At 33.4% G+C, this 72089-nt stretch overlaps 1 protein-coding gene across 2 annotated transcripts; it reads right to left on the reverse strand.

Moving 5' to 3' along the window:
• Positions 1 to 3466: 3466 nt before the first annotated feature.
• LOC145683370 (uncharacterized) lies at positions 3467 to 31879 on the reverse strand. 2 transcript variants are annotated; one of them, XM_081754701.1, is made up of 5 exons: positions 31606 to 31879; positions 27904 to 28152; positions 9525 to 9785; positions 7306 to 7465; positions 4435 to 4883 (listed from the first exon to the last, which is right to left on the reverse strand). In XM_081754701.1, exons 1-4 carry the CDS (start codon positions 31811 to 31813, stop codon positions 7434 to 7436), a joined length of 750 nt encoding a protein of 249 aa, XP_081610827.1. In that variant the 5' UTR covers positions 31814 to 31879; the 3' UTR covers positions 4435 to 4883; positions 7306 to 7433. The 2 variants fall into 2 exon arrangements, with proteins under 2 accessions (XP_081610826.1, XP_081610827.1); XM_081754700.1 differs by lacking the exons at positions 9525 to 9785; positions 27904 to 28152 and having other exon boundaries at positions 3467 to 4883.
• Positions 31880 to 72089: the final 40210 nt, after the last annotated feature.

A 72089-nucleotide genomic window follows, 5' to 3' on the forward strand; every position in this document is an offset into this window, starting at 1 on the left:
TATCATAATACATGTTGGGGTCCAGTACTATAATACCAAATATATAAAATGATCAATTTCCAAAATTTAAGGGGTGGGCCAAGGTACCCCTCCCGGGGTGCACAAATGTACCTATGTCTTATGATAGGGAATAGACCCCTATACATAACCATATAAGGTAATAGGACTTCATCCAAGGAAATAAATTGGGCCAAAATACCAAACACGTGGTACAACGTATTGCTTACGTTTATATTTTGGCAAATTTGTACCCCTAGAAGGGAACAAGGTGGACCACCCAAATTTATCATAATACATGTTAGGGTGCAGTACTATAATACCAAATGTTTAAATTGGTCAATTTCCAAAATTTAAGGGGTGGGCCAAGGTGCCCCTCCCAAATTTTTCAAGGGGTGCACAAATATACCCATATCTTATGAAAGGGAATGGACCCCTATACATGACCATATAACCATATAAGGTAATAACACCTCATCAAAGGGGATAAATTGAGCCAAAAACCAAACACGTGGTATAACGTATTGCTTACGTTTATATTTTTGGCAATTTTGTACCCCTAGAAGGAAATGAGGTGGACCACCCAAATTTATTATAATACATATTAGGGGCCTGTACTATAATACCCAATGTTGAAATTGGTCAATTTCCAAAATTTAAGGGGTGGGCCAAGGTACCCTTCCCAAATTTTTCAAGGGGTGCATTAATATACCCATGTCTTATGAAAGGTAATGGACCCCTGTATACGCCCATATAACTATATAGGGTAATAACACCTCATCAAAGGGAATAAAATCGACCAAAAACCAACCACGTGGTATAACGTATTGCTTACGTTTATATATTTGGCACTTTTGTACCCCTAGAAGGGAACGAGGTGGACCGCCCAAATTTATCATGATACATATTAGGGTCCTGTACTATAATACCCAATGTTGAAATTGGTCAATTTCCAAAATTTAAAGGGTGGGCCAACGTACCCCTCCCAAATTTTTCAAGGGGTGCATTAATATACCCATATCTTATGAAAGGTAATGGACCCCTGTATACGCCCATATAACTATATAGGGTAATAACACCTCATCCAAGGGGATAAATTAGGTCAAAAACCCCCGAAATTTGAATTTTTGGCAATTTTGTACCCCTAGAAGGGAATGAGGTGGACCACCCAAATTTATCACGATACATATTAGGGTCCTGTACTATAATACCCAATGTTTAAATTGGTCAATTTCCAAAATTTAAGTGGTGGGCCAAGGTACCCCTCCCAAATTTTTCAAGGGGTGCATTAATATACCTATGTCTTATGATAGGTAATGGACCCCTGTATACGCCCATATAACTATATAAGGTAATAACATCTCATCCAAGGAGATAAATTAGGTCGAAAACCAAACACGTGGTACAACGTATTGCTTACGTTTATATTTTGGCAATTTTGTACCCCTAAAAGGGAACGAGGTGGACCATCCAAATTTATCATGATACATATTAGGGTCCTATACTATAATACCAAATGTTTAAATTGGACAATTTCCAAAATTTAAGGGGTGGGCCAACGTACCCCCTCCCAAATTTTTCAAGGGGTGCATTAATATACCCATGTCTTATGAAAGGGAATGGACCCCTGTATACGCCCATATAACTATATAGGGTAATAATACCTCATCAAAGGGGGATAAATTAGGTCAAAAACCACCGAAATTTCAATTTTTGGCAATTTTTTACCCATGAAAGGGAACGACATAGACACCCAATACTAATAGAGGTACATACCCTGGTCCTAGGCTACCACACCCAATTTTTAGATTTGGCAATTTCCAAAATTTAAGGGGGGTGGTCCTATGTACCCCTGCCAAAATTTAAGGGGTGGGCCAAGGTACTCCTGCCAAAATTTAGAGGGGGTGGTCCTAGGTACCCCTAGGTCATTGACCCCGGGCCAAGGTCATTGACCTTTGACCTATGACGTCACAAAAATTTTTGCTGACTCGGCGCAATATACGCGGGGGCCTACTACTATAAGTCATATGTCCGCTATTACGAGTTTATGTTTTTAGTTTCGGTTATGGTTTAGGTCTCACTTAGTTTGGGTTGAAGAAAGAGCTCCATTGATGAACTCGAAGCGTCCTAAGGTATTAAATACTTGTTGAGGACAAAAACTAGTGTTTCTCTTACGTAATTAGTAATTGTTGTGTATACTGTATTCTCTGTACTTCTGGGAAGTGGAAAAATAGTGTTTAAAGATTGAGGAAAATACTTAGAAATTCTTCACTTGAAAAGACTGTTGTGGAAACCTTTAAAAGTCAGTGTCCTTTTTTGATGTCTTTAGTAGCTCCGATATTTCATTTATTAGTTATGTTACTGAATGGTCATGTAATTGCTTTATCATTAAATTTGAAGAAACTACGTGTCAGTCATTGTTTTACCGTTTTGAAAGGTTTATATCTGCGCGCTCAACGTGAACTTTAACAATTTCACAGGTATGTTTTCTCACGCAAAGATTGTTAAATAACTAGGTTAACACGAACTGTGTGCCATGGGAATGCAAACGAATTTTTCTCTCTCTATACGTGCATTCTCTGTGGCCTTACTCAGAGGAAAGAGAACGCACTTCCGTGCACCTGTGAGTTTAAAAGTTGATAATTCCAATATTCCATGGAGCCTTAATATCCCTAACTCAGAAGACCTACATGGACTACAAAATAGTTCTTTGTAACTCGCAAATTCCTGTCCAATGATTAAATTTTCATTTCCTGTTTTCACGAAATTTTTCCCAACCACCACCTGTTTTGTGGGAAGGATAACCACACTGTCTTTCAAACTGGATATACAAACTGTGAATTCTTTGAATCTAAAACTCTTATATTGCTCGACGTCAACAGGCAAACCATCGGCTAATGGTCCAGAGGAATGTCTCAGTTCTAATATTACATCATCTGTGATTTGTGCTGATTCATTTGGAAGTGATTCAAATTCGTTTAGTCTATTCCATAATTGTTCTAGGGGCCGATTCGGAGATCTTACGCACTTTTTTATTACTTGAAGATAATTTTCAAATGGGAATGAACTAAACTTATCTAATGGCCCATATCGCCTAGCGTCATTTGCAATATGGATCAATGAATGTGTATTATACACCAGCATATCTGTACCATAATATTTAATACATTTCTTGACAAATCTCTTCATCAAAACATCCGCATAATCGCACATTTCATTGGTCAGGTGATGCTGCACCAATATGTAAGTAGCAACAGACAAGTTTAAGAAATGCTCATACAGCTCTGGCGTTAGTACAAGTGATAACACGACTAGACCTACGTATAATAAGAACTGCCGCAACTCCGTTGCTTTCCATCTATGTAGATATTTTAATCCTCGGACGCGTCTTGCGACTTCTTTGGGAATGTACGTGGACGAAAATTCGATTAAGCACGATAACAACTTAATCTTAACTGCAGGCAAACGAACTAGCAAAGATCCTCTCAACCAAGTTCTAATTAATCTACGGGAAACAAAATCAAATGCATATAGTCCAATGGGAATTGTGATATGATATCAAATGGTAACTCTGTTAGGGGAGATATTCCACTATGATGGTCCTCTTGCAACTGAGTTCTAAAGCTTTCATCAGTACGAAGAGGAGCATCAAGGTTTTTAAATGTCATATGCGTTCCGTATTCTCCTTCTACAATGCACTTTTCACACGCAAATCTGGAGTTATGAGATTTAATACATTTTAGAAAAGCCCGCGCAGGAGCATCACATACGAAAAGACACTTTCCCACATCAATCGTGAATACTGCCTCACCGATTAAAATTCCATCACGGATAAGAAGTTTCAATTCTTGAATTAGATCTGAAAGAAAATCATTTACATTGGATGGTTTTCCTTCACCAAAAAACGCAGCCACTAAGAAAGGTATTGGGTGTAAAGCCTCATTTATGACACACAAAATTGGCCAAAATTGTTTCGAAGAACTTTTACCTAGTGGAAGCCCATCAACATTGATTTTCAGTGATACACACGAAGTCGCGCTTCGTAAACCAGAAGTAATGGATCTTTGTATTCCTCTAGAGAGACCCAAATAAAAGAAATTACCACCACAAGTTTGTCTGACATCTACTGAGTTTATTACTCCCCTTGTGAACACTGTTCTGGCGTCTCTAGGTAAATCTTCATGTCCATGTTTCCTCAATATTAATAATAATTGATTAACACACCCATACGTTAAGTTATTTTTAATAGCCCAGCTTCTCAAATCTTTTTCTATTACACTAGTATGAACTGTAGACGATCGACAACAGTAATCAACAAAATTACCTCTTCTCACATTATTGATCAGATCGTCAGGAATGTTACGATCATTACTTGAACTACCAGCACTAAGATCTTGACAGAATTCTAGATCACTATAATCCGAACTCAGATGTGAAATGTCAATGGTTGCATTATTAAAAGTTTCAGTACCAGTTGATGTAGAAGGGGCTTCTACATTAATACCTGAGTTTGTATTACTAACACACTTGCTCATCACTACCTGATGGTTAATTCCTGCTTCCTTTTCTACTGAAGACATATGTGAGTTTACTGATTTCCTTATATGATAATATTTTTTGTTTTTTATTGTACTTAATTTGCACTTAGGCATTTTAATTTAGAACAAAATCTTGTTTTACTTACTGCCAAATATCTTTCTATTAACAAAAAGATTGTTTAAACGTATTCACTATTGGTATTCACAAATATTCCGGCACTTCACTAATAGGTGATTTTTTTCTTCTCGCTCTGCCACCGCGTCTGTCGACAGCATTTTTAAACCATCGTGCCGTTATTTTGTCTATGTCAAAATCTGAAATGCTCTTCAGTGTTTTGTGAGATACTTCTGAAAAATAAAAAAATAAATAAGTAGAAGAAGTGAAAGAAAATGGTGTTTGGTAACTAGACAACATGAACTAATTAGCATGCAAATTTTTTAAACAGTCAACATTTTAAATTAATGAATATATGTAGAATTTATACTATGAAAGACTGTAAACTGCACTTAGTTGTTTGTAGTTTGTCCAGCTTCTGTGACATTTTTTTTAGATACAGTTAAAGTTCCCTTAACGAACACTTCTCTATACCGGACACGTCCATTATACGGACAAATGTATTTTGTTCCGGCAAAGATATAGTTTATTCTTATGGCAGAGAGCCTTCCCTTTTACGGAAACACTCAGATGCAGACAGGACAGTCTTGCTGTACCCACACCGTTACAGTAACCTCTTCATAACTGACAAGAATTTTTTCAGCCTGTACGTATTTAGGAAGAAAATACTTTATTTAATTTTATAATCTTCTATTCCGTTTCAATAGATCCAACAGTTAGAAGCAAATTTTGATCAGAAGCTAGTGCAAATGACTACACGACAGACAACTATTGAAGTATTCTTTTCCTAAGAAATTCACAAACCGCCATGGGTGGTTGGTTCTCTCTTAGTAAACTCTTATTCGGTTACTTCTACTTTTACTTTCGTCATTAATCACATTAAGAGACTTCTATAGAAGTGACTTGCACTTGAAAGAAAAACGACCCTATAAGCATTATGTTTTGTAGTACACGCCCATATAAACAAATCCCCCAGCGATTCTAACACTGAGTACAGTATTTCGATATTAGCCTCTGTTAGAATCATACAGTGGGGCTTATAAGATTGTAATGTTGGTACGTCCGTCCGTTATTCCGCTCGGTAACTCTTAAACAATGCGAATTTTTAAATTCTGCTTTATGTAATCACCAGTAGAGTAATTATCTAGGAGTAATTCGTTAATGAATATCTTATTTGCAGACAAATAATCATATCCATCGCGATCCGTTATTCACAGGTTTCATTATATATTAAAGAATTAACTGTAAATAATATCTGCATAGTCTCGAATTAGCACTTTTGTCTGACAGTTAACTTAATGACAAGTTTCCTAGTTTTCATCTGAGTCCTTCTTCCCATAGCTTTAATTCTTCACATCCAGTGAATCCCAAGCTAATAAAAGAAATCAGTTTTGAAAAAAGAAATCACTGCGTAGCAGTGGTTTTGAAGGCCCTGATAATCAGGGTTACCGAATTCCACGAAGTAAAGGAAGAGGATATTAACAAATTCGAGAAGTTTCAAAATGAAAACTTGAAAACAACTTATGAAACTTAATTTTGTGTTTGATGCTAACGGAGTGTGTATTATGATACAAGAAATCGCTGGATGAAGAAACTGGGAGTCAACTCTAGCACACGGTGTTCGCCAAACAATTACGAAACTCACTTGGTGCGAGCGAGATCGAACATGGGGCCTCAAGCAGAAAAATCATACTTTGAACAGAAGCGCTACGTCTTACATAGCTATTGCTGAAGAGGGACATCGCACTCTAAAAGCAGTGTATAAACAAACGGCGCTCCATGATATTAAAAATATTACAAAGTGAAAAATTGGAACTGGACCGAGAATCAAACCCGGGTCTCCAGTGTACCATCCGTTGCGTAAACACTGCGCCAGCGAGTCCTCTTTTCGGAACGATCACAACTTTTCACTCTTAATGTTTGGTGTTGTTTTCGCAGTAATTCAATGTCCGTCTTGAACACCTAAAACGGATTGCACATTTCTATTAACAGTCGGATATGAATGAAGCGGGGGGGGGGGGGTCAGATACTGATCCCACGCAATATTTTTGTCAATATCTCTGTTAATTTTTCCATTAAAATTTTGAGCATTTGAGACATTTATTTTGAAAATATATTTCACCCGACGGCAAATATACCAGTTTGGCATGGTCAAATTAATGTTTTCAAAAACAAATTCAACTCATAAAATCTACTGCTCACATCTTTTTAAAAATGAATGACGAGATACGAATCGACTACATGGAGATATTTTATCGTAGGTTATACGTACTGTAGTTTTCATTGTATTGGCAGAAGTGTTTATATGCTCGTATGTACAGAAACAATAGCTCACGTACATGTATCGTAATTTCATGTAAATATTTGAAGAGCTAGCAAACACATTTACTTTCGTTTCTTTACTCAGATGTATAGAAATATAATGGGGTCAGTAACTGAACCTTCCCCCTTCATTAGTATATATTAAAGTAATAATAACATTGATAACTGTTAAAGATGGAAGGAGAAATCGGTTGTGAAATTTTGTAGACTAGTAGTACATCTAGCAAAAACATGGTAAATATGTCAAAAATTACAAAAATAGGTTCTTCTTCCATATTTAATACGAAAAAATATAATAATAATACGTTCTAGAAGCGTGAGGAAAATAACTACCTTTAATAACAAGTAGCAGATTAGATTTCCGAAAAGGAAACTTTCCATTAGCCCCAGAAAGATTTGTAGATACGGCTACATCATTCGTTATTAAGGCAAATAACATTCTTGAAATTGCATGCTTAACATCAGCACCTCCAAGTCGTGACAGGTACAGTTCCTGAAAAGGAGAAAACTGGTTACCAAGGAATTTAGTACACTCCGTTAGTGAAACGTCTCCATATATTATTTTTAAATAAAATATATTTTTAAAATGTTTAAAAAACCTCTTATCAATATGTATAAGGGTGTATTTGCGTTTTCCGAAACTAATTTATCGGTAATCCAATGACACTGTCCAAATCCAAGGAGTAACTCCTTTGACACATTACAGCAAGAACACGCGTATCATGCGACAACAAGTAGTTTGAACATGTTCTTTGTCAACGGTACCTTTTATCCTATCAAGTAGACACAAAATTTGTACTAAATGAAATCAAAGCGTTAGCCTCAAAACGCATTTGTAATGTAATGAAATTAAATCTTTGAGTTTGACGTTACACGATTATGCCGGGTAGGCAAAAGGAACGGTGTACGGAGCGTTGGAAAAGAATTACTAAACACAAGCACTGAAGCTGACAAAACTAACAACTACGGATAACAAAAGCATAGTAACCCCAAATACATAGCAACTCACTACCTTTTCTAAATTTCCAGGAAAAGCAGTTACAAGCAACTTTGACTTAATTGTTGCAATCTGCATTTTCATTTTATTGCAGCAACTGCTTAAACTGAAATATACGTAGTTAAAAAACATTCCACTTATTGCAACTTAGAAAATAATCATTTTTAGACAACGTGCTTTATTTTGATCAATTATTTCTTTAAAATAAGCTCTTTCTATGTCTCCTACCCCTCTAATATCTATAAAGGTGCAAATCACATTTTATGCTACATGACCGTCCAATAAGAGCTAGTATATACATAAAAAAGAAGTTTTTAGTGACTCATTGACTGACATCAACGCCCAGGCCACACCGCTTAATGTAGAAAGTTGAAATTTGAACAGTGTGTTGATTTGCGATGTAAGGAGCCAGTAAGGCAGGATTTTTGGATACTCACAGGAAAGACGATAAATGGGGTGGCATGGCTACATGGCCACGTTTCAGAATCTCTTACGGTTAGAGATGCAAACTGACAATTAGAGTTTATATTTAAAATAATGTAATACGACGTGTTTCAGTTTTTTTTATTTATTTTTAATTGACCTAGAAGAGAAGGAAAAGGAGAGGGGTTGTTTACTAAACTGCGTTACGAGATGAGGCAAGAGGGAAAACGCATATGCTTTTTTTTTAGCCTTTTGTTTGAAATACCTTGAAGCTTTCAATTGAAACATATAGGACCTTATGCAGAGTCGTTTTGAAGTATGATTAGCGTCATACTAAAGGCCTGACTACTGCAGGAAACTTGTGTTAGTCGAATTCTTTACTATGGCAATAATCACGCGTCAAAACGTCTCTGCATAAGACCCATAGTGTAATATGTATTTTGTGCTATGCCATACCGTATGCAAATCTCTTTCGAAACACCACATGTCCGTCACATAGCATTATATGTATGAATGAACAAGTAGCATTCTTATTGCACGCTACATGGAGTTTGGTCAATGTTAAAACCGAAAATGGTTAATTTCTGTCACTTCCGATTTTAATAGAAGATTTAGAGTAGGTATTCTCTGCACGCTTAATTGTTAGCAGGAAACAGCTTCTCCCTATCTATAAGTCTTTAATCTAAAACGATTAACGTTAAAACCACAATAACCTATTTCTGTCACTTTCGGTAGAGAAATCACCTCCAGCAAAACTATTTCTAACTTTAAATCCTTTACAACGTAGTCAAAACTCAGTGATACCACCAGCAGTTCTTGAGATGTTTCTCTCTCAAATGGACGGACGAACACATGGACAAAGTAGGTATATAAATTAAGGGTTTTGTAAATGCAAACTTCTTAAAAACCATTTCGCAATGTATTTTAAACAAAACGGATTTTAAGAACTGGAAACTATATTTTTCAGTAGCAAGGAGTAGCACAGGACTAACACGTGAATTCACACTAATATTATTTGAGGAGCGAGCAACATTTGGGATTGCAAGGTAAGAACGTTGTCGGACTGTATGCAGTTGCACTAAATACTCTGACTACTACTACTAAAGTAAGTACAACAAAAAGTACATTTTACTTTCTGCAATTTGTCCACAAGATTTCAAGGGAAAGCAACATACCAGTTGGGTTTTGCTTTCCGTCTCCTTGATACTTTGATTTAGTTCTTCTAGCTGCTGTCTTGTAGTTACAGGTAAAGTCGGCAGTTTATCGAATGTTGTAGTATCATCAGTACAACGGTTCTTTTCCAATAGCGATGAAACCCCGTTCAGTAATTCTGAGTTTCTCTCAGCCTGTCTCCTTATTATTTCCAAATTGTGAAGAATTTTCCTGAAAATAGCTGAAATAAACAACAGCTGAAATAAATGAAATAAGAAGAAACCCAGATATAACTCAGTTTTATACGCAAATCAAAATATTGAGTTTCACAATGGAGTTTACATTTAAAATCATGCAATACGACGTGTTTCAGGCTTTTTTCTTTCTTATTTCTATTTTTAATACCTAACCTAGAAGAAAAGGAAAAGGAGAGAGGTTGTTTACTACACTGTGTTACGAGAAGTTGGAGTTTTGTGCGAGACTACCAGTCCAGATGATTCTTAAATGAAAGACAAGAGGGAAAAACGTACATGCTGTTTTAGTTGAATTTCTTTTTAGTCTTTTCCGTTTGAAACACCTTGAAGTTCTGCATTTAAACATATAGTGTTACATGTATTTTGTGCCACTCTCATCCACAGAACTAATCATTTTCATGTCACCAAGCAAACTGAAAACAAATTTGTATCCCTTTGCTACAAAATAAACTATTAAAAAAAACTCCTGTTATATTCTGCTAACCTAATTTCAAGACACCATTCACGCTGTTCTCCTTGCTACCACACGCGCCTTTCGTGCGTGGGTTCTCAGGTCCGATTCCCGATGGGAGAACACAGCAATTTGATCGCGCTATAGTGTTTCCGATTCCGCTTTAAATCATGTCTCACATATCACTACTGAAAAGCGATGCTGAGGAACAAACTTAATTTCTAAACATGTGTACTATTCCCATTTTTCACAAAGCATTAAAAGAAGCTACATTGAGGATAATGTTTTTTTCTGATAATTTAACTCTGTTGTAAAAAATAAGCTTTACTATTTCACGGAAGAGTAGGGGTGGGATGGGGATTGTGCGCCACCTCATCATTTCCAATAACAATCTAGCACACCATCAATAATAATAGCGCACTTCTAATAACAATAGCGCATCCCCTACCTCCAAATAACTTCTAAACTACCCCTAATAATTTCTACCGCACTCCCTACTTCCCAAATAACTTCTATCACTATATCAAATAACTTCTATCTTACTCATAATAACTTCTAACATATTCTATCATTAAATTTAGTTACAAAAAATCAAGAAATCTGGTTCAAAAAAATTACTAAATCTATTTACAAAAACAAAAAAATCACTAAATTTAGTTACAAAAAATCAAAAAACCTGGTTATAAACCGGTTTTAAATTCAAAAAAAATCAAAAAATCTGGTTATAACCGGTTTTGAATTCAAAAAATCAATAAATCTGGTTACAAAAACAAAAAAATCACTAAATTTAGTTACAAGAAATCACTAAATTTAGTTACAAGAAATCACTAAATTTAGTAAAATAAAATTATAAAACACTTTTATGATTTAAAAATAGCATAAAAGTTAGCTAAATCTACATAATTACATAATAGTTACAAATTAATGTATTGATAGTTACAAATTAGGATATTGATAGTGAAATCTTCTATTAATTTCATTCTCCATTGTAATGATTTCTTAAACTCAGTCCACTGATCATAATTTATACTGAATAAACATCCATTAATTTCAAATACTACTTGTGTTTGATCTTGCACATTTTTTACAATCACATTGAATGAATTAGTAAGAATAAATTTCTTTTGAGGTTCCATTACTAACAACTCACTTTTTATAAGATTAGTTTTATTTAGATCATTTTTATTATCCGAATAGATAGTCATAGCTTACTTGTTATAAGGAAAATTTCATAAAACCACTTATCACTTAAATTTACATACAGAACTCAACAGTTGGATAATTATCTTTTAAACCAGTATATTTGATTTTTAATCCATCTTTAACAATTTCATCAATCATTTTGTCTGTCATGTGTTTTGTAAATCTAGGTGGAAGAAATACCTTAAAGTCATCACATTCAACTAAAATACTCTTACCATATTTAGTTTTTATTTTTTCCATTTTCACAATCATATATTCTGTATCTAATTCTAATTCTCTTAATCCAATTACTTGTTTTTGTTCAAGACTTCCAAGTTTGTTTAAAAAATCAATGTGTTTTGCCATATTTATTATATAGAATTTTTTTAATAATCTCGAATTTCATTAAGTATGTCATTGATTCTGTTAACAATATTTCTTACATTTTTATCTGTTAATTCACCATTCATGAGCTTAATTACATTAAGCTCATCTTTAAACAGTCCAATTCGATTCACCATATTTTTATAATATTCTTTCTTTGAACCTATATTACACCGTGTAGATAAACCAGTTATAACAGCAGAAGCCGAAGCAAATGTAGTTGTAATAATTGAATACACTGTAACAGGAATAAATACATTGATGAACCCTGTAGAAGCTGACAATAGAATTGATAACGTAATAAGAGTAATATAAACACATTTTATTCTCTTGAACTTCCTTTTGTTTTTCATTAATAACTTCTCAAGATTTAATATAGTATCTTCAATTAACACAATTAAATTCTCACGTGGAATGTTATCTGGAATAGTCATTTTATTAAATAAGTTTTTATGATATTATCATAAAAACACTTACAAACTAAACAAATCTAATAAACATATAATTGAAAACAAATCTAATAACACATATTATATAATTGATTTATATCTTCTCAATTGTTTTTTCTTTCTCAACATCATACTCTAAATTTTTCTTACCAATCATAACAACATAGCAAATTGTTTTATCTGGTACATCACTTTCAAAATTAACAGTGAGTTTCAAATTAGTTCTATCACTTACAGTTACTGATTTATGCTTGCTTGTGTTAATTACGAACATCGGCGTATTTTCTAAAAATTCCTTAGGATAATAAAACATCTCAGTATTTCCAATTGTAGCTCGCTTATATACCGTATACATTTCATAAACTTTCAAATACTTATGTTTAGCAAAATCTAAGTTTAAAGATTCTAATGGGAAAGATTCATTTCAGGAATTACGAAAATGGATATTCTGAACTTTACAATGATCAAAATAGCTTGAATCTCTTTCTTGATTATCATTTCTATCAGTTTGGAAAAAGGCAATCACAAAATTAGGCATATCAAATTCACTTGAGTTAAATTGTGTGGTTAAATCGAATTCTAAATATTTACCACTAACTGATTTCTGTAAACATTGATACGTGTTAAATGAAATAGGAATCTTACCTTCTTTTAACATATTAGATCTTAACAAGGTGGCATAGTTAGGTTCATAATTAACAATAGGCATTCTTATCTCCATATTTGTAATCTTAATTTTACCTGGATGTGGTTGATCATTCTCATATGTTCCATCCTGCTTTTTTGTTTTTCTAATAGCAAATGCATTATCATCAGAACCACTTCTTTTAAATGTATATTTCAAACCTCCTTTCCACATAATATCTTTAAAATCTGAACAAAATCCTGGTAAAAGTCTTAGCAAAAACACTATTTCTTCATCTGTTCTTGCCCACGTAATTCCTTCCCATCCACATTCATCATAGTGATTTGCCTCTGGTTTTGAAATCGTACATGTGTTTACAGCTGTTGAAGTTAAACCAGGATAATCAATAATATCCAATATCTGACCATGCTTACTAATTTGAATTTGAGAAAACAAATTTGGGGAGAAATTATTAATAAGTCTAATATTTTGACAAGTAGTATATTCTCCATCACCATCTCTACCTCTAATTTCAAAAGTTACATAAATATCAGCATAATAAGGATGTATGAAGCCATCACGCACGTCAATATCGAATTCAATAGACCTGTTTGGCTTATTTAAATTCTCGATTGTTTTTGATTAGGTTTAAAGGATTGTAATTCATATGATTCTATCTTATCCATATTTATTATAAAAAATATTTATAATCGTTTTATGAATTAAGCCCATAAAATAAACCAATAAAAACTTAAATTTAACTTCTCCAAATATCCTTATTCCTATTCACCTGACTAATAATTTCTGAAAAACTATACCCATCTGTAAACATTTTTAACACTGTAATGCATAAATGTCCACAAATTACCTCGTTAAAATGTTGTATACGGCTGCTATTGTACTCTATATTATGACCAAGATATTTTACGAGTGTTTTTGGCGGATTACCTCCAAATGAATCAAACACATACTTTCTATTTCCTTTTTTCCAATAACAAATCCAATGCGTTCCTAAATTTTTAGACGTATCAAAATTAACAATACCACACTCATTCTTCCTTGGTTGTTTAGGCAATTCATCACTAATAAATACACCTCTAAAGTTTCTTATCTTAAGTTTTTTAACAAGTTGTATTAGATCTAAATTACTTAAAGGTTTAATTTCTTCATTTTCTTTACTGTTTTGGAGTTTACGTTTTTTGAAAGCTTACCACCTTGTTTTTCTTCCATTGCTAAGTTATGTCGCTTTTGTTCTTCTAATTCCATTTTATTCTTTTTTGCATCATCTACAGTCTTAGCAATAGCAGCCGCACCTCCAGCAACAGAACCTAGAGCACCTATTAAAGCTAAAATCGTTGGAATAGTAAATATAAAACCACCATAATGAACTTTATTATCATTTGCCTTCATTTCTTTGTTTATTTTCTTAAGTTGTGGTATAGAAAGAGATAGAAACATACATTGTCCTTTACTTAGTTTTGCTTCCTTTTGTTTGAGTTGTTTGTTAGTTAAAATCTGATCTATATTTAATTGTTTATGTTCCTGATTAGGAATCGTAAATGTAAAACCTTTTAACTGCATATTTATTATATAAATTAAAAGCTTTTTATGAAAAATTTCCATAAAAATTACTTATAAACCTAAATCTAAAAATTACTTATAAACCTAATCTTACTTTCATTACTTATAAACCTAAACCAAAACTTACTTTTGTATTCATCATTAAAGCAGTTCCAAGAGCAGGTAGTTTTTCAGTTATTAAATTAGCATCTTTAGCAAAAACTCTTTCCCAAGCTTTATTTTCTAATTCCTTATCTGCAATATGTCTTGATTCTGTATCTTTATTATCCCTATAGTATATATCATGTTCTTTACAAGCCTCATCTAATTTGTTAATACCTTCATCACCTCTTTCTAATCTTTCTTCTAACTTAGTCCCAGGCCCGCAAAATCTAAATCCTGGAATATTCAAATCAAATGGAAGTTTATTAATCAAATCATTTACTAATCCTTTTCCATACTTTTCACTTTTCCAAAATTTTGGTGGCAGCGTATTCAATATCTTTATCAAATAACCTATACCTTTTTTATCATTAGGTATAAATTGTGCAAGTTTAGAATTAATCATATCCATAATACCTACTTTCTCATTATAAAAGTTATCATTTCCAGATTTTTCTTCACCATCAATAACAATCAAACGATCAATCAGTTTTCTCACATCATCCATCCATATGTATTCTTTTGATTATTCGTTATATACCTTTATTCCTTCTCCAGATTTTGGTGTCTTTTTTGAAGGTGTTGTTGGTTTTATATATTCATCCGAAATAGGTTTGATAATTTCTTTATATTTTTTACCTTTACTAGATTTTTGTTTTCTTGTATTCGGATCATTATTATGAAATGCAACACTAGAATCAATTACTATTTGTTTATGTTTTTCTAGATCATCATCATTATAATTTGTTGGATTATGTTTTGTCAATAATTCCCATAAACCTTCTGTTCCTGTATAATGTCGATTATTAATAACTAAATCGTCACCATGAATTTTAACTTCTGCATTTCCTATCATATGTATAATTTTCCCATCTTCATCATATGGCTGTACTCCAAAACTTTTATCATCTCTAGTTGCATAATATCTTGAGGCAATTTTACCCAAATGAGTTGTTGCTAAAGATTCTATTCCTTCTACTTTATATTTAATTTGTTTTTTCATGTGTTTTATTTCTTCTGTTATAGGCGTATCACATTCATTTATAGAACTATCATACATAGGCGGTGTTTCTAATAAGTTTGAATCCACTCTAGCACTTTTATGTACAACTGGAACTAACTCTTGAATTAGATTTTTATTTTCTTCTGCTACTTTTGATATATCTTGCCCTAAATCTTTAATTGCATCAATAACAGGCTGATCTTGTTCTTTAAATTTTTCATACTTACTTCGATTACTTTGTTTAATTTCCTTAAATCTTTTAATAAGTTCTTCTTTTAACTTAATATACTTCTTAGCTTTATTAACATCCATTTATTATATAAAGAAAAAAATAAAAACATAACATAACATAACATAACATAACATAACATAACATAACATAACATAACATAGCATAACATAACATAACATATACATTCACCTACATTCATATACGTTTAGTTCACACTTTTATAAATTCTTTAATTTTATTTCTATATTTACCATTATTCACCTTCCTAGTCATATCTATTGTTAAGAAACCATGTTCTTCATTCCAACACTTGCTACATAATAATTGTAATTTTTCAAACGACATATCAGAAGCAACAAATTTATCATATATATGTTTTAAATTTACATTGTCCTGTCTAAATATACAAAGAAAGTTTAAGTTGTCCCTAATTAATTGTTTTGGCACTTTAGAATATGTTTGTCCAAGATAGAAACAGTTCAAACCCTTATGACGCCCTCGAGTAAAATATTCTCTAACGTGATTTTGTTCTTCTAATATGAAATCATCAAATACTACCACAGAATAATCCTCACATTCATCTAATGGAATAATCTCTTCATTGTTTCCTTTTATTATTGCTATTGTGTCTTTAATATTACGTTCTATATCTCGAAAAAGTTGTATGAAGTGTTGGTATTTAGGTTGATTTAAACTTTTAGAATATATATAAACATTTGCATATTTTAACCATTTAGGTGCTAACAAAAAATTATCAATCATTAACGTCGTATTACTACAACCACTAGGCCCAACTATTAAACATCTTATATCATCAGGTAACAACTCTCCATTCCTCTTACTCTTCGCCGTTTCTTCTGTTAACCTTACTTTAATATCCCAATTATCCATATTAGTTATTTATTATATAATAAATGAAGGTATTTAATTTAAATGGTTATTCATCTGTATTAAACATGTCATTGCATTACCCATTTGAAAACGATTTAGAAGTAGCTGTTGCAGGATTTTACACAACATACTTAACTCCAAACATTACAGAAAAGAACAACAAATTAACATTTTGTAATAGTAACTCAAAATTTACAAAACAACTCATAATTCAGCCTGGTCAATATAGTTTACAGGAATTAGAAGAATATATTAAATCAAACCTTCCATATACCAACGATCCTTTTAAAAATATTCAATTTACTGAAGATAGAAGGAAAAATAGAGTTAAAATATTTAGCCAGCAATGTAATATAACCTTAGATACCATTAATACTGTATTAGGTTTTAGTGAAAAGAACTTGACTGAAAAGATGGAACATATTGGAGATAAGGTGTGAAGGTTTCATCCGTTTCATACTATAAATATTCACTGTGATTTAGCAGAAGGTATGATTTTAAAACACAATGATACAACACACAACGAAACAGACTTAATTGCAACATTTAGAACAAATGCAGAGTTTAGAGAACCAATTATATATGAACCTAATGAAAAGATATTTTTCCCAATACATCACAATAAATTTAATAATTTCAAAGTTTCAATTAAAGATGAGAATGGTGATTTGATTGATTTTGGTGGAGCTCGTATAACTGTTTTACTTGCTGTTAAATAACTCAAATTATTATATAATAAATATGGATATTTTTGGTAATATTAAAAGTAAGGTAAGTGATATTAGTGAAGAGCAGTTAAGGAATTTAGATAATGTGGTTAAGAATGAAGAATTTGAAAAATATTGAAGAGACACACATCAAAATTTAATGAGTCGTACAAATTTTAAATCTGAACTAAATAAAATTTTCACAACAAATTATAGATCCTGGATTGATTTTACACAAAAAAGATTAGTTAATATAACTAATGGTATTGATCAACAAGATGCTATTACGTTAAACCAGCTCGAGTTAGTGAAAAGCGATATTAACAACCAATTAGAAAGTGATAGAAACAAATTTGAAGATGTATTAAAATCATTACAAGACACACATATAAAGAAAGATGATATTGAGGTTTTAAAAGGTGAATATATGCAAGAATTTAAAAAGACCAATAATAATGTTACTATTCTATTTAAAGCAAAAGTTCCTGTTTCAGAATTTAATCAATATGTCAGAAATATCATCCCAATTAAATACACTTACAACAAAACAAGATTTCCAAATGATGAAGAAGGAAACTTTTAATCTAATTATGCAAAAAGAAACTATAAATTTATTATGTCGATTGAGAACTAGAAATGTTCCAAATCCAATCTTCAGAATATTTAATTTATCTAATGATTATGAGTTTCTCTACAATGGAAAAATAATGCATATGGAATTAAGTTTGGATAGATACTTTTTAGATATATTTTTGAACAATACTTTAGTGGTAAATTTGCCATTAAACATTAAAAAGGGTGATAAGATTATGTTTCAAGCACAAAAAAATTCAGCTATGGAAGAAGGAAAATTATTGGAAGTTATTATGTATATAGAAAGAGAACCTTAATTATTTTCTTTTAATAAATAATGATGTATTGTGTTAAGTGTAAGAAATCAACAGATACAAAAATAGATAACATTAGAATAGAACAGACAAAGAATGGGAGATATGTTAAGAAAGGTATATGTGTTGTATGTGGTACTAATAAATCCCAATTCATTAAAAAGCGCGATTGACTATATGAAGGTGAAGATATTAGAGAAGACATTATAGAAGAAATTCATAAACCATCTAGAAAAAATTATCCTAAGTTAAGTGTTATTGTTAAAGGTATAGATGATTTATGGCAAGCAGATCTTGTGGAAATGGATAGTGGTGTGTTAAAAGGTGTTTCAAAATTAAATAAAGGGTATAAGTATTTGCTAACGATTATAGATGTGTTTTCAAAATATGCATTTGCTGTTCCTGTTAAAGATAAGAGTGGTAAGAATGTTACAGGAGCATTTGAATCAGTGTTAAAAGTAAGAAAACCTAATAATTTACAAACTGATCAAGGTAAAGAGTTTTATAATAAAGAATTTGAAGATTTGATGGGAAAAAACAATATCAATAATTACTCAACATATAGTGGTAAAAAACCTTCTGTTGTTGAAAGATTTAACAAAACACTTAAACAAAATATGTGGAAAAAAATTACTGTTCAAGGTAATTATAAGTGGTTAAAAATATTGCAAGGTTTGGTTGATGAATATAATAACAAAGTACATAGAACAATTGATATGAAACCTGTAGAAGTGAATAAGAAAAATGAGCATGTGATATTGAAAAAAGTATATAAGAAAGAATATAAGTCTGTTAAGTTAAAGTATAAGATTGGTGATTATGTTCGTATAAGTGAAATTAAAGGTTTGTTTGAAAAAGGTTATACACCAAATTGGTCAACAGAAATGTTTGTTATTAACGAGGTTATACCATCTAATCCACAAACATATAAAATTAAAAATTTAAACAATGAAGAAGTTAAAGGAAGATTTTATGAACCAGAATTATTGAAAACTAAATATAAGGATGAGTATTTGGTTGAAAAAATATTGAGAAAGAAAGGTAATAAAATGTTTGTTAAATGGTTAGGGTTTGATAATTTGTATAATAGTTGGATAGATAAGAGTAATGTAATATTACATATGTTATATTTTATGATTATTTCATAAAAGGTATAATTTTTTTATTAAATGGTTAGCGTTTAATAATTTGCATAATAATTAAATAAATAAAAGTAATATAATATTATAAATTTTATCTTTTATGGTTATTTCATAAAAGGTAATAAAGTGTTTATTAAATAATTAGGGTTTAATAATTTGTATAATAATTAAATAAATAAAAGTAATATAATATTATAAATGTTATTTCATAAAATGTAATAAAGTGTTTATTAAAGAATTAGGGTTTATTAAATGGTTAGGATTTAATATTTTGTATAATAATTAAATAAATAAAAGTAATATAATATTATAAATGTTATTTCATAAAATGTAATAAAGTGTTTATTAAATAATTAGGGTTTATTAAATGGTTAGGGTCTAATAATTTACATAATAATTAAATAATTAGGGTTTATTAAATGGTTAGGGTTTAATAATTTACATAATAATTAAATAATTAGGGTTTATTAAATGGTTAGGGTTTAATAATTTGCATAATATATTATAAATGTTGCAGTGTAATTTAATGTGTTTAACTTTTATAAATATTTTCATAAAAGGTAATAAAGTGTTTATTAAATGGTTAGGTTTAATAATTTGCATAATAATTAAATAAATAATTTGCATTAATAATTAAATAAATAATTTGCATAATAATTAAATAAATAATTTGCATAATAATTAAATAAATAATTTGCATAATAATTAAATAATTAGAGTTTATTAAATGGTTAGGGTTTAATAATTTGCATAATAATTAAATAATTAGAGTTTATTAAATGGTTAGGGTTTAATAATTTGCATAATAATTAAATAATTAGAGTTTATTAAGTGGTTAGGGTTTAATAATTTGCATAATAATTAAATAATTAGAGTTTATTAAATGGTTAGGGTTTAATAATTTGCATAATAATTAAATATTTAGAGTTTATTAAATGGTTAGGGTTTAATAATTTGCATAATAATTAAATAAATAAAAATAATATAATATTATAAATGTTTTAATATAATTTAATTTGTTTAAACATGAAAAATATGAAAATGAATTAAAAAATCTGGTGAATATAAAAAACGATACAGTGTTTTTTCATATAAGGTGTGTTATTATATGGAAAAACACTGTATCGTTTTTTTTATGTCGACATTAACAGCTGTATTAGAAAAATAAGTTGCTAATGTTGGTATAAAAATATTATGAAAATGAATTAAAAAAATTATATAAAATTATGATACAGTGTTTTTCCATATAAAATTAGTATGAATAATGTTAATTTTACTGGTGAGGAGATGAAGGAGATGTCAATTACAAAACTAAAACAAATATGTAAAGTCAAGAAAATCCGCGGCTATAGTTATTTAAATAAGAGTGAATTAATCAAAAAATCGAACAATACCAAAATGAACCAGATGAATTGAAAGTTATATACACAATGAAAGTTGATGAACTAAAAAGCCATTGTAAAAGGAAGGGGATAAAAGGTTATTCTAAATTAAGAAAGGCTGAACTTATTGACCGTATTATAAAATATGAAGATGAACAAAACAGATCACAAATTAGAAACATATTTCCATTTAAACAAGATGTTTTTGAAGAATCGAAACCACAACGAATACCAATTAGAGTACAAACAAAGGAAACAGCAATACAGAAACGATTACAAACTATCACAATTGAAAACATAGGAGGATATAAAGATCCAGTGAAGTTTTTAAATATAAGTGGGAAAGTAGTTATTAACAAAATCAAGGAAGAATTAAAGCACCATCCATTAAAAGTCAACCTTGTATTCATTTGTGATTATATTAAAGATAAAGAAGTGCAAGAACGCAATTTTAAAACTATGAATGAAAGAATATTACAATCAACTGACTTAGATGAATATATAACCAATGCTAAACAAAAACTATGTAGAGAGATGGAGGAATTTCAAGGAAGAGGTTCAGGTTGGTCATTACATCAAATTAAATATTTAGAAATCAGATTAAATAAATATGTACCATTACGAGCTTCTTCCTATATTAACCTTCCTAAACCAATTAAAGATAAAAAAGCAGTGATTAATGTTCAAAATAAAGATAATAAATGTTTCTTATATTCTATTGCATGTTATTTAAAACCTATAGATCATCAATCACATCCTCAACGGCCTTCAAACTATACAGAAATTGTGGATGAATTACAAGAAAAATATTGTAAGGGTATTGAATTTCCTGTACAATTAAAAGATATAGTAAAGTTTGAAAAAAGAAGTAACATATCCATTAACGTGTATACCTATGATGATGAATATAATATAAACCCACTTCAAATCACAAAAAATAAGCAGGATAAACACATCAATTTATTATATGTAAAAGATGAAAATAATGATCACTTTTGTTGGATAAAGGATTTATCAAGATTAATAAGAAGTCAAGTAACAAAGCATAAGGAAAAATTATACTTTTGTGATAGGTGTTTAACAAGACATTTTAGAAATGAGATACAATTACAAGAACAAGAACTATATTGTAAGGAGCATGAATCTGTTAGAATAGAACTTCCAAAACCATATAACAATCAAATACAATTTCAAAATTATAATAGATCATTGAGGGTACCATTTGCGATATATGCCGATTTTGAATGCTTGTTATGTAAATGGATGTAGACCATAACTTTTCTAAAACTGTGAAGTATCAAAAGCATTTACCAATGAGTTTCTGTTATTACATCAAATACTCAAATGGTGTGTATAAAAGTCCTGTTAGTTATATTGGTTTAGATGCTGCAAAGGTGTTTGTGGAGAAGTTAAAACAAGAAGCAATACAAATAAAGAAAATATATAACAAAAGAGTTGAAATAAATAACCTAACTAAAGATGAGGAAGAGTTATATAATACTTCCAATAGTTGCCATATATGTGAGAAAAACTTGAATGATTTACCACCCGCAATTGAAAAACAAATAAATGTGTTAAATAAGAAAATAAAATTCGCTAAAAATAATGATAGCATGGTTGAAAAATTAGAAGAATGGAAACATGAATTAGGTAAATGTTTGAAAAATATAAATATAAATAAAGCAAAAGTAAGGGATCATGATCATTTAACTGGAAAGTTTAGAGGTGCAGCTCACAGTTATTGTAACTTAAGCTATCGAAATCCTAATTTTATTCCAGTATTTATTCACAATTTAAGTGGTTATGATACTCACCTGTTTGTTAAAGAACTTGCTTATGATAAGAATGAAATAAAACTAATTGCAAATAATGAGGAAAATTATATAACATACTCAAAATATGTGAAGGTTGATAAAAAGAATGGAATTAATTTACGATTTCTAGATTCATTTAGGTTTATGTCAAGGGGTTTAGCAGAACTAGCAAATAACCTTACAAAAGAACAATATAGAGAATGATTTGTTAGATTTAGTAATTAAAGAAGGTGTGTACCCATATGATTATATTGACTCAATTGAAAGATTAGAAGAAACAAAACTACCTTCAAAAGAAATGTTCTTTAATAAACCTACTAACACCCACATCAGTGATGAAGATTACGAGCATGCGAAAAATGTTTGGAAGTCATTCAATATTAAAAATCTAGGTGAATATACAGAACTTTATAACAGGACAGATGTATTAATATTAGCCGATGTATTTGAAAATTTTAGAGATGTGTGTTTAAAGGCATATGGTTTAGATCCTGTTTGGTATTTCACTGCTCCTGGTTTATCGTGGGATTCAATGTTAAAGGTGACTAAAATCGAACTAGAAATGTTAACTGACTATGACAAAATATTAATGATTGAAAAAGGTATAAGAGGTGGAATTTCACAATGTAGTAAGAGGTATGTAAAAGCAAATAATAAGTATATGAAAAGTTATAATATAGATGAACTTTCAAAGTATTTAACTTATCTAGATGCAAATAATTTATATGGATTGGCAATGAGTCAATACATGCCTTACAAAGACTTTAAATGGGTTCAACCTTACATAAACATAATGAATATTCCAGATGATTCAGAAACTGGCTACATATTAGAAGTTGATTTAGAATATCCAGAATACTTACATGATAAACATACAGATCTACCATTAGCTCCAGAAAATATGTGCCCACCAGGATCGAAACAATCAAAATTATTAACAACGCTTTACAATAAAGAAATATATGTTATTCACTATAGAAATTTAAAATTATATATGTCACTTGGAATGATATTAAAGAAAATTCACCGAGTATTGGAGTTCAAGCAATCAAACTGGTTAAAGGAATATATTGATCTAAATACAAATATGAGAACGCAAGCTAAGAATAATTTCGAGAAAGATTTTTACAAGTTAATGAATAATAGTGTATTCGGTAAAACAATGGAAAACATTAGAAATAGGCCATCAATTACTTTAGAATGTGATCCAATGAGGGTGGAAAAGTTAATAGCGAAACCGAACTTTGATTATAGAACAATATTTACTGAAGATTTGTGTGCGATACATATGAAAAAACAAAAATTGATCTTCAACAAACCTATATATGTTGGTATAGGTGTGTTAGATTTATCAAAACTATTAATGTATGACTTCCATTACAACATTATGAAACCTAAATATGATATTGATATAGGCTTATGTTATATGGATACTGATAGTTTTATATATGAAATTAATACAGATGATTTCTACAAAGACTTAAAAGAAATGGTTGATTTATTTGATACAAGTGATTATGGAAAGGATAATCAATATGGAATACCATTAGTAAACAAAAAAGTATTAGGAAAGATGAAGGATGAAAACAATGGTAAAATAATGACATAATTTATTGGGTTAAGATCAAAGATGTATGCCTTTAAAGTTGAAAATAAAGAGAAGAAAAAAGCAAAAGGAATAACAAAATGTGTAGTATCAAAAGAGTTACAATTTGATGATTATAAGCAAACCCTATTCAATGTTGTGAAAACATACAAAAATATAAATCTAATTCGAAGTTGTAAGCATGATGTGTATACCATAGCTGTAAATAAGTTAGCATTAGATTCGAATGATGATAAAAGATATATACTAGAGGGTGGTATAAGTACATTAGCTTGGGGGCATTATAAGATATAATTAAAATGTATTTATGTTTAGTTTAGTTTTAGGTCATATTTAATTAACTTTTATGTATAGTTTAGTTTTAGGTAAAATTTAAAAAACTTTTATGTGAGGTGTAGTTTATTTTTAGGTCATATTTAATTAACTTTAATGTTTAGTTTAGTTTTAAGTCATATTTAATTAACTTTTATGTATAGTTTAGTTTTAGGTCATATTTAATTAACTTTTATGTATAGTTTAGTTTTAGGTCATATTTAATTAACTTTTATGTGTGGTGTAATTTACTTTTAAGTCATATCTAATTAACTTTTATGTATAGTTTAGTTTTAGGTCATATTTAATTAACTTTTATGTATAGTTTAGTTTAGTTTTAGGTCATATTTAATTAACTTTTATGTATAGTTTAGTTTATTTTTAGGTCATATTTAATTAACTTTTATGTGTGGTGTAATTTACTTTTAAGTCATATTTAATTAACTTTTATGTATAGTTTAATTTTAGGTCATATTTAATTAACTTTTATGTATAGTTTAGTTTTAGGTCATATTTAATTAACTTTTATGTATAGTTTAGTTTTAGGTAAAATTTAATTAACTTTTATGTGTGGCGTAGTTGATAGGTGTTAGTGAGTAATAATGTATGTTTAGTTTAGGTAAAATTTATATTTTTTAAGTCATAAAAGTTGTTTTTGTAATTTTATCCTTAGACATAGGCAACCAGTAACGTGTTAGAAAAAATTATAAGAAAATAGAAACTATTTACCGTTTGAATTTTGAAAATCGGTTAATATTTGACGATTTTATAGCAAGTTCAAAATTTCGGATTTTTTTACGGGTTTATTTTTGAGTTTTCGGGAAAATGTTATTCTTTAAAAGAGTCTTAGAATTTTATTCTGATTATGGTAGTATTTTTATTTTTTCGATTTGTTGAAATTTTATGGAGATATTGAAAAAGTGGAAAGTATCCTTTAGGTTATGCAACCATCTATGCATTTTGAAAAATTGGTTATGTTATTAGTATTCATTTGCCGTTTGAATTTTTGAAATCAGTTAATTAGGGACCGAGATATAAAATAATAACGATTTGGGGGGGTGACTATCAGTGTTGCCAACTCACTTTTAACAATTATCATATTTATTAGTAATGGGGTGTATTCATCCCGATATGTTTTAAAGCGATATCTTGAAAAATTAAAATCCTGGAACGTTCCGAAAAAATATATGGAGTTGACAACCCTTATGTGACGTAATCTAACAGCTATTATACAACGTCATCGGTATACAGCTCCATCTCTCACGAGTGCTAGCTAAAAAGTTCTGTTGAAGGAAGAGGCTAATGCATATATATGTATGTTGGTGTGGGAAGAAGGAAAAAGAAAGAGACTATAAATCTCATGTACATATATGATCATGCTTCTCTCAAGCAAACTGAATTGTAAATGTGTGTGTGTCACAAACCTTCTGTGTTGGGTTGTATAAATACAGGCGGCAAAATGATAAATTCGTTATTTTTTATCCGATTTTAATAATTCAAACGGTATTTAAAAGAGTATGTATCAGAGTTTAAAATGCAATTGTTTATTCTTGTTAAATGTTGTTAGATTTAGTAATTTTTTGTTTTTGTAACTAGATTTATTGATTTTTTGGAACCAGATTTAGTGATTTTTGAAGTCTAAACCGGTTATATCCAGATTTTTGTAACTAGATTTAATGATTTCTGAAGTCAAAACCGGTTATAACCAGATTTTTGTAACTAGATTTAGTGATTTTTTGAAGTCAAAACCGGTTATAACCAGATTTTATAACTAGATTTAGTGATTTTTTAAAGTCAAAACCGGTTATAACTAGATTTTGTAACCAGATTTAGTGATTTTGTAACTAGATTTAGTGATTTTGTAACTAGATTTAGTGACTTTTTTGTAACCAGATTTAGTGATTTTTTGTAACTAGATTTAGTGATAGAATGCATTAGAAGTTATTATGAGTAAGATAGAAGTTATTTGAGATGTGATAGAAGTTATTTGGGAAGTAGGGAGTGCGGTAGAAATTATTAGGGGTAGTTTAGAAGTTATTTGGAGGTAGGGGGATGCGCTATTGTTATTAGGGGTGCGCTATTATTATTGATGGTGTGCTAGATTGTTATTGGAAATGATGAGGTGGCGCAGAATCCCCATCCCATCCCTACTCGGAAGAGAATTCCATTTCTCGAATTTAGAACTTAGTGAAGAAAAGTAGTGCTCATTTTTACATCAATTTATTCAATGTTATTAAAATTTCATCTAATTTTATGAAGCCCAGCATATTCAATACACAATGTGATTTCTTATTATTTATTCATCTACCTCTTTGTGTATGGAAATTTTCTAACCACGATTTAATAATTAAGCTAAAGGAGATTTTTACACCTTCATTTACACAAATTAGCCACAAAAACCTTTACCTGTTCAATACTAAAGGAAAATTGTCAACTTTAATGACTGAAGGAGAAAGTTTATATCTAAACAAAAGAAAATAACTTACCTTTATTTTCACTATGAACCTCTTCAATATTGTGATTGTCATTTATATCTTAGATTGGACTACGTTTCTCAACTAATTGTACAACAGCTTTAGAGGTTGATGCTGCATCTTCTAGACAACTATTATCCTCTGCTTCAGCGGATAACTTGACATTTTCTGTGCTACCTGGAAAATAAAGTAGTATTCAATATTCGTAGTTTGAATATATAAATTTGACATTCAATGAGTTTCATATTGCACAGCAATAAAAGGTAATCCCGGTTTTGAGTGATTTTCCTTCTTCAAATTTAACCATACTTCATAGCAAAGAAGTGAAATGAGGGAGTCGGTGGCGAGGGGAGGGAGGGAGACGGTGGTGATGAGAAATTAATGAAATGGTGGATGAAGAAAATGGAAGAAAAGGGAGAATAACGAGAAAACCCACGCACGCGGTGTTTGTCCACCACAAAGCCCAATTTACGCGACCTGGAATCGAACCGGGGACCCCAAGTGCCAAAGGTGAACGCTCTACCACTGAGCCACCGCGACCCCCAAAAAGGAGAATCGGGATACGAAGAAGAATTTTATACAATTCGTCGCAAAATATTGTACACTAAAGGCATTTGTATTCTAGTTTTGCAGTGCGATAAATATTCCCAGAATTCAAGCATCATGCTTGAAGTAGCAGTAGCAATCCCAGGTTAGTGTATATTTTACTATGATATTTGGAACAAGTGATCCTACATTACATTACATAATTATTAAAAAACAGTGTAAACAACAAGTATAATATATATGCCCTTAAAGTGCAGTCGAGAATAAAATGTGAAATAAAGTGATTGAGAACATACCTATGGATGATGGTTGAAACAGACCAAGTGGAGAATCCTGAATGCCGTTATTTTTGCCAAATAACGGATGGCTCGCTAAATCTTCATCTGAATTTATGTTCTCCTCACTGTCAGTCTCGTGAAAATAACGACGAGTTTTCCTACGTTTTCGTGCCTTGAGCTTTCTTTCGTTTTCTGTGTCGGCGGTAGTTGCTAAATCTGAGGTTTCGACTGCAAGTACCTCTTTCTCTCTTGCCTTTCTGTAATTGTCTGAAATTGAAAAAAAAATCAGAGGAAATAAGTTCGTTATTATTTATTTCCAATTAACAGTAAAGTTTTTTTTATATTCCATTAATATGAAATACCACGAATTCATTACTTGAACATCTATGTAACGGAAGGTTATACAGAATTTGGACAGAATAACGTAAACAGTAGTCGGAAACAATACTTAAAATTTCAAGCGTTATTCCACAGCATGTATTGCGATTGGCGAGCATGCTTTTTTGTTATTCGTGTAGACCTCGTTTACCTGTTCTCACTACCAATTATGGACGGTATGATTCTGTGACACTGTGGGAGATTATGATTTTCTCCAAGGAGCATTGTACTCTTGCCTAGAACGATGACTATTCCTTTGAGATAATTTTATAGAGCAACGTCCTTCCTATGGTTCAACCCGATCTGTCTGCCTGTCACATGGTTACTATTTTCACAACATGGTTTACACAGCATCACGATTAACTTTCGCGCCTCCCTAGGGTTCGCGCCAGATTTCAACGTCATCGAGGCATTAAGGTCTGTTTTAGAAAACTTTATTCCGTCTAGTTTTCGTCCACCCTCATCTCTGAAAGAAATGGAGCATACTATTCCAGAGTGCTATTACATATTATTAACCACGAATCAGGATTTGTGTGAATCAATTCTTTGTTTAAACCATGCTATTTTGGCCGCAAAGAGGTGTTTCTCATATATGGTATTTAGGCCTATACTTTTCAGCCTTTCGAGTTGTTTACAATATTCTGTTTCACTATTTACGAAGATGAAAAACCAACTAAGATGACAACGAGAACAATGTAAATACACACATTTAAGGGGAAACGACCCCCTCCCAAGTTTTGTCCGGTAGGAATTTCGAGTCACTTGATTATGATTCGTGATTTCTAACTGTGACGAACGGAAATGATTAGTACGTTGTTGGCTGTGTCCACATGAAGTAAGTAATGCTACTGATCTGGTGTTTATGTTTTTGGCATTTGTTCCGAATCGCCCAGCCAGTTGCACACACACTTTACTGACAAACAGTTAGGTTACAAGATATAGCTGAGCGAGTAAAGGGCGTGAGAGGCCCCGCAGGGCTTTTTTTTACCTTTATTACAATCCGCACAATCACAGACGTGACGCTGCCATGATAAAACCTTTCTATACATTTTTTTTTCGTTTATTGCATTTTCCCACGGTCACGATAGAGCCATGATTGTTTCCGAATCGGTACTGCATCCCACTGAATCGTTTCAAACGATTACGTCGAATTAAAGTTAACAGTTTCGAATGCACTGAATGATGAATACGGACCATTAATTTCTTTATATGAATCTATGTTCCGGATTTGTCATTTACAGCAGTTTTGGAATTGTTAGTTTTGTTTTCGACTGATGGTGTGGAACGGTACACTGAGTAGCAGTACCGGATCCGAAGGCATGGAAGGAGTTGGGTGAGATTCTTTCTTTCTCATGTTAGAAAAATAGAATTAATAATAATAATGTAAATGAAATATATAATGCCCTACGGATCTCACAATACGCTTCAATGATATGCTCTATGAGTTGAAAGGGTGGTTATTGATATATCCCTTTTTATTAGTAAGGTTTTGAGAAACGTGGACCTACAGTTTAAAGTGAAATCTGAACGACCATAGCGCGTACTACTACTACTCCCACCAGGATCCTCCGCTCCAAAGACGCGTGCTTCCAGATTTTCTTTGGGCTCCCCATTCGAAATAATTGATGAAAAATTATAGTTCCTTCACTACTTTTCTTTTTATTGTTTCCTAAATGATTTGCGTTGGGCGACATGAAAATATGTTACTTGACATAGATAAAATTCAAGGAGGCCCATGAGAAGTAATTTTTGAAAATTACTTCTTTTCTTTTTTACGACGCGTACAAATACGGTTCTGAACGTATGGCATAAAAACTAAAATGCGAAACACACAAATCAACTTCTGCTAGGTGGCCATTAAAAAGCACGAATGCTTACTAACTGAAACTGTTTCAAAGCGAAGCTGGAGGGCCCACGCTATAGCTCAGCTCGGGAGTGCATCCGAAGGCCGCAGGCACGTCAACGATGGCAGGTATACGCATAAGCGAGCGTAGTAAAAAGAAGTGGGTTTTGGCAATGATAGAAATCTCAATGGCACTTGTCATGGTTTCATACTAGTAACGCGGGAAGGTTCTAGAAGACTAGTCCCCCAATATAGGTTAGTAGCTAGAATAGTTCCTTTCAGAACCGAAGCTTAATATTGCCGAGCGAGGGACGTCGTTTTCTGTCTTTATTACAGTTGAATGAGAAGGGGGACGTGTTCTAGAACCTTACCTAGCAACGCTCCACTTGTAAACATAAAATGAAGATTAACTGTATACTGTGCAAAAATCCGTTTTCCGTGCAAAACAGCGTCCAATAGAGCCATCTTTCATATGCACTCATTTATTTCATACGTCGTAAACCACTTGTAATGATTTTACACTAGTACCGGTAATTCAACATCTGTACAGCTAAAATACTGGTATATTGCTCTATATTTAATTCTATCGCCTGCAGAAATGATATCTTATAATGCAAAGTATGTATATTTTACCTGTAAACTTTCAAAAATGTGGTGCGCCATAAGTAAACCAGTACCAACACATGTACTAGCCATTATGAATTGGAAGACTTGACACAGAAATTATGTAAGTCATACGTGAATTTAACACTCCACTCGATTTAACATTGGCTTGGGGGCGCGGTGGCTCAGTGGTAGAGCGTTCACCTCCGGTGCTTGGGGTCTGGTTCGATCCCAGCTCGCGCCGTGTGGACTTTGTGGTGGACAAACACCGTGCTCGTGGCCTTCCTCGGGGTTCTCCTGTTTCCTCCCACTTTCTTCACTCCACCATTTCACTCATTTCATTATCACCGTCTGTCTCCTTTAGCCTAACCGGCATAACTGTGGGACGTTAAACTTCAAGATTTCATTTCATTTTTTTAACATTGGCTTTTGGATTCCAAAAATTCTAATTTTGTTTTTACTCGAAGGTACTAGATCTGTTAACATGTCATGAATACAATGTGGCTACCCCAAAATGAAATAGTATTGAGTCGGATATGTCCTTGTACACTCAATACAGTAGCAACAACATAGGTAAACACAATTCGATTTGTCCGGAGTAGTGCAGTGGAACACTGAATAGTGTTCATTCTACACTAGAATTATTCCTTATGTACAAGGGCATATATGTTACCTTAATAATGCAATACATACCGATTCATCCAAAAATCTGATAAAACAAGACGTCTGCCATATACATGGAACATTACAAGACAACTAGAAGTGAAATTACCGCCGGTATCGTTACTGCCTCTTTATATTAAACAGTCTGTGCTTCCGTTTTGTATTGAAAATTTCATCGGAATAAGGACAATAACTATGAATCTATCATAATATATAAAATAAAATATACTTACCGCAGGTGTAAAGCTTCTTTATCTTGTACTGTTTCCAGGATTGCTCAGGATTGAAATGGAAAATCGCATATCGATGAAATGTATTCGAATTTTTACCAGTGGTTGGCCATGCACATTTGTACTCTGTGCCTTGTTCTACAATCCAACAATCTGGTACTGTAGCTAAACTATCATCATCAAAGCAAACAACTGAAAATAGAACGCACATGATGTAATACTTTACATACACGAATGTAATACTCTACATACAAACACAATGTCTTGGAAAATCCCACACGCGGACTGTTATAGACAATTGACAAACGCAAAGCGAATAGATCGAACCGAAGCTTTCGGAACAAGGCGGCAAACCAGACGGCGGTCCGTTGTCCATATATCGCCTCTTAGTCAGAAAAGACCAAACGCTGGGTATCCGCCTTCGGTTCGAATACGAAATCTAGCCACCAAACGCACTAGCGACAGCAGCCCGAATACCGAAACTGATCCGCATTTGCTTACACATTCGAGCGGCCGTGCCGCCGTTGTAGATGGAGGACCGAAAGCGCGTGGCGGCATTTGCTAATGGGGACTAAATCCGACGAACACTACCAACAGCACCTCACTTCGCGACCACCAGCTCACGACTGGCACATTCGAACGCGGTGAAAAAATTCAAGCATGCGCATTAAGGTTCCTCCTTCCACCGTGCACGGTGGCGCCGCCTGAGAATCACTACTTTGCGTGGAAAAAATTAAGGTCGGATACTTTTTAGACAGGCCTCGTATACTATATCCAATTTCTCAATTACTTATACAGACAATAAAACTAAATTATTTTTATGTCGTTATACTTACAGACTTTTCTTGCATACTGTCTTGTCTTGCAACCAAGGTTCGCTTGCAACTCAAATTCTCAAATTCAACATGGCGCGCAAGGAATGCTGGTACCTTTGATGGACAAATTACGGTGATGTAGCGATGCTAACCCTTTGGGAGACCTATGGTAGAATTTGTACCATACAGGTGTTTCATTGTATCCTCGTCGCCATAAGTGCCTTTACATCGCAGTAACCGTATGTGACCGCGCAGTACTCCAAGGAAGGGATGGTTGTATAAGAATTTGTGATTAATTTTGAAGAGTTTTTATTTTGACTAGGGAATTAACATAGGTGAAGGGAGTAAAGACACAGATTTAAAGCATCAGTTCACTGTTATTGAAGGATCAGTGCACGAAAAGATTCGTATTCTCAGTTTTTCTATTTATTGTTTTATATGTTAAGTTAAACACGACAATATGTATCACTGATATCGCAGATCGTATTATTTTTTAAAATCGTGTTTGTAACCTATTGTCAAAACATTCATCTCCAGACATGATGTAGAGAGAAGAGAAAGAGATACGACATCTGTAATATATGTATATGTGATTCACTAAGTAATTGTAGAAATTAGTTAAAGGTCACATAAGAGAGCGAAAAGGAGGTCTAGAAGTTTGAACTTTCTAGAAACGTCCTAGATAGGTGAAAATATAGTTAAAAATTGCAAAGGGTATCATGTAATTTACCTCTCTTTTCTTATATTCTAGTATACTTTTTCTTTCACATCCAAAGATCCCTATTCAGATTTACGAGATAAAGGTGAAGAGAGAAACATTCCCATTTCAAGAATTATATAAGGAAAAAAATCTTTTGACTTAGACTAGATTCGAACTCGCAACCCTTGAATCCATGGCTCAGCGCTCTACCGATTGAGCTAACAACTTCTGCTGGAAAAGTCAGATTTCTACAACTACTGGTTGCTGAATGGTGTGTATTAACCAAGTTTGCCGAGATAATTGCTTCATATAGCTATTGCAATAATATTATTATTAATAATAATAATAATAATAACAATAATAATAACAATAACAATAATAATAATAAAGCAGAAGAAGAAGATCAGAATTTAAAAAGTCGCATATGTTAAAAGTTTGACGTGCAGAGTAAGTCCTAATATGAGATTTTATTAATTATACATAATAAATGTAAGCGTGGTTTATTCGTGCGTGCTACTCAAACTGCGCAACTCACCACCTAGTCCCATAAGAATTGTACAGTATGGTACAGTAGCCTAGCGTCCTCCAACCGTGATGAATGTTTCGGTTTGAACCTATGCGTGTCCTAAGAGGAAGGAGGAGATTGAAAGAAAGAAAAGTGGTTTAGAAATTATGCAAACGTAGAATATCTCACGAGGTGAGGTGATATAGAGTTCAGCGTGTCTTTCAGCTACTACTCTATACAAGACATGCATATACGACTTAACGTGGAACCCGAACCACACGACTCCTGACGGGAATCGAAACCCGTATCACCTCTAGTTCTATTATGGGAGACACAGGAACATGTAAAAATAATCGAAAATGAACGATATTAATGTTAAATCCATAGCTTTTGAGTACATGAAGTATGTATGATACCCTCTATATCGTTCACATCAAAGTTTAGCATTATCGGCATGGAGGTTTAATGGGAGGGGTGAAAATTAAAAATTCCTAATTGAAAGATATGATTGTCTATTCAATAGCTTTCGGGGTCGCTGAAATGAATAATTACACTCCCGATACTATTAAAGCCCAAAACAGTACTCTTTCGTTAGCAGGAAGTTTATTCATTTACTTAACTCAGGACACTTTAAAGTTAAGGATATGAAACTCGATGCATATATTTCTAATTCAAAATTATTAGATACGTATTGTAGCTTAGACTTCTAAGGAGGGGAAGGGACAATTTACGCAATGATTTCCCTCACATTCGAATAAAATACTGCCCAATTATATTGCGAAAACTCATTTCGAGTGGTGTCATTGCTAACAGTTTTCCGTATTTGTTTATATCCCTACTCATTTATAACAGTATTTCACTTTTCCTGTGACGGGAGCAACACCTAAGCGAGCATTCAGTAAAGTGAATGCCATTAAAATCTATATTCATAGCACAGTGGTGCAAATAAAGTTGAGCTCTTTGGCAATCTTTAGCATGGGAAGCGAATAAAGCCACCACATTGGAAAAGTAGCTAATGAATTCCTCTCCGAAAAAGATCACCCGCACATTTATTTTACAGGTGGTGGTTTATAGCTATACTAAAGTTTGTTGAAATTGCTCCAGTGGGGCGAGACACTGAAGTCATTCGTAATAAGGGGGGAAGGGACATATAACAGTAGTCAAATATGAACAATATTAGTATCGAAATCATAGTTTTCGTGGTCGCAGATGAATAGTGACGTTGTCGATGTTGCTTAGGAACAAGTTAAGCCTTGGTTGGCATGGAGGTCAGAGTGGGAGGGTGACAGGCAAAAATAAATAAATAAATAAATAAAATAAAATCGAAAATATCCTATATTTGTGTCGAATATATATTTTTCGGTATCTCTGACATAAATAGTAATATTCCAGATGAGGTATATGACAAAGGTCGGCCCCATTTGCATGCGGTTTCAGAGGAGAGAACCGGTGAAGATTTCAGAACAGTTCCTTTGACTTAAGTTTCAGTACACTGAGAGTGAAAAGTGGTAACACACAAATACTGGTGTCACATCCGGACCTATCAGAGGCATGATTTCTGGGGAACTGTCGTTGCTCCAGGGAGGCATTACCCCCTGATCAGTCCCTAAAATTCTTACTGCTTTAGAGGGACATCGGCAGGAATTTATTTCAGTGATCGAAAGCATTTTTAGGGGTAAATTGTCCAGATGGTAATGTATACCTATACTAAATTCATTTGAAATCCCTCCAGGAGCTCATGTAGCATCGTACGTTCAACGTACTTTTTCTGAGTCAAAACTTTGTCTCTCTCTCTGTCTCTCTGTCTCTCTCTCTCTCTCTCTCTCTCTCTCTCTCTCTATATATATATATATATATATATATATATATATATATATATATATATATATATATATATAACAGTAACCGGGGCGGTTGTAGACATTTCGTAACTGTAAGCAAACAATATTTAGGCGCCCCGCCTATATGATAATAAAATAATAGAATGCTGTAATGGACAAAAATTCTTCAGATAATTGTTACAATTACAAATTTCTTCAATATATAATAATTCAGTCTTCCTGTGAGTATTAAAGGAAAATGGCGAAATTAAACCTAATTAACTGTGGATGAATCATGACCAAAGTTCCAGTTTTAATAATTTATATCTTTTTTTATTAAATAATCACAGGAAACAACTAAAATGTATACCTAAGATGTATTTTGACAAATACAGTTGAAACAAAAGTCGAAATAGAATAAAACTAATGAGCTTCAAGTCTAACATTATCACAGGTTTGATTTTGACAAAGAGATATGCTCTTACACTTCATTAAAAACATATTTAAATAGTGTTTTCTAGTGATACAAATATGGTAATTAGCTTAATTTCTCGTTTTCTTTGTTACTGTAAAGTTCATATTATAAAGACACTTTTCTGGCTTTCAATTTGCCACAATCTCTTATTATTGCATCCATATCAATTTCATTCAGAATGTCATTTTCAATGGCCATCAAAGCTAGTCCATTTAATCGTTCTTGAGATATACTTGATTTCAAATAATTCTTTATTAATTTTAGTTAAACTAGTTCAATACACAACAAATGACAAAAGTGTGTGTCTTAATTTATATGTAATTTGTCCCCGATCAGTGGCAGAACTTTAAAATCAGGTTTCTCCGCGAAAATTCTTTTCAGGGCCCTTTATGCCTATAGAACAATTCAATTCTTTCATGTTTCTTTCCAACATAGACGTTCGAAATCAGGCAGTAACACTATGTAAACACAAGCAATGATGCACCCAAGATTTTTCTTTGGGGTCCGAAGAGTTTTTCGGAATAGCCTACAAAATGCAAATAATTTTGTGTATTTGCCCCCTGAAATTGTGCTAATTGGGAGATCCAGACTCTCAGACTACCTGTTCAGTGTTTCGTCCACACATATTTTAGGGGGCCACTCCCCCCGGGAGGAGATCAAAATAATACGTCTATAATATAATAATAAATAAAAGAGTACCAGCAGTGGCCCTCTGAATACTAAGTGTGCCCCCCGGAAGATTTTTTTCTGAAAGGAAAACTGCACCTATTAGGGATGCGCACGATACAAGATTTGTGGCTGTCTCGTCTCGAAAATGTGCTGTAAAAGTGATGGCTCGACTCGAAAAATGTATATTTCTCTATTGGAAGAGCCGTGTCTCGACTCGAATTTAGTCTGGAAAATCCTGTCTCGACTCGTCTCGTGCACATCCGTAGCACCTATGTCGGTACATCCCTGAACACAAGTAACTAATAATCAAAACTCTACTTCGCATTAGAATTATTACTAATTTAAAATATAGCTCCATCTAAATTTATTAGCAGAAAATGGATTAATAATTATTGTGGAGTGGAGTGGATTTTAGTTTAGCGTCCCGTTCAGCAGCGAGGCTATATGAGACGTGGACCTACTGATTAACGTGGAATCCGAACCACATGAGCTCCCGCCGGGAATCGAACCCGGGTCTCCCACGCCAAAGGCGCGTACGCTAATAATTATTGTTATCTGTCATAATAAAACGAGCATCTGTATACGCTGCTGTGATTGAAAGTGAGAGTACTGAAAATAATACTTGTAATCCAAATGACCTTTCGTCGCTTTCGATTTTATCCTTTCAAGTTATATACTTATATGCCACGGGAAAACTAATTGTATTCAAACAAATTTTGAAATACATGAAATTTAATTCAGACCCGTAACCGAAATGACCGTATCGTTCCATTTTAATTCAACAATTAAATTACTGTAATCAGGTAAAATAAATTTACAGAGTCAAAAGAATGTCGACCTGCAAATTCTTTCGTTAACAGTGACTGATATTGACAACTCCCCACCTCAATATTTGTATGATTTTGTCCAGCACTCGAAAGAAACTTTTTCGATTCCCGGCGGGAGCTCATGTGGTTCGGATTCCACGTTAATCGGTAGGTCCACGTCTCATATAGCCTCGCTGCTGAAAGGGACGCTAAACTAAAATCAACTCAACTCGAAAGAAACTTTTTAGAGCCTTCGGTTGCCTCTTATCTTCTTTCACGTTTTGTAGCTTTCTTTTACTATAAAATGCTCACTTGGTTTTATATCGTTGGTCGAGTAATGAATGAAATGGTGGAATGAAGAAAGTGGGAGGAAACGGGAGAACCCCGAGAAAACCCACGCATACGGTGTTTGTCCACCACAAAGTTCACTTGGCGGGGGCTGGCATCGAACCCGTGACCCCAAGCACCAGAGGTGAACGCTCTACCACTGATTCGTTAACTTGGTAGACGTATATGAAGAAATCACTAACAGAAAATAGCTGATAGCTTTACGCCTAACCATCTCAGCGACCTCGAAACTATGAACTCTAAATGAACATCGGTTGTCGTTTTCGATCATTTTATATGTTACTCCCTTCCAAGGTGTCTTGCCCCTTATCCCAATGCATGAAAAGCAAATGATATTTTCGCAAACAGCCAGGGGCAGGGAAAGAGTAACAGAACGCACACAACTCGCTGTATAGCTTTAGGGCAAATACCTAAAAGCACAAGCAATAGGCCACTTGACCAAGAGCAATGTTGCGAAACATAAGACAAGATAAGCCCACGCTCAGCCTGTTCGACAAAAAATCACTGATCCTTCGAACAAGATAATATTATCGCGCTCTCAGAGTCAGGTTTTAATTGCATTTGTGTTGAAGTACGTTTTCTTTGGTTTTTAAACATTTGATGAATTTCTTACACACTGTTGTGTATGATATTTTCTATGTGGAATATTATTGTATATTTTGTACTGTACACGTTGTGTAAATAGAACTCATCTGTATTTCTTACATTGACTTTGAAAACTTTAGCAATGCCCTCATGAGCTGTGTACGGCTTTAAAATGAACACACGAAATAGAAAAGTTGGTGAAGAGAATGTTAAGTTCCGTTCATTTCCAAAGCAGGGAGATATACAGCAATTGTAAAGCAATAGGGGTGTAATTTTGTCATCTGTGGTTGGACCCAAAAAGCCGTAGATCCACGCTGCTTATGCCCTTAGCAGAGCTGAGCTGATTTTGAGTTTAACGTCCCGTTCAGCAGCGAGGCTATATGAGACGTAGATCTACTGATTAACGTGGAATCCGAATCACATGAGCTCCCACCGGGAATCAAACCTGGGTCTCCCACGCCAAACGCGCGTACGCTAAGCTTGTGTCCTTAGTTTTATGAATTTTACCAAATTAATGAATATCTACATATTTTAACACAGTATATGAGTTCTTTGCTATACTGCTTCTGTAATAATATTTTTGTCATTAATTTGCTTATTATGTATCTTTCTATATAAAATAACTAGTTCTGGCTGGCTGATTGATCAACGCTAGGCCAAACCGCTTAAGCTAGAAACTTGAAGTTTAGAAAGGGCATATGATTTGTAATGTAAGGTCCCACTAAAAGAAGAATATTTGGAAATTTGAAGGGAAAAGGGAGAAAGAGGAGTGGCAATTATCTTAAAATGCCCATACCTTGGAATCTTTGAGTGTTAACGACATGAAATTTGGTATATGGACTTCTCATTTAAAATAATTAGATATGTATGTAAGCGCTTTTATGATATTTGCCCTAGGAAGGAAGAAAATAGGGTAAAGTTACAATTGTTATAATTGGATGGTCATAACTCGAAAATCGTTAAGGTTATTGACATGAAAATTGGTTGAGTTGATTTTGAGTTTAACGTCCCATTCAGCAGCGAAGCTATATGAAACGTGAACCTACTGATTAACGCGGAATTCGAAATACATGAGCTCCCACCGGGAATGAAAATTGGTGTTTAGGTTTTGCAAGTAAAACAATTAAAGACATGTTTCTGCGTTTTTTCATTTTTCCTTAGAAAAAAAAGGTTTAAATTGTATTTGGTAAAATAGAATGGCCATATTCCAAAATCCCTTAAGAGTAGAAACATCTTGATTAAAGATGTATTTCAGTTTTTTGATATTACGGTTAGAAGAAAAACAGCAGGAAGACAAAGTTGGGGGTTGAAATTGTTAGAATAAGATATGCCATATCTCGAAACCACTTAAGATCAGAGATCTTAGGGATATGAGAAGTGAGAGGCCGGAGAAAGAGCAAATACAAGCGTCTGGAGGCGGACTCCCCGCCTAGCCGAAAGCAAGTTATGCAATTAAAAAAATTGCATCAGTTAAATTTTACACGGCGGTTTCTGGGTGTTGGTTTTTGAAGCTCCAAGTTAATCACTTAACTTCAATTTACATGTGTTTATTTTCTAAAATTCAGCAGTTGTTTATAAGTGGGTATTTTGGACTCAAATTTTACATTTAAATTCATATGTTTTTTCGTTATTTATATCTGGTATCAACTTTATTTTCTTTATCAGAAAGATAGAAGATAATTTATTAGAATATTTTCATAGTTGAGGCTTTTGTTATACAGTAATGTCAATCTTAAGCACTCTCCTTTAATATGTCACATTAGGGTGGGCCAAAATATAAAACGAACAGTAGGCGATTGTCCACAAGGTTTATTTTATTCCTTGTGATGTATACAAATAACCAACGAAATTTCAGTACAATTAAGTCACATTTACAGTTCGCTTCATTTTTGCCTTGTTTTAGTTATTGTAGGATTAAAAGTGGATCTGAAAAGGCATGGGGACGCATTCGGTCACGCTGTCCCGCGTGCCTATTTTTGCCATTTGTAATATTTTAGGAAGTAGGAGATGCCATGTATATTTTTTGAAGTGAGGCTAACGGCGTCCCCCCATTCCCCCTCAGTTTTACCCCTGATTTGTTGCCAAAACTTTTAGAAAAATGTCACTATTTGTATCCTCAATTTAAAAAAAAAACGCTTTCTTCAGTGGAGTGGAAACATTTTGAAGATGGTTTTCGACCAATCGAAGAATAAACTGTTTCTGTTCCTAGTCTTTTGTCAAGGTTTCATTATACTTTTGGATGAGACTGATACCTCTTTCAGCTACATTATTCACCACAGCCATTTATTTTGATAATTCACAAAATTCTTGAAAAAAAAAAGAAAAAAGCATTATCTCGCCAGCGTTGTAGTGTTTGTTAGAGGAAAGATTGAGACTTCTATTTGCCTTTTTTCATTAGGACATCAAATATTGAGTGTTCTTGCTGTTACTAGATCCTCCAAATTAAGATCTTCGGGTTTCTTTGTCAACTTAAGTCGTAGTGGAATGTTTGGTTATGCTGGCCGCTGCAGGTTTTGGACCATCTTTTCCTTTGTTTCTTCTGATACTCTCTCATAAAAAAAAGCTAATTCTGATAAAAGTGCAGACAAGAACTAGAGATATCTTGAAAATGCTGCACATGCACTACTAGAAATGCAGTCCTCTGAGTAAGTTTTCAAAACTGACATAAAGTTAGTCATTGAGAGGGATTTGGTTGACAAGGGGAGTTTCATTCCACTTTTTCACATAAACAAGGCTGACAAACAGCGCTAAACATGCGATAATTTACTTTCGCGCAGTCATCCTAAATTGAGACTTTAAAAAAATTCAATGCTTAAATGCCTTTCCCCATCCATCTAGCGTGATGTTTTGGGTCTCGAGCTCGAAATGACTGATTGTTGTTGCATCCACCAAGAAAAATGAGAAATAAAAGCAAAAGTTCCTTATAATCATCTCTAGGCTTTTTGGCTTAAGGAGCACTTTGTAAATATTTTAACATCTGATATGTTTGTGCTCGTGCATGGAATTCGTGCATAGCATCTGTGCATCACTGGACTCTCAAATAGGTCGTCAGTTATCTTTGTAAATCATCCTGATTTACTGATGACCACTGTTTATGAAATTGTTTGAACGATGAAGTTGATAGACCTTCTGCCGGACTAAACAAACATTTGAAGATACTAGAGAGGGGCCGTGGTGTGTCAGTAGTAGAGCGTTCACCTCTGGTGCATGGGGTCCCGGGTTCAAATTCTGCTCCCGCCAAGTGAACTTTGTGGTGGACAAACGCCGTGTGCGTTGATTTCCTCGGGGTTCTCCCGTTTCCTCCTACTTTCTTCATTCCACCATTTCATTCATTTCTCAACATCACCATCTCCTTTAGCCTAGCCGGCATAACCGTGGGACGTAAAACTCAAAAATTTCATTTTATTTTTTAAGACACTAGAGAGGACTACCTCCATAACATGATGACACCATCTAATGATCACAATGAAAGCTACGAACTTATCCGGCTATCCGGTTATTAGCACAGCAACTGTGTTAAATTACATTGTAGTGTTGACGCCTATAATATAGTATACATGAATATAATACCCATTAGGAACCTAATATTTTTGTAGTGCAGCATATATTTACCTTAAATTTACGAATGAACGAGTATATACGGAGAAGGGTATACACTATATTTTTGAGAACGGTCCAGCGTATACCTCAGAAAATTTCTAGCGTTAGTTCATTTTTAATACTACATAAACAAAACGATTTAAAATGGAGCGACCTTGTAAATATTAAGCAACAGAGCTGAAATTAAGCAAGTAAATAGGTTATGGCTAGAGGAAAAAATAAGACTTGTGGACTATTATTTTGAGCAAGTTGAATTTTTGCATTTGATTTTGGACCACCCTAATGTTACATGTATCGTTAAAAAAAATAATCCTATTCTTTCTAAAATTATTTATGTAGATCAAACAGGGAACAGAAAGAAGTAAAATTCGTCCTTATCCGTTTGTATTTCAGCTGCTATTTGTTCCTTTCGTTTTGTAGAAAAATCAAAGTACAGAATTGTGCAGGAAAATTGCTTTTGAGAAAGGAATTAAATGGAGATTGTTTAGAAAATTGAAAGGGAATCACTTGCGGTATCGGCATTTGAGATACTGCAACAATTGCGGTACTTCGAGTATTGACTTTTGTGGTATTGGGACATTTGCGGTACTATTTGAAATAACTTCTTATTCTCTTTGCTAAGAGAAAATATTTTCGAGTGTTCAGTTACAGGATAAGCACGCAGTATCAACTGCTACACAACGACCAAATTTTATAACATTGGTTTAGCTAGCACTTTGTTTTAGGGGAAAATAACATGACTGTTTTAGGGGACTCGGGTTTTTGCATACTAAAAGCAGACTAAAAATCTTCTTTCAGAATATGAAACCATTATTAACTCACATACATACACACAAACTTTTCTCAGAACACTAAGAACATGTAAAATCAAATATAAGGATCAATTATACAGAAAAGTGAAAAGAAAAACATTTACTAGGATACATGGTAGACACATCCGAAAGATGTAAACAAATGCTTGTTTGTGATTGGCCAAAACTGGAAAATGTAAACAAATTCTTATCTCTCATTGGTCAAATGCCTGTCCATAATATTTAAAGGAAACTTCTAGAAATGTTTATATTTTTGTTTTCTTTCATAGCTTTCATTAACACTTTTCCAAGAACTACAGATAATTATGATGGATAGATTGAGACAACTTACAATCACAATAATAAAAACAATAAACAACGTAGCCTCTATTCTGGAAGAAACAATAATTACTCCAACTTTTGAATGTGTACCATTTTCCTCAAGAATTTCTTGACATCTTTTGAGGATACATAATCAGTTAATGCTTTTCCTATTCTTCCGTCCAATTCTATGTACGCTTGTTGTCTACGTTTCCCTTCAATGTTTAAAGGTCTTCTTTGATACAGCTAGCTGCTGTACACAGCCTGATTTTTTAGATACTTCTAAACAACACACTTTGGAGTTCATTTACTTATTAATGATTTGATTCTGTAATTCCACCTTCAACAGCATTATTCGTTCTGTGCTCTTGATTCGAGTAGTTTCACATGAATATGTCAATACCAGTATTATTTAACCGGCATTATTTCTTAATCACTGTTCTGCAAGATAATCTAAAAACCTAAAGTCTTTCGTGATGTGATGCATCTTCGATAATGGAAAGCCACCCAATAGCAATATCATCTACAGGGAGAAATGGTAGGGCAAAAGAAATTCTGAGGCGGAGCCTCACCTCTGGAACTGATTTATAGTTGAGTCCTAATTCCTGAACCTTCGTCCACAAGCACTGATTAAAATGGAACTTACACCAAGTAATGTGCGTTTCCTGGAACAGTGTTCTTCGAGATGTTATTGCTTTTTGCTCGAAACGTAATTTGCTTAATTTCGGATTCCAATCATAATATTAACCTTCACCAAACTGAAAAAACTCTGATATCTCTTACTATCTCTTGCTGGTAAAAGGACGAAAATCCAAGGGACAATATTTGTTTCCTTCAAGATATGTTCCCGTTCTTGAAATTTCAATATTGTCTGTACTGAAAACCCTGATGAGAAACGCATGGTTTCTTAGATGTTTCGATTATTGTGATAGTTTCCATTAAGCAGCCCGCGTGATCTCCTCTTATATATTCATGACCTACTAAAATCAGCCAAACAGAGTGAATCACATATATTAGGCTGTTGCATCTGCATACCCAACCTCTTTATTAATGTATTCATTCTAATTTAGATTAACGGGGCTGAAACGGATGATTTCGGCGCACGTTCCACGGTATGTATCGCAAATGTCCTACTGTTTAAGGGAAAGTTTTGAACAGTACCGCAAATATCCCAGAAAAACTGGTGTTCTGGTTTTACCGCAAATGTCCTGATACCTAGAAAACTAACGAGTTCAAGCAATGACCATCCGGATTCTCTAAGATATAAGTACAGATAAGAGGGTATATAATGGAAAAGCATTCTACGTAAAAATATTGAAGCCATTGAAGAACCTTATACACAGCAGGGAACAGTAACATCTGCATTAATTGAAGATATATATACTTGAGAAACTCGGCACTACATGATGAATTATTTACAACAGTACCAGTGTTGTCAACGGCTTGAGCGGATCGGATCACGGCTCAGTAACCACCGAGCCGAGCCGAAAAGTGAGCCAAGGAAAGAACATCATTAGAAAATTAACAGGCATCATAAAAAAATGAATTTGTTAGCAAGTGTGAACCGGAGGTTTTAATATTTTATCCCATTTAGAACATACGTAAGTATAAATTAACTATACAAGCAACTGAAAAGTTCTTCCTCCGAAAGAACATTTTACAAGCAAATGAAGAAAGTGATGAAGTGAGAAAATTAAAAGTTCTGGAAAGAAATTCTGATTGACAAACGCAACTGGATTAGGCCAACTGGGGATACAACTTAAGGAAAAAAAAGAAAAATGAAATCTTTGAGTTTTACGTCCGACGGTTATGCTAAAGGGGGTTGGTATGATGAGTAATGAATGAAGTGGGAGAACCCCGAGGAAACCCACGCAAACGGTGTTTGTCCACCACAAAGTTCACTTGAAGGTGGCTGGGATCGAACCCGGAACTCCAAGCACCAGAGGTGAACGCTCTACCACTGAGCCACCGGGGCCCTTAAGGAAAAGGAAAGAAAATCGCACCACAGACAATAACTCTAGAGTTGTGGGGAAAGTTGTCCAAATAGACTTTTCTTTTTATTTACATTTAAAAAGAAATAAAATATATTTCCATGACGGAATAAAATTCCACTAATATAATAGACATCTAAATTAGAAATACCAAAAGACAGCTGAAAGTAAGGAGAAAACAGCAATTTCACATCAGGTTCCAAAGAGAATACACAACAGCAAGCGAGTAAGCAGACAACAGCGTTACTTCTCCTGTGGTTCTGTCCCGAGCGAGTGTCAAAGGTGACGTCATTGCACGAGTAGGACAGAAACGCTTTCAGTGATGAACTTACCAAGGCAGTAACTACTGTATTTACTCCACGGAGTCCGACACTCTATAAAGTGCCTTTTATCTATACAGGATTATGCGCGATCAACATTATAACTGTTACATTTTTCATTCTCTGTTGCAAGAAAATAATTGACATAAGGATAGGACCTGTACTTAAACGAAAAATTACATAAACGGTCTGGTAGTTTTAGATAGAACGATCCGTCAACTGGAGGTGGGGTAAGTTCTCAAACATTTAAATATACGACGTCTTATGTAGGTGCACTACGCAACCAGTTACTAGAGAACAAGCCCCGAAGTAAGACTGGAATCAAAACGAGACAATACGAGACTACTTACAGTATTAGTCCCCTTTCAATCGACAAATAGCTATCTCAGTCTCGTCTCGATAGTTCCGAAGTAAATTGTGTGAAATTATTGCACACTAAATTCGACAGTAGATTAATAAAATATACCTCCAAAAGTTCTCCCTATTACTTCAGAATATATCCTGGATGCACCATTTTCTACTAGATAAAGTATGAATTAGCAATTCATATACAATATTCAAAAATGCATATGTCTATTTCCATTAAATATAACCATTAGATATATTTGAGATTAGTTTTCCCAGTAGAATACGTATTTGAATCGGAATGAAATAGTACGAATCCATTTCCAGCAGGAGCAACTGAATAAACTTGCCGCTAACGAAGAATAAAGCCTTGGGCTCTCTTGGTATCTGGAGTGTCATTATTCACTTCAGCGACCCCGAAAACTATTGAATAGACACTCATATCTTTCAATTAGTAATTTTTAGGACGTCGAAAGCTTTGGATTTAACGTTAATATCGTTCATTTTCGATTATTTTTATATGTTCCTGTTTCTCCCATAATAGAACTAGAGGTGATACGGGTTTCGATTCCCGTCAGGAGTCGTGTGGTTCGGGTTCCACGTTAAGTCGTAGATGCACGTCTTGTATAGAGTAGTAGCTGAAAGACACGCTGAACTCTATATCACCTCACCTCGTGAGATATTCTACGTTTGCATAATTTCTAAACCACTTTTCTTTCTTTCAATCCCCTCCTTCCTCTTAGGACACGCATAGGTTCAAACCGAAACATTCTTCACGGTTGGAGGACGCAAGGCTACTGTACCATACTGTACAACCCTTATGGGACTAGGTAGTGAATTACGCAGTTTGAATAGCACGCACGAATAAACCACGCTTTCATTTTTATATATAATTAATAAAATCTCATATTAGGACTTACTCTGCACGTCAAACTTTTAACATATGCGACTTTTTAAATTCTGATCTTCTTCTTCTGCTTTATTATTATTATTATTATTATTGCAATAGGTATATGAAGCAATTATCTCGGCAAACTTGGTTAATACACACCAATCAGCAACCAGTAGTTGTAGAAATCTGACTTTTCCAGCAGAAGTTGTTAGCTCAAACAGTTGCTCGGCAGACGCCGTGCTGTTCACACCGCTGTCTCTGTAGGCGTGCGAGTGGCAGTGTTGAGTGTTTTTTTTTCAACTCACGCCGCATTGTCAAGTGGAGTATTTCCTGCTATCAAGTACTTAGTGTTTGCTATTTGCTAATTTCATCATATAGTCTAGTGCGAAGTACTGTTTTCCATTCTCAGTGCACCATGTCAGTTATTCGAGTGAATACTTTACGTTTATCATTCCCAGATGTAGTAAATAAGCCTAATACATTAGTGTTACATGAATGGATTCGTAATACTTTCAATTTGCTTCCAGATCAAGTTGTCAGTATTGAGTTCGATTATAGTCGCAAACAGTTATATCTAAAGTTAATATCGCAAGTGATTTGTGAACAAATTCTCTTTCGAGTGAATGGAAAGGTCACTTATTCAGATGAGCTTGGTACATACAATATTTTAATAGATTCCGCAAGTTCCAATGTAGTGACAGTTCGTTTACATTTGGTACCCACCGAATTAGAAGATCAACATATTACCCGTGTCCTATCTCAGTATGGTGATATCAAATCCATTACAGATGAAATGTATTCTACTGGCCATATCTACGAAGTCCGAACTGGTAGAAAGATAATACGTATGTGTATTAAGCGCCCTATACCTTCTTATGTGACTATATGTGGTTTACGATTGTGGTTAACGTATGGAGGCCAAGTTAAAACCTGCGCTATCTGTGACTCCCCGAATCATTTTTTGATGGAATGTGCGAAGCGCCGTCTCCCTCCAGCCGTATCGACTTCCCTCACCAGTGCTCCAACATCTAGATCACCGTCCATGCCCGGTTCTTTGAACAAAGTGGATACTTTACCGGATGTGCATTCATTTACCAGCTTTCCTGTATTAAGTGAGAAACGTCCTCCGAGTTCACAGGAAAACCTTCCATCGCCAACTATGACTTGTGATCCTACTCTTCCAAGTGCACTCACTATAAATGAACCTAATTGTCAACTCGATGTCCCCAAGAGTTTTACCAATGCACCTATCACTAGTACTCCCGCTACTGTCTCCCAGAGAACCCTTGAATCCAATACAACATCTCAGAGTGACTCATCAACCTCCAGTACCATTGTGACGACTTCTCCGGATCTTCCACAACAAACTCCTCCTGCTCCAGCATTTGCAAAATCGGAAGAGGATCAGTTACCTGAAACCTCCGTAAATACTCCGTTGTCAGCGATCACGGATGACTCCCACCAGGAAATGAGTGTTTCATGTGAGATGGATTCTCCAACTATAGAAGCTTCCCAGTTTTCCGCTCTACCCGAAAAGAGGCGTAGAAAAGGCCGATCTCAGTCCTCACCCCGTGATAAACCCGATCGAGCCAATAAACATCAGAAAACTAAAAGTGTTCTCCCTGTGAACCATAATTGTGTGTCTGGTTTCACGAGGTCACGAGCAGATCCCCATCAAAGTGAACTAAGCACTAAGGTAAACGCTGTTGTTGCCCCTCCAGACAAGTGATCATAGCACCTCCCACTTTAGGATGGGAATATGTGCGACAGATATTACTCGTCTTTGTTGTGTTAAGTGCATTATGCCATTTCTTGGTGCAGTGTTTATTTGGTGTATTTTTCTTCTTTTGTGGCCATTAACTATGTTTGCAACGCGTATAGCCACCATTAATATCAACGGTATTTCTAGTCTTACTAAGCAAAAAGCATTAGCCGATTACATCACCAAATCAGATCTGGACATAATTTTCCTTCAAGAGTGCAATATTGATCATTTCTCCTATCTCTTTAATCACATGTGGGAAATCAATGCTTCCGAAACTGGTTCTGGCACAGCTATTTTATATCGTAAAGATATTTCTTTAACCGACTTTTCTAAATTTCCGTCAGGTCGCATTATTACAGCCAATTATGACAATATACATTTTTGTAACTTATATTCACCTTCAGGCAATAATAATCGTTCCGAACGCAACTCTTTCTATCTCACTGACGTTCCCACGGAGTTACATTCTGGTACACGAGATTTGATCTGCGTAGGAGACTACAACGCAGTGTTAGATCCTATAGACTCAAGTTTTGGTTACAATACTTCTCTTACACTGCGTAAATTGGTTCAAGACTTTAAGTTAGTTGACGTATGGCGTCATTATAAAGGTAACACCCCAGGGCACACTTTCTTTCGACAAAATAGATCCTCACGTTTGGATAGGATCTATGTCAGTACCACCTTAATTAATTTTGTGCGCTCCATAAACGTTCAACCAGTATGCTTTTCTGATCACTGTGCTGTGGTTTGCACCATTGATTTACCCATCCGTAAGTACTTAAAGTCATCCTTTGTTTGGTCGCTCAATAACAGCATTTTAACTGACGAGGATCTTCAGTTGCTCATTACCAATAGATGGAATTATTTAATGCAATTTAAACCTCACAAGAAAAGTTTGTTTTCATGGTGGTTATATCAACTTAAGCCTTCTTTTCAGTCTATCTGTAAACAGCACAGTAAAGACAGGTCTTCTCTTCTTAAAGAGCAATATAATTACTACTATAACTTATTATGTGAATATTATAAAGAACTTGCTCAAGGAGTAGACGTACTTCCTCGTATTAAGGAAATTAAGGCACTCCTACTAACTTTACATCGTAAAAAGAATCAAGGTTTTTTCACGAGAGGCAAAACGACAATGCTTCAGCATGAAGTTGCCTCTTTACATACAGTTAGCCGTGAAAGGCGAAGAGGTAAACAAAACCTTATTTCCAAGGTCACTTTTCCTAACGGTGACGTTCACGAGCATGATCGCGTACTCTCAGCTCTGTATGATGCATACCAGAACCTATATTCCCCCGCTCCAACCCATGAACCTTGCTTCGAACATCCGATCGGTTCTATCACCCCGGAGGCTCGTAACATCCTCAATGAGCACTTTACAGAACGCGAAGTTCGCCAAGCTATTTTTGCGGGGAAGTTAAACAAATCTCCGGGACCTGATGGTCTTACACTAGAATTTTACCGCCAATTTCACGGCATTCTCACGCCTTTTCTCACAGAAATGTATAACGAACTCCGAGTCACACCCACGTGGAGCTCTTCTTTTACGGCTGGTATTATGGTCCTTGTACCTAAACATGCAGGCGTGCATGGTTTTGATAATTTTAGACCGATTACCCTCCTTAATGTTGATCAGAAAATTTTGTCACGTTGTCTTGCCTCTCGTTTAGAACCGTTTTTAAATCAGGTCTTACATAATGATCAGTATGGCTTAAAGCATACCAAACCTATGTACTTAGCATTAAGTAATATACGAGAAGGTATTCATTGGTGTCAGAAAACTAGTTCTCCACAGGCGGCTATATTAGCTCTTGATTTCCATAAGGCATTTGATAGGTTGTCACATGATTATATGTTTACAGTACTTGCAAAATATGGTTTCGGAGACAGTTTTCTTAATTTGATTAAATTTCTCTATACTCAACGATATGTAAAATTAAAGGTTAATGGTGCACTTACAAATCCCATCAATGTACGTCGAGGCATTGCACAAGGCTGCCCCCTGTCTTCCATTCTGTATAGCTTGGTTCTCGTGCCCTTTCTTTTAAAACTGGAACAACACATTCAAGGTATACAGATTGGTGCAACAACCTTAAAATTACAAGCATTCGTCGATGATATACATTGTTTTCTTAACAGTCCACAAGAACTGTCACGTGTTGAAAATCTCATATCGAACTATGAGCGCATTTCAGGTGCTGTTCTGAATAAACAAAAGTCACGCCTGATGTGTATAAATCCGGCTGACCAACACGTGTATTTTTCTACGATTTCTTGTACTGATCGCATCAAAATCTTAGGTGTAACTTGGCAACGTCGCATAGCAGACACTATAGAATACAATTTTCATACCACAACATGTACTTTGGTTGCACTCATTCACCAAAGTAAAGCCCGGCATGTAAGTCTTGCAGGCCGAGTTTCCCTGTTAAATGTTTTTATTTTTAGTCGTCTTTGGTTTTTGACACAATTATTTTCCTTGCCGAAGAAATACCTCAGTGTGATACGAAAACACACAGGGCAACTGCTGTGGCATAATCACTGCCTAAGAGTAAGTCACGAGACTGTGTGTTTATCAAAAGGTGCTGGCGGTCTCGGTCTTAAAAATATTCAACTTCAGAGCTACTCGCTGTTACTGAATCGCGTGTGTCAAACATTATGTTTATATTCCGACTACCTTTCCAGCAAGGCTTTGTGTGTAACATTACGTCATATTGAGCTACAAGCTCCCCTGCATACACAACCATGGGCTAGCATTGTGCCATACCTCAAGGACGTATTTATTGATATTAGCTACTCGCTTATCGCACGGAGTCACCTTGAAGACCTTTCCGTGAAGCAATTATATAATCAATTTCACTCTATCACAGTTTCTGTTCCCCGTATAGCAGAACATTACCCAATGAAAAACTGGACGCAAATCTGGGCGAACATTAATGCACCGATATTGTCCCCTGCCCTGCAATCTCTGTGGTACAGTGTTGTTCATAATATATACCCTACAAACGGGAGACTATATGAATTGGGTATCCGCAGCCTCTCTTTCTGCGGCACCTGTCATGCTCTCGATACTTTACAACACCGGCTCGATAGTTGTTCAAAGAACGTTACAATTTGGTCTCACTATCAAAAAATTATTGCCCGTATATCCCGAACAACTCCTTCTACTATCACTTGTCCGTCACTAATGTTATTTCCTGATTATCGCTTTTATCCTTGTACTAAACATAATGCAATTCTGTGGATCACGTCCCATACTATAGATATTCTTTTATGTAATGATTTTAATGGTAATGTGACTTTGTACATCCACCAACTTTTGTTACGCATGCACACTATTGCATTTCCAATTCGTAAACAAAAGTTTGCTAATTTTCTTGCAGCAATTTATTAATGTGTCCATTGTATGTTTGTTTATGCTTTCTGATGTAATTGGCTGCTAAGAGTACAACTTTTGTTTATTTATTGATTCTGATGTAATCGATCGATAACAGTACAATAAAGTAAAAAAAAAAAATCGGTAGAGCGCTGAGCCATGGATTCAAGGGTTGCGAGTTCGAATCTAGTCTAAGTCAAAAGATTTTTTTCCTTATATAATTCTTGAAATGGGAATGTTTCTCTCTTCACCTTTTTCTCGTAAATCTGAATAGGGATCTTTGGATGTGAAAGAAAAAGTATACTAGAATATAAGAAAAGAGAGATAAATTACATGATACCCTTTGCAATTTTTAACTATATTTTCACCTATCTAGGACGTTTCTAAAAAGTTCAGACTTCTAGACCTCCTTTTCGCTCTCTTATGTGACCTTTAACTAATTTCTACAGTTACTTAGTGAATCACATATACATATATTACAGATGTCGTATCTCTTTCTCTTCTCTCTACATCATGTCTGGAGATGAATGTTTTGACAATAGGTTACAAACACGATTTTAAAAAATAATACGATCTGCGATATCAGTGATACATATTGTGGTGTTTAACTTAACATATAAAACAATAAATAGAAAAACTGAGAATACGAATCTTTTCGTGCACTGATCCTTCAATAACAGTGAACTGATGCTTCAAATCTGTGTCTTTACTCCCTTCACCTATGTTAATTCCCTAGTCAAAATAAAAACTCTTCAAAATTAATCACAAATTCTTATACAACCATCCCTTCCTTGGAGTACTGCGCGGTCACATACCCGTCACTGCGATGTAAAGGCACTTATGGCGACGAGGATACATTGCGTTATAACTCTCCTATTTGAGCATTATCGTCCGCTTTATCAAGTCCAGAGGCATTGTAGAAGACCTTATGTATGGTTTCACACCTTCCTGCGTCGAGACATAGGAGATGATGACGTCATAATTTTAAATATATATTTCATTTATGTTTTCTTTTTTCTTCTTTCCTACGTTCATTATTTTTTGGCGGGCTTATTTTTGCACGTAGAAGATTGAAATTTTGCACAAACACTCAGTCCACCCAGTAGTATTTAACAGATTTTTTTTCATATTTCTGTGCTAAAAGAGGGGTACAGAGGGGCTAAAAGTTAAAAAACGGATATTTTTACCAAAAATCCCTTTCAAGGGATTTTCCCATCTCAGATACATGATTGAGACATGTGAGTGGAAACGCCTGAAAGGCAGTTCTATTTTGAAGAGAATGATGTGCAAACCATGATCCTAGGGTAATTTGGAATGTTTCAGGGAATGTTTACAAAATATCCCTCTGTATACGGGGATATGGAACATAGTCGGTGTATATTTTTTTGGCGGGCTTACTTTTGCACCTGGAAAATTGGAATTATGCATAAACATTCAGCCCACCTAGCAGTGTTTATCAGATTTTTTTCACATCTGCGTTAAAACAGGGGGGTCCAGGGGGCTAAAAGTTGAAAAAGGGATATTTAGACCCAAAAATCCCTGTTTCGAGATTTTCCCGCCTCAGATACACGATAGAGACACGTGAATGGTACCGCCTGAAAGGCAGTTCCATTCTGAAGAGAATGATTGGCGAATTATAGTCCTACAGTATATAGAGATGTCTCAGGAAACTTTTTACCTGACATCATGGTGTTTTGTAGTAACCTGGGGCATTGTGGGGATTCTTCATAAAATTTCTCCCGCCCTTAGTATTCAAGATAGAAACTTGAAATTTGGCACACACATTCAGTATACCAAGTACTACTTATCAGAGGTTTTTGAGATCTCTACGTTCACACAGGGCCGTTGCAGAGGGGCCCAAAATGTGAAAAAATTCCCTTGAAATTTTCCTGAAGAGAATGAGGTATGAAGCATGATCCTAGGAATAATAGTGACGATGCAGTAGCTGCTTGACTGAAAGTCTAAAAAATACCCAAAAACCCGGATCCCGAAAGGGCTAATTTGCAATCTCAAATAATATTCGATGTCACACGGGATATCATAAATTTCAAATTTTTTAACAAATATATTTCTTTGATGCTGCTGTAATTAGTATAATGATTAGTAATAATGCTACTACGATACTCTCGTGAGAGAATTTGTTCAACATTCGATAAAATATTCAGGAAATAATTCTAAAATATTGCATGAAAATATTTCATTTAAGTTACAGGACAAGGTAACAAACACATTTCCATACAAAATTAATAGGCGTTTTAAAAATATTTCTTATATTACGAACGAATTTATTTTTAAAATATTCGAAATATTTTAAAAATTATATGTCATATGTTTTCTTGTAACAATAGAAAAGATTGTAAATGACATGTTGGAAAACATTTTATTCTGTTCATATGCCTATTCTGTTTCCTTTATCATGTATGTAAAACATTTTTTCTGTTATTTCGAAAACATTTTCTCTCTCAACCAGGGGTAAGAGTGCGGGGTGACGCCGCCCCCACCTCGAAGAAATATATACGGCGTCTCCCCAGTTCGTAAAAAAAATACAATGGGCAAAGATAGGCAGGGGAACGGCGTGACGTCATCCGCTACCTACCGTCAGGGGCGTTATTTCAGACTTCGCATGACGGGGGCAAGAGCACCACAGACATAAGACTTTCACGTTTTGTACTAGTATATTAGTAGACAATTTATTAAAGTATATGTATTCCTCAAACTCTTGAAGGAAGCCCCCCCTAACTGACGCCCCTGCCCACCGTCCCCCACCTTTTCAGATCTACTTTACCCCTGCTCTGAAAATTGAAAACATATTACATTACATTCAACACAATATTTCTATTACAATTTGTGAAAATTTTCCTTACATTATTTTCCTAAAACGTTCTAAAAATGCACATCCTGATCAGTGGCGTATTTACGATTTTGTTTCGTGGAGGGAATCTTTGCTGACTTTATTCCTGAAAATGTGAACATTGTGCAGGATATTTCATTTATTTTAATATAGTAAAACGAATTTCGCGGGGGGGAGGGGGTTAAGCCCAAGAAAGCTTATTTAACGCCACTGCTTCCTGTACTTCATTAAATGTTCTCCAAAAACATTTTTAAAAATATTTCCGGCAAGTATTTGGATACTTCTCAGATATAACAAGGAATATGTTTTCTCCAGTAACGGAAGAGTATATTCTGAAAACAATGTAAAAATGTTTCTATAATAGACCTATATCAGAAAATGATGTTCACTAAAGACACAAAATATCTTCCAAAACACAATGGAAAACATTTTCTATTCATTTTTAATGTTTTCTTTTACCTGTTTTAAAGTTTTATATTAAAAATTCAATAAAATATTCTGGAAATAATACTAAAATATGATACGAAAATATTTAATTTAAGTTACAGGAGAAGATTACCAAAACACTTTTGTAAAAATCAAGTAAATCTTTTTAAAACATTTCTGAAAAATATTTCTTATATTACGAAATAATTTATTTTTAAAATATTCTAAATGTTTTTAAAAATATATATTTAATACGTTTTCTCGTAAAAATAGAAAATATTACAAATAACGTATTAGAAAACATTTTTTAAGTATGTGGAATATATTTCGTTTCATTGTTTTCCGTATCATATATAGAAAACATTTCTAGTGTCAATTCAAAAATATTTCCTATCACAACAGTGAAAACATATTAAATTTGATCCAAAACAATATTTCTAATATATTTTGCGAATATTTTCCTGGTGTTAGTTTCCGGCAAGCATTCACTGTTAAAAATGATTTATTCAAAAATGAATACATTTTACTGCTAAAAAAAATTGAGTAAATTAGTCTCAATTTTGAGGAGAAAATAACTCAAAAAATGGGAACGAGGAAATTTAGTTGCATCTTTGAGTCAGAGACTGGTTCTCAAAAACGAGTAATAATGTAGTCTTAAAAAAATATTGTTTTATGATATAGATATATCATGGAATATCGTGAGATATAAAAGACAGTTTGCAAATGCAAGATTATGGAAAACAAGTACGAACAAGCTAACATAAGAGCACAAAAGTCCTTTATAATCCTGAACTATATGTTCTCATTCTGGCTGATGGAGGAACTACTTAGCGGATGGATAAAGAGAAAGTTAAAAGGAAATATGGACGAAAAGTGTTGTTTACTAACAGCATATAGAATTTCGCAGGTAAGTACTGCTAGCAACATGAATTTAGTTTTAAGTGTGAATGCAAGATTGCTTGTGTGCGATCATTGTAATCGATTGACGGTTAATCACGGCAATCCATTATTTTCCTTCGAAAATCATGAGTAATGCTTCTAGGTACTGGTTCCCAGATAGAATGCCCGGAAGCCTCACTCTATGCTTCTGGGCATTCTATATCTTAGACAGAGTTGTTGTGTTAATGATATGCGACTTTCCAATATATTCAGTAAATGGTTTACTTCGTTTTTTTTTTTGGTGAATTGGGGCGTGCAGGTTTACTTTTGGCGCTGCACTCTAAATAACTGTTGTTAAAATACAATTCTTTTAATAATTTCCTTCTTATTGTCCCCTAAAAGATTTGTGGCGGGTGACATGAAAAAACTCCCTTGCGGGACGGTTCTAGATTACTGGTCCCCCATGTAGTTTAGTAGCTGGATTGGTTTCTTTCTCTACTAAAGTTTATACATTTAATCTACACAGTATTGCCGAGCGAGCGTTAGCGAGTGAAGGTTGTTTAGAGCCCCTCAGGGCACGTTGTTTTCTGTCTTTATTATTGCTCAATGGGAAGGGGGACCAGTAATCTAGAACCTTGCCCTCACTTGCAGACCCGTATCCACGCGGGGGGTCTAGGGGGTCGGGCTCCTAAATTTTTACTGCCTGCCTAAAATGTTCACGGTAGGCTTGCAAATGAACTATAATATGGTTGGATTCCCCCCCCCGCCCCTACATTTTTGGGCTGCCTACGGCCTGCTCACTTGCACAGATAAAATTTCAAGGGACCACCAGAAGTATTAGTTGAAAAATTGCAATTCCTTTACGATTGCCGTATAAATATGGATTCCGTATCTGTTGCATAAAAGCTACAATGTAAAAAAAAAAAAGCACAGGCATTACTCGAGCAGACTGTTTTATCAAGTTCTGACCCATTTCTTACATTCTCAGGTTGGGTTAAAGTTTTTTTTTTAGCTGCACTAAATAACAAGCTCCAGTACTACATACAGATTAACTTCAGAAGGGCGCGATGTAAATACAGTGTGGACGTATGGCATAAACACGAACAAACTTGTGCTAGGTGGCAATAAAAGCATGAATGCTATCTAACCGAGTCAGTGCAGGACGAACCTGGTGGCACTCTTCGTAGGTTTCTTTAAGAAAATTTCCCTCGACTGACACAAACTTTTCACATCATCAAATTTTCCGTTGTTTGTTGAGTGTCCAATACTTATGACAGAAGTTATGTAATAATTTTAGTTTAGCTATATTAAGGGAACAACCACCAGTGGCGTCATTTAGGGGGCAGGGAGGGGTAATTGCACCCCCTGAGATTGAGATTTATATACATTTTTTGAGTAGAATAGTAGTCAGTGAAAAATGCAAAATTTTCTTATATCAAGGGGTCTTGCCCTCCCACAAGCAAAATCTGAAATGACGCTTCTGCTACCAACCACATTTGTTTTATTCATTTACTTTTTCCTTCTATTTTTACGTTTACGTTTTTTTTTCAAAAGTATACACACAGCCAACAAAATTAAATATAGTGAAATCTTTCAGTTTAACATCCCATGATTATGCCTTTAGGTTAAGGGAGACGATGATTAAAGCAAGTGAATGATGATGGAAGAATGAGAAAGTGAGAGGAAACGGGAGTACCTGGACAAAATCCACGAACACAATGTTGTTTATCACAAGCTTGCTTGGGTGAAAAACGGGCCTATGTTTAGCAGAAGGGGTCCAGCTCTTTTCTCTAAAAAATGTTACAAGTTTGGTAATTTCTGTTCACATTAGGTTAGTTTAGAGTGGGTTATGTTAGTTTAGGCTAGCTTAGGTTAGTTAAGTTTAGTTTAGGTTAGGTTAGTTCATGTTAAATTAGTGTAGCGGTCCCGCATAATTTTCCAAAAGATGATAGAATTTCGCTTATTTCTATAATATTATGTAAGTTTAGGTTAGTTCAGGTTAGCTTAGGTTAGTTTATGTTAGATTGGGTTAGATTTGGCTACGTTATGTTACGTCTAAGTACTTGCATCATTCATTTCTCCTGTAAATTTTGTGTTTTTACGTGCTTCTGGACCCCTTGTACTAAACATACTCCGAAAATGGTACCAAGGAAACCATGCACCTGAGGTAAGCGCTCCCCACTGAGCCACCGTGCACCCCACTAGCTAACAATGGGTGCAAATTATGCTACTTTCAGCACACACAAACTATTGCATTTGTATTGGTTTATTTCTGAATAACAAAGAACAATTTAAGTAGTGATGTTCGTTAACAAGAGTCTAATTGCTACTTCACATTATTCATGTATGCGCATTTCTAACATTGCAGTAAAACATTATGACAATGAACTACTTTGGAACTTCATGACTAGAAAAAGGTAAAATATATTATTTAATAGAATATATTTGTATAACAATTAAATCTTTATATTTCAGATGGATGCTGAATTTAAAAATTTGTTCGGCGCGACAGAGTCTGTTTTCAATGTCATCTGTTTGGCAGTGATAATTTTCTTTAAGGTTTCGCTAGAGAAAGTTCTTGGTGAGTAAGATCAAGTTTTCGTGTATATTTATCATATTTCAGGTTGCATGTATAAATATGTACACAAGAGTCTATTTGTCATCAACACAACCCTACTTCTGGCAAAGCACCCATTTTTTTCTTTCTTTACATTATCTTTTTATAGTGTCTATTCACAAACATTGTTTTATTGTTATAATTCAATCGCAGCAAATAGTAGCTTTTATATGCTTTACTTTGAAAAGTAAAAATAAGTCAGTATTTTGAAACACGTAATACCTTTTAAATAAACGTACATGAACTCAAAATTGCACATCTTTGGCTTATTATCTTCACGTCTTAAGACAGTGATGGGCAAAGCATGGCCCGCGGATTAGATGTAGCTCCTTAAACGTTTCCACCCAGCCCACGACGTGATTCATTACCTGACGAATATAACTTCACTTCTGAGAATCAGTGGATTATACTTCCAGCCAAATTATGAGAAATGTTTAAAAATGCATTCACAATACCATTTATCACATTTCCCTTCATGATCTATCGAGTATTAATATAGCTTGGTTTTACAAGTGATACAATCACTGTTGTTTTTTTTTAATTATATTGGCCCACCTATATTTTTTTCCGTTTTTCTTTAGCCTGCGGCCCAAAATGTTTCCCCATCATTGTGCTAAGGAATATAACAATTGTCCAGGGCTTTAGAAAGCAGTACACTTTAAGTAAAACCTTATTTCAACTCATGGAAGTAGTTTTTGAATAATTTAGTGTGATTTACATTGTACTTCAAAAAATATTTTGGCAGACAATAGCAATATCTACTAATTCCAAACATTATTATATACTGACTTAGTCATATTTTCTCTCTATAGATCAATTGCGCACTACATTTGCTTCCATTTCTACTACCACAAGGTGTACTTAATATAGCTCTCAAGAGTCATTTCAGAAGGACAAAAAGATAATCAGTGCACAAGTGAAACCATTATACTGAATTACATATGGACAATTTCAAAGTACAGTACAACCCCTCAAATCCGAACCCCGGAAATCCGAAAACCCGGCAAATCCGAACACGTTCTCAGGAGAAAAAAATAACTACAGCTGGATAATGAAAAAAAAAGAGATATTTAATCACACAAATTTAGTTTTTTTTAAGGTTTTAACATTTTTAGACTTAATGCTTATTCAAAATCATTATCTAATTATATTCTTACAAGAAGACAGTTATAGATATGCGACAATCATTTTCGACATGAGTGTACACCCGCCAGTCAAGGTCACTGCCCTTTCGACCACTGGGCCACCCTGTCTAACCTCAGCCGTTGTTTTACCGCCAATTCAATGATGAAATAAGTACGTAATATTATTTCCCGGGTAATCCGAACCCCCCGAAATCCGAACAGGCTTCAGCCCCAATTAGTTCGGATTTGAGGGGTTGTGCTGTACTACGGAGTACAGACGAACTAATTTAATTCAAGTTAGTTAACAACGACTTTTATTGGTCCAAATTAAAGAAATACAACGACTTAATTTGCATATCACAAAGATACGAATTATTTGAGTCCACTTTGACTCAGACTCATTTATACATAAATAGATATCGATGATACTTCTCATTTCACTAAATGCCTCTCGTAAGGTCTGTATGACCCTCCTTCCCCCCCCACACACACACAAAGTACGGCATTTCGATGTATTTTATCAATAGTAAACAAAACAATTTTTAGAATGTTTCTTTGATTGCAATTACATAACAATAATAACTACAAAAAAATCACAAAACAAACATTTATAAACTTACATAAAAAAAGTTGCTTTTGTAGTATAATCTTTTTTAGTAATGAATGGGGAATTTAGGTCTGAATATAATACGAATAATATACGGGAGTGAAACGTGATAACCCACAAATGTGTGTTCATCAAGATTTTAAAAACACTTACACTTTTACGAATATTTCCGTTATTTGGTTTAAACCAGTTGGTTTTTTTGAAAAAAAAACAGCTGCTTTAAACATTGGTTTAAACCATGTTTTTTTTTTAAAAAAAAACAGCTGCTTTAAACATTGGTTTAAACCAGCCAACCCTGATATGTAGTCATTAAGTTTCCTTTCTATGAATAAAGAATCTGTATTCTCAAGCAGTGGCGTAACTAACAGGCTCCCGGTATTTAAGTTTCGGAGTATAACTTTATAATGTTTGGATGTTAAAAGCACTTTGCAGAGTTCCTCCGTGGCTAAGCGGTTAGCGTACGCGCTCTTGGCGCGGGAGACCCGGGTTCGATTCCCGGCGGGAGCTCATGTGGTTCGGATTCCACGTTAATCAGTAGGTCCACGTCTCACATAGCCTCGCTGCTGAAAGGGACGCTAAACTGAAATTCAACTCCATTCAAAAGCACTTTGCAGGTTTCATATTACTGCAAGAGTACTCTACTTAGAGGAAAAAGAAATCACGGAACCAGCTATAATAGATTTAGTGAATTCTACTCCGAAAATGTATCGCCTTTTGTTGCAACAACTAACAAGTTTCCGATGAGTAGTGAAGAAACAATTTAGTGAAATTTTAACTTGGAATTAATTAGCCAATTATTTAGTCGTAGATAACTTCCTATGTTAGTAGTGTTCTGTATTTGTGTACTTCTTTGCAACTGTATCTCACTGTGCCTCTGACGAAGCCAATCCTGAGCGATCATTCAGTACACTAAAAGCCATCAAACTTTATATTCGTAGAACAAGGTCGAAGATGAAATTGAGCTCAGCCCCGTAACTTGGGCTTTTTCTTGGAAGACCAAACATTAATTAGACCTCCTAAAATATGTCAAGTTGAGGCCCCCTAGAATAATGATGGCATTTGAAGTGAAATCCTTACTAAACGTGTTCGATACTTCTTGGGGCGCCAGTTGATGGTTTACTAAAGTAAGATCCAGATTACATATATGCTACATCTTAAAGGAATGTATTTCGTTCAGATAGTGGGGCAGCAGAAACATCTTAAATTATTTGCAATGCTTTTGAAAATAGTACGGTGCTTCACAAGTTAACTAAATGAGACAATATGTTGAAAGTCTTACTAAATATATATTTTGTCTGGGGCTCTAATAGGACACATTTTACTGAATGAGGCTCGGAACACATTTTCGTTTCATTTTTTTCCTGTTATGTGGTAAACCTATTCCAAGCTTTATTTATAAGATCCTGTTCATATCACATCATACAAAGCAACAAAGGTTTAACTCAAATGAATCCTATCAAACAACTGGAAGCTTATTTGGGGGGTGGCAGTTTCCCCATTCCCCCGCAAAAGTTATGGCATTGGTTGAGCCCTTTGCCAATCCTGAGCACTGAAAGCGATGAATGGCACCACGTTGATATTGAGAAAGTAGTCAGCGAATTACTCTCCGGGGGAAAAAAAATACGCCGGTTTCCAACCTTGTCATCGCCCTCGCGTCATTATGGTTGAGAGAGAATTTGAGGGTGAGGATGCTCTCGAGAGGGCCATCCTCGCAAGGGTAAACACCTCTGGCTTAGTACGTCCGTTACACCGCTCAATAACTCTTCAACAAAAGATAATTTTAAAATTGTTTTCTGCAATCAACAGCTAGATAATTATCTCGGAGGAGTTCGTTAATGGATGTGATCCACCTACTTGTAGTGATAGAAATAAACCATTTCCGGTTAACGTTGATCACTATAGAACATAGACAGTAATCTCACATTGTATATTTTTTAATCGATTAAGCGTCCCTAGAATATATTCCATTTCCACTCTAATCACTCTGCTGAAACACTAAATGGTAGATCTACTACAACTTCTGGTTTCAATATTAATTGAAGAAATATTGCGTAATTCTCTTTACTGTCTTTACCAGAGTCTGTATTATCGTATTTCAATTGATACTAATTCAAATTAGAACGTAGCAACACTAATATTATTCGAGATATCGCCATACACGAATAAGATTTATAAGTATTTCATTTTATTTTTATTTCTATTGTCACTAATTACACAATCTCTTTGTTTCCAGGGAGATGAAGGCATAGACACATTTATAGCAAATGAAAAACTTCTGGGAGGATCTCGAACATAGCTGTTGTTTATCTTGTCCATTGGCAGTCGTCACAGACTATTTTCCAACGAATGCATACATCTGTCATAGTACTTTGTAGGCATATTCAGAGGGTTCATGTATCCTCATTGTCTTATCTAAGTTGTTATAAAAATTGTGCTCATGTTTAGACTTAGTTTATTATTTGACAAATAAAAAATACAATGTACAAACATATTTTCCTTTAATCAAAATGAAACTAATATATATACATTTAAGTTTGTGTGTGTATGTGTGTGAATATATATATTATATATATATATATATATATATATATATATATATGTGTGTGTGTGTGTGTGTGTGTGTGTGTAACGTCGCATGATTATGTTTCAAGGCTAAAGGAGAAGGCAATGATAATGAAGTGATGCAATGAAGAAAGTAGGAGGAAACGAGAATACATCGAGAAAACCAGTGCACATAAAATTTGTCCACCATATCAGGCTTACTTGTTTAAAACTACGCAAACCAACATCACGAACAGTTTAAGTTACAAGGAGCTTGTGTGTTGATTAAATGAAAATTCTCATCTATGCTATTTATGGAAACAACAGGTATCAGCATAAAAATGTAACCTTGCAGATTCAAAATTGAGTAAAAAAGTACTTTAACAATTAGATTATATTAGTATTCAAAAATAGGAAAGGGAGTATTTATTCTGCTGCCTTGTTGGCACAGGGAAACTTCCCCAAAATTACAAAGGTAGATGAATTTCACACTGCACTAAACATTTATAGTAAGTACGCCTTCTACACATTAATATTGATGTTAGACATTTTTATCTTCAAAGCTGGGAAATAGAAGTAATTTTTGAAGTACTCGTATTTTTTCAAAAACTGATCTCTATTTTCCAACTTTTAAGAGGAAAATGTTTTAACTTTAATATTAACGTGTAGAAGGCGTACTTACTATAAATTGTCCAGTGCAGTGTAAGAGTAATCTACCTTTCTAGTTCTAGGAAACTTTCCCTGTGCCAGTAAGGCAGCAAAATAAGTACTTTTTTCTCATTTTTCAATACTAATAAAATCTCATTTTTGAGTACTTTTTTACTCATTTTTTTTAAAAAGAACCTTCTCATTTTTGAGTAGAGTTTTTCTTAAATTTGAGAGGAAATATTCTCAATTTTTGAGAACGTGTGTTTCTCATTTTTGCGGCTATCTGAGCATTTCAAATACTTTTCCACTCACTTTTGAGTATACATGTTCTCAATTGTGAGGAGAGCATTACTAGTTTTTGAACAAAGAGTTTCTCAATGTTGATTACATTCATCTCATTTTACGGTTAACTTTCTCATTTTTGAGAAAATATGTTCTCGTTATTTTTGAGAAATAGCAGTTTCTCATTTTATTTAAGAATATTTTATCTCGCTTTTAAGAGAATTTTTACTCAAAAGTGAGTAAAATTTACTCAAATTTGAGTACATATTGTTCTTATGTTTTGAACACCCACACTTTCTCACTTTTGAAAACAATGTATTCGGAGCTATTCTGAGAACACAATGTTCTCAAATTTGAGTAAATTTTACTCATTTTTAAGTAAGTATTTTTAACAGTGTTTTCAAAATGTACTCCTGGTAATTTCTAAAATGTTTTACAAACATTTTTGGGAAAATATTTTCGGGAAATATTCGGAATACATTGGGGAAACCAGCATGGAAATCTTCAGAGAAGGAAAACCTTTTGGAAAGCAAGGAAAATATTTTCTTTTGATTGAGGAAATATTCCTTGCTGTGTGGGTACCGAAAATAAACATGATAATCTATACTGTATGGAAGACAGTATAAGTGAGTTACTCATCAATTTGGCCATAATACTATAGTTGGCAACAATAAACTTTTTGAAGAAAGAAAGGAATAACGAAGAATTTTTTGGAAATATGTATCTTTAGAGAGGTGAAAATCGTTTTTGAATTATATTGTATCTTTGGAATCCCTGAAGTGAGAAAGATGAAACTCGGAATACAAACTAACCATCAAAAAAACTGAACATCTTTCGCACTGTTCGTGTAAATTCAGCTCCTAAACAAGAAAGGAATAATTCGTTTAATATTAATTTTTGAACAGTATTTTGATTATTAGTTTTTTTTTTTAGAAAATGCCAAATGGAAGATTTATTTATTTTCAAATTTCAAAATTATACTCAATTAACAACAGACCAATACATGTTCAGCCTTTCCGAAAATTCTGTCCTAAAAGAAGAATGGGGTTAGTTTCTATCAATTGAAATTATCCACTGTAAGCATTTGCTTAAGTATGCGGTGTGAAATTTGACATTTGACGTTTTAACTAAAATAATTGAATGCATGTCTCATGAAAGTCTCTCTTAAGAGGGTGAAAAGAGACTATTTCTATAATATTGAAATTCTCCACTATTTATTCAGAAAATGTCATGAAATGTGAAATTTGCTTGAATTTGAAATGTGAAATTCGGTGTATAATCTCTGAACTAAAAAGAGTGGAATACATATTTCAGAGTTTTCGATATGCTTCTTTCAAACAAAAGGAGGAATTAGTTAATTCATTTCTCGATATTTAAATCGACTTTCCCTGTCTCACCGTCATAGAATGTTGAGGAATGAACTGTTCTCGGAAAATTACTGATCATATTTAGAACTATTCTAGAGCATGGTATCATCATGTCACTTTCACTGAAATGCGTATAATAAGGTAGAGGGGGCAAGCTCCAAAATATTTGCTAAAAAGACAGTATCTTAGAAAATTCTCATGTTATGAAGATGAAACTTGATATAATAACGAAATAGACACGCAACCAAGCGTTCACGAAAATTCTACTTCTGTCACATTTCATGAAAAATGACTGAGAATTTTCAAACATAGTTAGCACTTGGCTGAAGCCGGGTTTTATACGTGTCACTTTCATTAAAAGTCGTATCCTAAAATGAAGGAGGAGTTATTATATGCGCCGAAAATTAAATATCTTCCAAGCCAAGGAGTTAAAACTAGGTATAAAAATTTTTTACTTAAAGAAGTCACAATGTGGACAGGAGTATTAGGACATGGTCACTTCTGGGCCAAAACTCTAGACCAACCCATTTCGGACATATTTTTGACCAGCGCAGAAGGAAGCAACTAATTATACAAAGCTACACGGCGCAAAGTATTCCCATAACTACAATGTTAAAGTGAGATTGAATAGGCTTTTATAACATTTAAAATCATAAAAACTTACATCTGACTACGAAAAATCACTAAATCTAGTTACAAAAATTACAAAAAATCACTAAATCTAGTTACAAAAATTACAAAAAATCACTAAATCTAGTTATAAATTTACAAAAATCACTAAATCTAGTTACAAAATTACGAAAATCACTAAATCTAGTTACAAAAATTACAAAAAATCTCTAAATCTAGTTATAAAAATTACAAAAAATCACTAAATCTAGTTATAAAAATTACAAATAATCACTAAATCTAGTTACAAAAATTACAAAAGTCACTAAATCTAGTTACAAAATTGCAAAAAATCTTTAAATCTAATTATAAAAATTACAAAAATCACTAAATCTAGTTATAAAAATTTAAAAAATCACTAAATCTAGTTACAAAAATTACAAAAAATCACTAAATCTAGTTATAAAAATTAAAGAAATCACAAAATCTAGTCACTAACGGATTTACATAAGAATCAAATAGATCTTTATAGCACTTAACTATAAACAATTTACATCTAAAACTTACATTTAAAAACTTACAATTTAAAATCTTACATCTAAAACTACAACTCTTCTATCTTATAATATCCCCATGGTAGAGTATCTATTCCATTCTTTAAAACACATCTCTTATCATCTACACAACTTAAAGCTAACTTATTTACTTCTACACTATACAATCCGTGCTTATAACTTCTAATCAAGTTCATCTTCTTATAATGTTCTTTTTGATTGAACAAGCAGTCTTTATAATCGGTAAATGATAGTTCTTTACTTACAACATTTTTCTTAACTCCTTTTGCTTTCTTACAACATTTATGTTTTTCGAATCTGATTGAATACATTTTTGACCTTAAACCAACAAATTCTTCTATGATTGTTCCTTTAAGTTCATCTTTCATCTTACCAAGTATTTTCTTATTGACCTGTGGTATCTTATATCTGTTATCTTTAGAGTAATCACTAGTGTCGAAGTAATCAATATAATTTTTCATGTCCTCGTACACATCTTCTGTTTGGATATGGTATATATAACTATCGGTATCTGTATAACATTCTTTTATTTTGTCTTGATACTTAGGTTTCATCACATTATAATGGAAATCGTACATAAAATATTTTGACAAATCTAGAATTGACATACCAACATATATCGGTTTGTTAAATTTCAATTTAATTTTGTTCTTGTGAACTGCTACTAAATCTTCCGTAAAAACTGTAGTACTCTTATAATTTGGTTTTGTTACAAGCTTCTCGTATTTTTTTCTCATCACTTACAAGTTTAATATTAACTCTCTTTCTAATATTCTCCATAGTCTTCCCAAATAATGAATTATTCATGAGCTTATAAAAGTCTTTTTCAAAATCATTTGTTGCTTTCGTTCTCATCTGTGTGTTTAAATCAATATATTTCTTTAACCAGTCTGATTGTTTGAACTCAATTACTCGATGTATCTTGTTAAGTTTTAATCCAAGTGAAAGACATTGTTTTAGGTTTCGATAGTGAATTACATATTTTTCTTTGTCATATAGGGTTGTTAATAGCTTTGATTGTTTTGAACCAGGTGAACATATATTTTGAGGAGCTAATGGATAGTCTTTGTGATAGTTATGCAATTCTTTCGGATATTCAGATCAACTTTTATTATATAACTAGTATCAGAATCATCAGTTATACTTGTAAAATCTTTTTCTCTTATCTCATCTTCACTTAACCATCTAAATCCCTTATACGGTAGATATTGACTCATTGCCCAACCATACAAGTTATTGGCATCTAGATATATTAAGTAAGAATCTTCTTTATTCTTATCGTAATCTTCCATATACTTATTGTTTGCTTTTACATATCTTTTTGAGCATTGACTAATCCCTCCTCTTATACCTTTCTCTACCATTAATACCATATCATAATCCCACAACAATTCTAATTTTTGTCATCTTTAACATTGCATCCCAAGCTAAACCTGGTGCTGTCATATACCAAGCAGAATCAAGGCCATAAGCTTTAAGACATGTTTCTCTAAGGTTCTCAAACACATCTGCTAACAATAACACATCTGTTTTTAAATATAAATCTTGGTATTGTGCGAGATTCTTAATGTCAAATGTTTCCCACACTTTCTTTGCATGTTCATAATCTTCATCACTTATATGTGTGTTCATAAGCTTGTTGAAGAATGCTTCCTTTAGCGGTAATTTTCTTACTCTAAACCTATCCAAATGGTTAACATAATCATATGGGTAAAAATCTTTTCTTATTACAAGTTGAAACTGTTCTTGATTAGGATAAAAGTGTTGGGTATGTATCATTTGCTCAGGTTTCAAGTTCGATGATAATTTGTCTAAACTAGAAGCCATAAATGTAAATGAATCTACAAATTTCAATTTAATAGTTCCAACCTTTTTCCTGAATGATATGTATCTTTCTTCATTATTGGGTATTAGATCTAATTCTTCTTTATTACATCCAAGCTCTTTTATAAACAAGTGAGAGTCATGTCCTGTCAAGTTATGTATGATCACTGGTACAAACTTTGGTACTTTAACTTTTAAATTACAGTTATTACATGGAGGTGCTACAAATTTTCCTGTTATATGATCATGATGCTTAACTTTATAATTTTCTTTAGTATACTCCTGCTTACAGTAATAACAACATTTAGATTCATTGAACTCTTTTCTCTGACTTTTTGTTAATGGTAATTCGTTATTTCGGTATTATTCGGTATATATTTTGTTTGTATATGTTCGATATGTGTTTAGCTTCTTTTGTTAACAGTCTTATAATTTTATTAGCAGCGTTCTCACCTCTATACAAAACAGGATTAGTTTTACTTCCATCGCTCTTTACTACATAATAACAAAATCCAGATGGTTTATGTTGTTGATATTTTTTCGTATATGGCTCGTTATCTGGATAACATTCTTAACAACCCATAACTTTATGTAACAAACATTCAAAATCAGCATAAATCACAAATGGCATTTTCATTGTGTATTGGTAGTTTGTAAATTCAACACATTTACCTTCTTCAGACATTATTATTTTTACTGGTTCATTTAACGAACAATCTTGCTCATGTTTATTTAAAGCGTGTTGTGGGTAAAAGTATAACAAACATCTATCACATAAATATTTTCGAGCTCTTTTTTTAGTTAACTGTGTACAAACTAGTCTGCTTAAATCCTTAATCCAACAATAGTGTGTTTTAACTTGATCTTCATTTTGTTCTTTTATATATATAATAAATTGACATGATTTTCTTGCTTGTTTTGTGTTTAATGTAGTATATAGATTGAATAGTCTTTATCGTATGCATAAACATTTATAGAAATATCAAGTAATTTTTCAGCTTTTGGAATATCGCTTAGTTTTACAGGAAAATGAATATTTTTTAATTTAGATTCGGTTTAACAAAAGCTCATTATTTTTTGGTACTCGTTCAGGATGTGAATTTGTAGGATATAAGGCTCCGTATAATGAATATAAGAAATATTTTCCATCTTCATTCTTTACATTAATTATGCCTTTTTGTTTTGAATTTGTTTAGGTAATTCTATGTATGTTGATATTCTATATGGTGTATATTTGACGATTGCTAGCTGTAAAAAGTTAATGTTTATAAGAGCCCAGGCAGAACCTCTAACTTGGAACTCAACCATTCTTGTTCTTAATCTTTGTTTCATCTTTGTTTCATCTTAGTTATTTCTTGTTTTAAATTACTTGATTGATATATTTCTTGGTTTTCAGTGTTAAAATAGAAGTTTTGAGTTTCTTCACCTTTTTTATATGTACAACTTATATAAAGTTTAGCTTTTAATACACTATGTTTACTTAAGCTAATTTGTAATCTGTTTAGTATAGCTTTAGATGTTGCAGTAATATATTATTCAAGTGGATCTTGTGGTTTGTAATCTGTTGTAAATTCCCATGTTTCTAATTTGATTTCATTGTCCTTTCTTTGAGTTTTACATCAATTGGTACTGATTCAACTTTGATTTTTGGTTCTTCAATTATTTCTTGTTTAAATGGGAATATATCTCTAATCTGTCTTCTGCTTTGTTCATCATCATATTGTTTAAGAAGGTTTATTAGTTCAAGTTTTCTTAATCGGGAATATCTTCTGATTCCCCTCTCTTTACATGGTCGCCTTAACTCCACTACAGTAAATATATTATAATTACTCATCTTTTATTATATATAAAATCTTAGTATTACTTTATCGTTTTTTATCTTCACCATATTATTTTTAATCATTTTTGTACTATTTTACTTCCATTTATCCTAATACAACACTTAATATTGTACACTCCTGCCATTGTCTACATATTACGCGTTGTATTAGAACACGACTTTCATGGGAATAACCCATCAAAGTTAAATATACACATATTAAAATTAAATATTTTTTGTAAACTTACTCATCATCGTCATAATCGTCACTACCATATTTGTATTCATCATCACTATTTAAATCAGATGCTTTTTTTGCATTATTAATAATTCTTTTTCCTTTAACAGTATTTGCTTCTCTAGTAGTGCCGCTAAGAGTTTAAGATCATGATGAATTACTTTGTCTATCATGTAAAAAATCAAAATGTGCTTCCATATTTATTATATAGAAAACCAACAAAAATGAGATAAATTTAAAAAATCTAAGAATGAAAACGAACAGGTGAATATGACTAGTGCTAAGGAAATATTATCTTACAAACCTATATTTTATTATGTATGTAAACATTTAGATATGGGTGGTTATAATAATGAAGACAAAATAAATTTTAGCGTGTCTATAGGTATATTAGATCATTTGTTCAAGAAAGCCGCTAAAGAAAACAACTCATTTCTTATACAAAACATTCTCTATGCAAACGTTATGAATTTGTCTGATGAGATGTTAGATTCTCTGACTGATGAACAATGGTATTCTATAGGTTATGATGATTATGAGGAGGAATATAACTATGATCACATTACAGAAGACTTCATACATAAATATCAGCAGAAAGTTAATTTGAGTAAAATATGTTCATGGAAAAAGTTATCAGAAGAGTTTATAAGAGAATTAGCTGATAAAGTTGATTGGGAGAATATTTCGGAAAGCCAAGACTTATCAGATGACTGTATAAGAGAATTTGCAGATAGAGTTGATTGAAAAGAAGTATCGTTAAATCAAAACCTATGTGAAAAGTTTATTAATGAGTTTATAGACAAAGTTCATTTTGATGCTATATCTTATGGAAGCAAACTCTCTGAAGCCTTTATACGAAAACATGCAGATATAGTTAATTGGTGGAGCTTATGTAGGACTCAGCAATTATCAGAAAACCTTATAAAAAATTATGCTGACAAAGTAGATTGGAGAACGATTTCAATATTTCAAATTTTAACAGAAGAATTTATTGCAGAGTTCAAAGACCGCGTTTATTGGGATAACATTTCAATTTATCAAGACCTCACTGTAAAGTTTATATATGTATTTAGACACTTTGTGTATTGGATTATTATAATAAGAAAATATCATAATAATTCTGATTTAGGTAGTATATTGAATTTAGCATTCGATGTTACAACAGATGGTTTGTTTAATGTTTAACTAATTACCTTTTATGACTATTATATCATAAAAGTCGTAACCTTAATTATTAATTACCTTTAATCTGTTCGGACCTATTATGGTTATTATTCCATAAAAGACAAACATTTATATTTACATTACAATATTACTTTTATCTATCCAGCTATTATGCGAATCATCAAATCCTAGCCATTTAACGTATACTTTATTACCTTTCTTTCTTAACACCTTTTCCACCAACTATTCATCTTTATGTTTCGTCTTTAATTGTTCTGGTTCTTAAAATCTACCTTGCACATCTTCTTCTTCTAAATCTTTAATTCTATATGTAGGTGGATTAGATGGAATAACTTCACTAATAACAAATACTTCTGTTGAACAACTAGGTGTATATCCTTTCTCAAATAACCCTTTCGACTTACTTATACGAACATGATCACCTAATTTGTATTTGGGTTTAACACGTTTATATTCTTTCTTATACACTTTCTCCAATATTGTTCGCTCATTCTTCTTATTAACTTCTATAGGCTTTAAACCAATTGTTCTATGTACTCTATTATTATACTCACTAACCAATGTTAGTAATATCTCTATCCATTTGTAATTTCCTTGTGTTGTGAACCTTTTCCACATGTTTTGTTTAAGTGTTCTATTAAATCTCTCAACAACAGAAGCTTTCTTACCACTATAGGTTGAGTAATGATTAATCTTATTTTCATCCATTAACTTCTTAAAGTCTTTATTGTAAAACTCTTTACCTTGGTCAGTTTGTAAGTTACT

Source organism: Thermobia domestica, chromosome 4 (assembly GCF_964235325.1).
Source record: "Thermobia domestica chromosome 4, izTheDome1.hap1.1, whole genome shotgun sequence".
Lineage (NCBI taxonomy): Eukaryota > Metazoa > Arthropoda > Insecta > Zygentoma > Lepismatidae > Thermobia > Thermobia domestica.

Bases quoted from the DNA above. Each gene is read 5' to 3' on its own strand.
- LOC145683370 (XM_081754700.1), bottom strand. From the start codon at position 4,649: ATGCCTAAGTGCAAATTAAGTACAATAAAAAACAAAAAATATTATCAT.